Source organism: Notothenia rossii, assembly GCF_949606895.1.
Source record: "Notothenia rossii genome assembly, chromosome: 1".
Taxonomy (NCBI): domain Eukaryota; kingdom Metazoa; phylum Chordata; class Actinopteri; order Perciformes; family Nototheniidae; genus Notothenia; species Notothenia rossii.
The window spans coordinates 48738914-48811002 of NC_136912.1; the positions used below are offsets into that span (position 1 = coordinate 48738914).

The following is a 72089-nucleotide window of genomic DNA, read 5'->3' on the forward strand; positions in this document are numbered from 1 at the left end:
AGAAGATGTTGCAATGTGTTTGCTCAAAATAAAATAACAAACTTTTGCACATGCAACAAGAAAAATAGGCCTTTACAATATTCAAAAGAAATAGGCAAACCTCAAATAAAACAAACAACTTAGGTATTCTTTCTTTCGTGATAATGCTTATACTTTACAACTTAAAGGGTACTTGTACGGTTTGTATGTACGGTACGAGCACGAGTGTTACGGTTAAAACCTGTTCCTCGACGGCGTCTCTCAACAGGTTGCCCATCACTGTGGCGTTAGCACAGGCGCCGTGGGAATTGTAGTCCTTTATAGTGTGTTGACTACAGACGTCACAATTAGGTGGCCTTTCTTATCAAATCAAAATACTGGCTCTAACACTACTTTTGAGTTACTTTACCAAAATAACCGTAAAAGAATGGCTAAGTAGCCTATTTGAAATGCTAAAATGTAGTTTAGTGCAGCTCAACAACTGTGTAGGCCATTAAGGCTACTGACAACTTTTATTACATGGCTTAGTTGAATACTCGATTCTGATTCATTGAACATGTGACACGTTGTTAACACAGTAGTACAGACCACTGTCGGTGACTATAATGAATGTTGCTAAGTTGGATCAAGAAAGAGAAAGCAAAAGAGGTTAAAAGACGGAGCGCTGAAGCCCCTAAGTGACACACACTGAACAGTCTGGTGGGTCGTGGTCCTTGTCATTTGCTTTTGTGTTCCCATAACAACATGTCCAAGATGTCCATGTGCCAGGCTAACATGTGACAGAACTAGCTACATTTGGAAAGGTTTTTTTTGTTGCTAAAGTTAACATTCAAGCCATTTAAGAATAAAAATGCTTACATGACATGTCATTTGTTAAACATTAAGCTGTCTTTGGCTCTTTTCTGATTCTGATTACATATAACTTGTTGTAGAAACAGTTCTTGATGAAATTGATATGAAACAAATGCCATAAATATTGCTGTGACACTGATGTCACATCGGGACATTAACCCTAAACATTCACAGTAAACCCGGAGTGACATATATGCACAATTAGAAATATGATTATGATCTGCTCAGTTAATTTAGCTGATTCAATTATATTTAGTTAACATATTCTTTATTATTCAATTCAAAGTATGTTCAAACAAATGTAAACCAAAAAATCATCCTCATTAATTAAGTTATAAATAAGAGTTACTTTACCATTAAAGCCCAATGTGACATATATGTCACATTTCAGATATTTGACACCAGGCGGGGTTACTTGTCAGACATGTGTTCTAGGTGGTCTATTTAGTCTAAATGACGTTCCACTTAATTTCCCCAAAAGTAGAAATGGGTTCGGGTTCTTATGGGTTAAACGTATAGGCTTAAAGGCATAATAGAACTACTGTATTATATGTATTTAACGTGTGCCCCGCTGGACTTACTTTTATGTAGTTTACCGTTACTGTGACATATAAGTGTAGCCACGGAAGATAGTTTATGTGTTTCATTCCCATGCATCAAGGTTATTTTCATGTATGTAATTGTTTTTCCTGCACAGTCTAGAGTCTTGTTGTGATGAGAGGGATACAGGTGTTTCATTAAAAAAACGTGCTCCCTGGAGAATAGCTACAGAATTGATATCACAATTTAATCGGAGCTGATCACAAGTTGTCATAGATGATCCAGTCATCTCGATGAGCGTTCTGGCTGTGAATAAACAAATTGTGTTTTACTTTTAGGCTGTCTGAAGGTATGGGCAGCTATCAAAGCTACTATACACCACATTAAGAACGATGTACAAATGAAAGTCGGACACAAATATGTAATTTAAATGATTTATTCATGTTTGCAATGTTTTGAACAGGCATCCACACAGTCACCTACTTTGTAATGTTCGATACCTCCCTGTAAGCGTCACGATATCGACCTCTCCCCCACAACCTCACATACGAGTACTGAATGTGCATCAAAGTGATCTTAGGAAGGCAGATATAGCAAAAGATGAAGTTAAACGACAAACGAGGCGATCGACATGTTTATTTTCTGGTAAGTCAACAATGGCTCCTCAATGTACACGCCCCGGATTCCTATGACGAAAATAATAGAATGTCGCCAGTTGTCATGACTCAACTTATACTGCAACACCGGCCCGTCTCTCCCCGATTCTCATTGAGTATTTTACAAAGAGTGAAACAGCGCCCCTCTAGATGTTATGGTGAAACAGGAGATTGCACTCTCTGTTGCGAGAGGAGGCTAGCCGAAATTGGCTTCCCTTGGAGAAAAACAATGGAGGGATTGACCAATCAGATGAGGCTCACGTCATGCCCCTGCCAACCTGTGATTGGTCAGGGCCATGCCAAAGCCAGAGGCGGTTGGCTTCCCTTGCTTCACAATCCAATCAAATTGCATCAACTGAGTGGTGCAGTGACGCGTCCTAAAACCCGGAAGTAAGCTGCGCTCGGTTTCCCTCGACAAAAAAGCAATGGAATTTCTCCATAGGATTTTGGAAAATAGCTCGAAATAAGGTCAGTGGAAAACGAACCTGTTAGATAAATGCACATTTTGTTCAGTCGGATAATATCCACATGTCTACCCTACTTTTATAATTTTCAAATCATAAATCTAATCGATAGAAGATAGATAGCGCCACTGCACCACTCTCACCGCCGTTAGAAAGTATCAAGCAACTGAAGCAAGTGCAATTATGGAGGGTGGAGATTCGGAGTATTTATTCAAAAATAATTGTACTAAACTTCCGCTACAGCAGCAACAAACAAATACAATCTGATGACAGGCCAATGCCCGGCGAGGAAAAAAGGAGCGGATCGGACGTAAAACGTTAAAGGTCTCCTGATTTAGTTTGTGAATGAATGCTTATTAGAGTTTCGGCTGGAGAGTGCGTGCGGACCTGTCGGTTAGATCAGTGGTTTTCAAAGTGGGGGCCGCCAGGGGGCGCTAGGGGGGCCTCAGAAAATTGGAGGGAAGATAAGAAAAAAAAAGGAAAGACAAAAAAAAAAAATTCTAATTATTTTTTAATAAATATTTTAAATCTGATTTTTTAAAAAAAATCATAATTATAAAATATAATTTATAATAATGGAACATATAATTTGCCATAGTCATCTTTCTGATTGCCTACCAGTCAAAACATCGTTCACGACGCCATGACGTCATGTTTAGACCTGGCGGTTTGCGCCATTTATCAAGCTGCTTTGCTCCTCAAGCGAGCAAGCTAGCTAGCTCAAAATGGACAGGTTTTTGACAAAGAACAGGTCAACGGAACCGACCAACAGCCCTGCTGTGGAGGACACTGCTGCAAAAAAACCTAAGAACTCCTGGCCAATTAAAATCAGAAGGTACGAGGCAGCGTACATTAAGTATGGCTTTACAGCCATACAGAAAAATGGCCATGATTGCCCGAAGTGTGTGCTCTGTCTGGAGACCCTCTCAAACGAGTGTTTAAAACCTTCGAAACTTCAGCGTCACTTGATGCAAAAACATCCGGCAGAGGCCGAAAAAACGGCAGACTTCTTCAGACGTAAAGAGGAGCATTTGGCCAGGCAATCTGCTGCATTCACACAGCAAGCTACCGTTCCCGAGCGGGCCCTGAAGGCATCATTTTTAGCTTCATACCACATTGCTCGTGCAAAAAAACCTCACACAATCGGAGAGGATTTGCTTTTACCAGCTACCAAAGACATTGTCCGAGAATTGCTTGGCGAGGATGCTGCTAAAAAAATTGACGCTGTCCCACTCTCGGACAACACCGTCAGCCGACGGATTGGTGACATGGCGCAGGACGTATCTGCTCAGCTTTTGGAGCAGGTGAGAGCCAGCGAGTACTTCGCTCTTCAACTAGATGAGAGCACAGACATATCGAATGAGGCCCAACTGCTTGTGTACATTCCATTTATTTCCCAGGAGAGATTTGTCGAGGAAATACTGTTTTGTAAAGCACTTGAAAGAAGAACCACTGGGAAAGATATTTTTCAAGTTTTGGACGATTACATCGAGTCTAACGGATTGAACTGGGCCCGCTGTGTGGGGGTGTGTTCGGACGGAGCCGCGGCAATGACCGGCAAGATCAGTGGAGTGACCGCTCTCATTAAGCAGAAAGCCCCGCATGTAGTCGCCACACACTGCATGCTCCACCGTGAGGCACTTGTCGCAAAAAGGATGGATAACGAGTTGAATCAGGTACTACAGGAGGTTGTACAAGTGGTGAATTTTATTAAAGCCCGCCCCTTGAAACACAGACTGTTTACCCTGCTTTGTAATGAGATGGGCGCCCGTTTTGAGGGGCTGCTGCTTCACTCAAACGTGCGCTGGCTGTCACGGGGCGCAGTTTTGAACCGTGTCTATGAGCTGCGGAGGGAGGTTGGAGAGTTCCTCTCTTCTGAAAAGCATCAGCTGGCAGAGCGGTTCACTGATGCAACCTGGATCCGCAAACTTGCATACATGTCAGACATTGTTCTGCATCTAAATGTACTGAACCAAAGCATGCAAGGACGTGACACGTACATACTGCAGGTGCAAGACAAAGTGCGTGCTTTTTCCAAAAAGATTATGCTGTGGTCAAACAAGCTCCAGGAGGGAGTCACAGAGATGTTCCCACTACTTCACCAGGAGCTGCTGTCATGTGATGATTTGGGCTCCATCTCTCCAATGATCCAGTCCCACCTGGAGCACCTCCAAGGATATTTTAAAGACCATTTCCCTGACCTTGAAAACACACATTTAAACTGGGTTAGGAATCCCTTTTCCCCCGGTGTCGGTTCTAGTTTGGACATAAAGTCACAGGAGGAGCTGATTGAGATGACAAACTCAGGGGATTTAAAACTAAACTTTGAGGCTCTTCCCCTGTCTAACTACTGGCTACATGCAAGAAAGGACTATCCCACCTTGGCTGACAGGGCACTGAAATGCCTTCTCCCTTTTGCAACAACTTACTTGTGTGAGTCTGGCTTTTCAACTTTAAAGGTACTCAAAACTAAACATAGAGCACGTCTACATGTGGACAATGACATGCGTATGGCACTGACAGACATTAAGCCCAGGCTTGACAGACTGTGTAGGAGCCACCAAGCCCATCCCTCCCACTAGTGTGATCACTGTCTGTCACTTCCAACACACACACACACACACACACACACACACACACACACACACACACACACACACACACACACACACACACACACACACACACACACACACACACACACACACACACACACACACACACACACACACACACACACACACACACACACACACACACACACACACACACACACACACACAAAAGAGAGGTTTGGTTTCTTTTTTCTGTTTTTGTATCATCAACAGTTTGTTGAAAGGTTTGTTATTCAGTGGGAATATAGTGTTGAACTTACAGAACCAAGTCAGTTTAATAGATTTTTTTTCTTTTTTGACTGAAAACTTTTGAAGACATAATGCAAGAAAGACAAAAAAAAAAAACTCTTGCATATGTAAATATATTTTCTGTAGGGTAAAATGTATTGCAACATAGTGTCTATAATAAGAAAAACATTGTGGTGGAACAAAGATGCCCTGCCATACAAATCTTATTCTGTGTTGAAAACATATTGTTCATATTATTCTCATGCTAAACAAATGTAATAATTACAGTATTGAATAGAGAATAAAAGTAACAAAAACGTTCTTAAAGTTGATGTGTGACATATTTTGTAGCATTGTTGGTGGGTTTGCAAAGGGGGTCCCCGGCCAGAAGCTAATGATTTTTGGGGGGCCTTGGCATGGAAAAGTTTGGGAACCCCTGGGTTAGATAACAGGCGTGTGTAAGTTCTGCATCTGTATGATACAAATGTGTGTAAAATGATACCAGGTGCTGTAATCACTCATCTGGTTACGTTATTACATTGACCACCACACCCCCGACCCAAAAGAAAGGACGTATTATTGGCTTCCCCTAATTTTTTTAAAAGTCATTATGTGCTTTTCACCAAATCTAATGACATCGATCAACAGAATAATACTTAATAATCAAACTGCTCTTTATTAGTCACATTAATAATTTAATAATCAATTTTCTCTCTGCTGGTGAAGTAACGTGTTTTTTTCTATACCTTACTTTTCCACTGTGTACAACATGTTATAAGGGATCCACAATCTATTTTTGTGCAAGGGATAATGTGCAGCGAGGCGGTCTCTATGGGTAAAAGAACACCTGAATCTAGATCACTCGGCAGGTGGTACTTTAACTTTATTTTGATGCTAATACTTTTGTACTTTTACTTGTAACATTTTGAAAGCAGGACTTTTTATTGTAACTACACTCTGGTACTTTACTCAAGTACAAGATCTGAACTTCTCCCACCTCTGACAATAAATCTTGAGCGGTTACCAAAAGAAAAACCCGTTTCTGAAGGTTATTTTCATTTTACAAATCCTGCACTCAGCTTTGCTTTCTCCAATATCATTGAAATGCAGCCAGATGCTGCTTATCTTTTCGGTTTTCGCTCATTTCTTGACTTTTTCCGACGCGCTTGCATTTAAATCCGTCTCCCCGTCTTCCCGTCGCTCTGTGTAGCTTGCCTGTACCACTACAGCTGCTGTCTTTGGAGCGTCTGCCCCCCACCCTTCTTTCAAATAATGGTATGATCCTAGTGTGTCCTCGCATATGATTGGCCGCATGGTGGCCCAGCTAAATAAAGACCCGCCCCTGCCTGCAAGGATTCTCAGCAAGAGTAGAAGCGGCTGGAGATTCTGCTCTACCCGACGGTAGTCTGCTCTTCTAGCGGCATCTCGCGATCGGCGTGTTGGAGACTCCTGAATTAAATTATCAAGTCACCTCAAGTCAGAAGGCTCAAGTCCAAGTCAAGTCCCGAGTCATTGGTGTTCAAGTCCAAGTCGAGTCGCAAGTGTTTTGTGATTTTGTCAAGTCGAGTCCAAAGTCATCAAATTGGTGACTCGAGTCTGACTCAAGTCCAAGTCATGTGACTCGAGTCCACACCTCTGGAAAATGGAAAAAGGATAAACTCCATGTCTCCCTAGAAATCCTTCGTGCTTGCCTTTCCGACTACCAGACGGCAGTCAAAGCAGCCAGAACAGAGCACATTTCTCTCTTAATCTCCAAAAACAGCCATAAACCTCAGGTTCTTTTTAGGGCTGTCAAACGTTTAAAATGTTTAATCAGATTAGTCACAGCTTAAAAATTAATTAATCATGATTAATCACCATTCGAACTATGTCCAAAATATGCCATTTCTTGTATATTGTTGTGGGAATGGAAAGATAAATGAAAGAAGGCAGATATATCCATTTAACATACAGTATGTATGTTTATTATAACATTTATCTGTGTCAAAATGAAAGACAGCCCACACACCTATCAATCATCAAACCGTGGGGTCTTAATTCATTACGTGTTGATTTCTATCAACGGTGGAGTACTTCAGGAAAGTCGACGGGGGGGTGGGGTGTGGCAGCGGGGTGTGGTTTGGGTGCTGGCTGCTGGAGTGAAGGGAGTGGCTCGGCCGGAGGCCAGACAGCTTATCGGAATCAGGTAATCAGTGCCCGAATAAAAGCATGTCGTAACCTGGTTCTGGTCTGTTTTTCGCAGTAGGCGGGATCCTGGAAGTTCGCCAAAGGACCTGTGAAGGTTCCCACCCGGGCAACGTTTGAGACCCGCGTATATTTTTGTTTGGAGTTAATAAAAGCCTGTGTTCAACCAACCTGCTCTTTCCGTCCCTATTTGAACCCTGTGTGAGCGGAGAGGCTCACAGTGGCGCCTGAACAGGGACATCATGTCGGAAGGAGAAACACCGCTGGGTCAGGCACTCCAACGTCTCACTCACATGCAGGAGACCACCACAGCATTACAGAGCGAGGCTCTGCCCGGGATCGCTTCGAGCCAGCGCGAGGACCGGGCTCTCCTACGGGAGCTGCTGCAGCGTCCGGCCGCTCGGGAGGTCGATCCCGCTACCAACCCGGCCCGACCGCCTTCAATTGCCCTCCAGAAATTGACGGCAGAGGATGATCCGGAGGCATACCCGTACATCTTTAAGGGCACAACGGCGGCGTGCGGGTGGCCGGAGGAGGAGTGGGCAGCGCGGCTATTGCCTCTGCTATCTGGGAGTGTGCAGCTAGCCACCCACAGCCTGCCAGTAGCCTCTCGGCATGTGTACCGGCATCTGAGGAAGGCCACCCTGGACCGGCTTGGCAGCACGCCAGAGGGACATCGCCGCCGGTTCCGGGTCCTCCCCTTCGAGGACGCTGACCGGCCCTTCTCCTACGCGCAGCAGCTCCTTGATGCAGCGAGCCGCTGGCTCCAGCCGGGGGTGCGCTCCGCTGAGGAAGTCGTCGGGCAGGTGGCGCTGGAGCAGTTAATTACCGGCCTGCCATCTTCGACGGCGAATTGGGTCCAGTGCCATCGCCCCGCCAACCTGGAAGCAGCCGTCGTCCTCGCGGAGGACCACCTCTCGCTTCCCCGGCGGAGCATGAAAGAGGAGCCCCGACCACCAGCCGTCTCAGTGTGCAGACCCGTCCCAGCCCCGAGGAGGAGGTTTCCTGGAGCAGCTGCCCTTCCCTCCCCACCATCACACAGGATTTTCACCGGGAGATAAAGTGCTTGTATTACTCCCATCCTCTAGCTCTAAACTACTCGCCAAGTGGCAAGGACCCTTCGTGGTCACACGACAAGTGGGGGACGTAGATTATGAGGTGGTGCGTTCTGACAGCGGGGGAGCAACAGAGATTTACCACCTTAACCTCCTGAAAGCATGGAGGGAGGTGGCGTCGGTTTCTCTGTCCACCACGGTGATTGAGAGAGATGAGTTGGGACCGGAGGTCATTAAAAGCAACAAAGTAGCCCCGGTCTGTTGTGGCGACAATCTCTCACCGGGCCAGAGAGCAGACGTTGCTTCGTTGCAAAGGCAGTTTGCCGACGTGTTCTCTACGCTGCCAGGGCGCACCTCTCTCATAAACCACCGCATAGAAACGCCCCCGGGCGTGGCCATTCGTTCACGGCCCTATCGGCTGCCTGAACACAGGAGGAAAATTGTTCAGGCGGAGCTTCAGGCTATTCTAGAGATGGGAGTGATAGAAGAGTCCACCAGTGACTAGTGTTGCCCCGTCGTACTGGTACGTAAGTCCGACAGGTCAATCCGGTTCTGTGTGGACTACCACAGGGTGAACGAGGTGTCCAAATTTGATGCTTATCCAATGCCCCGGGTCGACGAACTCCTGGATCGTTAGGCACTGCTCGCTTTTACACAACGCTGGATTTAACCAAAGGCTATTGGCAGATTCCCCTTTCTCCAGAGTCTAAGGAAAAAACGGCCTTCTCCACTCCGTATGGTTTATACCAATTCATCACACTTCCTTTCGGGTTGTTCGGAGCTCCAGCCACCTTCCAGCGGCTCATGGACCGGGTGCTGCGTCCCCACTCTGCATATGATGCTGCTTACTTGGATGATGTCATCATTCACAGTGAGACATGGGAGCAGCATATGCAGCAGGTGGGGGCGGTGCTCGAGTCCCTGAGGCAGACGGGGCTCACGGCCAACCCGAAGAAGTGTGCGGTTGGACGGAGGGAGGTACGGTATCTGGGGTACCACTTGGGCGGCGGGCAGGTGCGGCCACAGATAGAGAAAACAACCGCCATTTCAGCCTGTCTGGCGCCCAAGACGAAAAAAGAGGTCAGGAGGTTCATGGGGCTGGCCGGCTACTACAGACGGTTCATCCCGTCCTTTTCGGAGCTGACCAGTCCCCTCACCGACCTGACCCGAAAGGGTACTTCAGATCCGGTCCAGTGGACGGAGCGGTGTCAGCTGGCGTTTGAGAGGGTTAAAAAAGCCCTCTGTGGTAAGCCGCTTCTGTATTCTCCTGACTTCTCTCTCCCTTTTGTGTTGCAGACCGACGCCTCGAACAGTGGGGTGGGGGCCGTTTTGTCCCAGCACGTAGAGGGGGTCGACCGCCCCGTACTGTACATTAGCCGTGAGCTCGCCCAGAGGGAGGTGAACTACAGTACGGTGGAAAAGGAGTGCCTCGCCATACGGTGGGCGGTCGGCGCCCTGCGGTACTACCTCCTGGGGCGCCCTTTCACCCTCTGGTCGGACCATGCCCCGCTCCAGTGGCTCCACCGCATGAAGGATGCCAACGCTCGGATCACTCGGTGGTATCTGGCGTTACAGCCTTTCAACTTCAAGGTGATCCACAGGCCAGGTAACCGGATGGTCGTGGCTGATTTCCTCTCTCGCTCGGCGGAGGGGGGGGGGAGATTCAGCTTGCGGCCGGCGGGATCCCGGCCTGAGTCGGGCGGTGGGGGTATGTGGCAGCGGGGTGTGGTTTGGGCGCTGGCTGCTGGAGAGAAGGGAGTGGCTCGGCCGGAGGCCAGACAGCTGATCGGAATCAGGTAATCAGTGCCGGAATAAAAGCATGTCGTAACCTGGTTCTGGTCTGTTTTGCGCAGTAGGCGGGATCCTGGAAGGTCGCCAAAGGACCTGTGAAGGTTCCCACCCAGGCAACGTTTGAGACCCGCATATATTTTTGTTTGGAGTTAAAAAACGCCTCGTTTCAACCAACCTGCTCTTTCCGTCCCTATTTGAACCCTGTGTGAGTGGAGAGGCTCACATGGGGCTAGTGGAGTACTTTGTGACTACAGAGTGTGAACGTTGTGTTCAGCTGTTTTAGCGCAGTTCTCCAGTGAAGGCCTCCCCCCCTTCACTGGAGTCTCCCTCCGCAGCCGGTTGGCGTAGTTTTGGCACAATTCCGTTTTGGAGACCGACGTTAACAGCAGCCCTGTCTGTGCACACGGAGACCGACTCTGTCGTCCGGTGATATAACCGCCTTCTGGAAAAGCTTCACAAGTACGTCGGTACGCAAATGCGCTTTGTGACACAAGTGAAGGTACGCATTTCAGATTACGCACATAACCTGCGTACCAGTTATGTGCACCCCTGTACTACAGCAAAAGTATTCTCCGTCGGGACTTCCTGCAACAACACCACGCCGTTATCTTGATTCTGATTGGCCAGAAGACATTATCAAAGATGTTCTATTGAGAAGACGATCACTACGTGGCAAAAGTTTTCAAAACCGTTTCTGGTCTTCGGTATTTCCAGAAAAGTGGCTACTGAAATCAATCTTATTCTCGGCGCGAGTTGGCGGACTTTATTTTGCTTACTTTAACATAATTTTTCATGGTGGGGCTAAGCCATTTCTTGGTATGGCTCAAACATGCCGTGGTGCAGCCACTATACTTAAAAAGAAATATCTCGATCCCTCCATTCTCACACATTTTAGGCCCATCTCACAGCTACCTTTTTTATCTAAAGCCCTGGAGCAAGTAGTAGCAAGTAGTACGTCCAGCTGCAGTCGTTTTTAACCACACATGGCATCCATGAAAAGTTTCAGTCTGGTTTCAAACCCATGCACAGTACTGAAACAGCCCTTTTAAGAGTTTTTAATGATCTGCTCCTAGCCGCCGACTCAGGTAGCCCAGCTGTCTTGGTGCTGTTAGACCTGACAGCTGCCTTCGACACTGTGGACCATAGCATCCTGTTGTCACGGCTTGAACAGTCCGCTGGCATCACAGGCTCTGCCCTTGCATGGTTCAGGTCTTACCTGACAGACCGTAGCTTCTCAGTGCAGCTGGGTGCCTTCTCCTCTGCCAAAGCCCCTCTTACCTGTGGGGTTCCCCAAGGCTCGATTCTGGGCCCCATCCTTTTTCTACTGTACATACTGCCCCTAGGTTTAATTCTCACAAAACATAATATCCCCTTCCATTGTTACGCTGATGATGTACAGATCTATCTGCCTCTCAATCAAAATGCCAACTCACTACAGCAGTTGATGGACTGCTTAACAGAGATTAAATCCTGGCTGAGCCAAAACTTCCTCACCCTCAACGAGAGCAAGACCGAGGTCATCTTTTGTGGACCCCGACCTCCAGCCTCTCCTGTTGATATTCTGGGCTCCCTCAATAAAAACATCCTCCCCTCTGTCATGAACCTTGGAGTGACCTTCAATAGCGCTTTTAAATTTGACAAGCAGGTCAGCACTGTAGTCAAGACCTGCTTTTTTAAAATACGACTATTGGCTAAGACCAAGTCGTTTTTATCTTTTAAAGACCTAGAAAGGGTCATTAACGCCTTTGTTACCTCGAGACTGGATAACCGCAATGCTCTGTATGTGAGTATATGGACCAGGCCTCAATTAGACGCCTGCAGCTAGTGCAGAACGCAGCTGCACGTCTTCTAACTGGCCATAAAAATCATGACCAAATCACCCCAATTCTGGCCTCACTGCACTGGCTTCCAGTTATGTTCAGAATAGATTTTAAAATCCTTTTATTTGTTTTCAAAGCCCTAAATGGGCTGGCTCCGGCCTATGTAGCCGAACTCCTCCATCGCTACACCCCAGTCAGAGCCTTAAGGTCGGCCGACCAGCTGCTGCTGGTAGTGCCTAACCCCCTGATCCCACCGGGAGCGTCTGCGCTGCGGCTGCGGCTGCGGCGTTTTTAGCGATCGCGGCCACTCTAGTCAATGGGTGCTATTCCACCAAACCCGCTGCGCCGCGGCTCGAAGCGTCCCAGAAGCTCCTCGCCGCAAGGAATTTCTAAAATATAGGATGAATCCTATTTTTGACGCGGCGCAGCGCAGGCAGGAAGTGGAACGTTCATCCGAAAATATTGGTGATGTCGTTGGCTGTCCAGCCACAAGGTGATGAAAATCACCTTGTTGTCTCCTTTGCTGGTTGAGGGGGTTCACCCAAAACCGGCTCCTTCTCCTCCCCCCACCCCCCCGTAGTCTTTCAAGTAGGAGAATACATGCCAGCGTTCTCCTCCGGTTTATAGGCACTGTATATTATATATATATATATATAGAATAATGATGGTAAGATAGTTTATTTCCAAAAAAGGCAAAAATAAATAAACGTTTTTAAACAAACTATTTGACTGATATTTCCATGTTAAAGCACAATAAAGAACCAAGCTGTGACGCTCCCAACCAGCAAGGTCTAAAAACAGTTTGCTTCAGTCAGCCGCACCAGTAGGCTGCAGCACCTCTCCTTTTATGCTGCAGCATCTCGACCTGCAGAGCAACGCACTCAAATAATAAATAAATAATATACACCACAGAATCTCAGGTTACACTCTAAAAAGATAAGATACTATAATCTAAGGAAATGGCTCCTACATAACCGGCCTCTAATTGTATTTTGGAGTACCACAAAAACAATTATCAAATATACAAAAAAAAGGAGCCTATACAGTCAGGATTTCTATTCATTTCATGAATCCAGTCATCTATCAATATGAGTTGTGTGGTGTTACTCATCCTGGCTACATGATATCATCGTGCCATCAGCGGAAGAAGACTCTTTGCTGCCGTCACTCTTCACATTCTAACAGCAGACAGATCTTGGTAATTGGCCTCTCCAGCACACTGGTTTGTGTTTTAACTTTGATAGCTCGAACCAGTCCTTTAGTGTCTGCCATAGCTTCTAGCACTCTTCCCAGGATCCAAAAGCTACGGGGAGCAGTAGGGTCAACTACCATTACTACATCTCCAGGTTTAAAGCTTCTCTTCTCCTTGCACCATTTCTGTCTTTCTTGAATGAGGGGTAAGTATTCCCGGCACCAGCGTTTCCAGAATAAGTCTGCCATGTATTGCACCTGTTTCCATCGGCGTCTTACGTACAGGTCCTTCTTGTCAAACAGTCCAGGGTGCAGAATTGGCTTAGTTTTTAAGAGCAAGATGTGATTTGGGGTTAGAGGCTCCAGGTCTTGAGGGTCATTTGAGACTGTTGTGACTGTTCAAAATTGCCTCTACCTCACATAAAAGGGTTTGTAGCCCTTCTTCATCCAAAGTCTGCTGCTTCAAAACAGAATAGAGAACCTGCCTCACAGACTTTATCAGACGCTCCCAAACTCCTCCATGGTGGGATGCTCCTGGGGGGTTGAAACTCCACTTTATGCCCTTTCGCAGCAGAGTTTCCTGAATTCTGTGCTGGTTCAGAATGAAGAGGACTTCCTTTAACTCTCTCTGAGCTCCAACAAAATTGGTCCCATTGTCAGATCTTTATGTTTTCACTTGACCTCTTCTGCATATGAATCTTCTCAAAGCGTTGATACATGATACATTATCCAATACCTCTTCCTAACTTCAGAGAGGATGTGGTTTCTTCCTCCATGTCCAGTTCTTTCATGCATGTGCCTTAATATGAGAGTTGACAGATGACACTTTTTTGGCAGTATAATAATAATAATAATAATAATACATAATATTTATATAGCGCCTTTCACAAAACCCAAGGTCGCTTCACAAGTCGGGCAGGGGGGGGGAGTAGAGGAAAAGAGGCAGACAGGTCAGGGAGGGGGGGGCAAGCAAGTAGCGGAAAAATAAACCTATCAAACTAACTATATAGTGGGGAAAGCCTTGGTGAAAAGGTGCTTTTTGAGGGCTTTGTTGAAAGTGTCCAAGGTTGGGGCGCTGCGGATTTCGGGGGGGATAGAGTTCCAGAGGGTGGGGGATGCTACACTGAAAGCTCTGTCACCGAAAGTCCGCAACCTGGTGCGGGGGGTAGAGAGGAGATCCTGTCCAGACGATCGGAGCTTCCGCGATGGAGTGTGGTGGCGGAGAAGGTCAGACAGGTATTGGGGGGCGAGGGCATGGAGGGATTTGTAGGTCAGAAGAAGGAGTTTATATGTGATACGGTGCTTTACTGGGAGCCAGTGGAGGTGGATGAGGGTGGGGGTGATGTGCTGCCAGGGCTTGGTGTGATTGAGCACCCTGGCAGCCGAGTTCTGCACATACTGGAGCCTGTCCAGGGCTTTAGTGGGAACCCCGAACAGGACTCCGTTGCAGTAGTCCAGCCGGGAGGAGACGAATGCATGGATGAGGGTCTCGGCCACGGAATCGGAGAGTGATGGTCGTAGACGGGAGATGTTCCTGAGGTGATAGAAGGCAGACTTGGTGACGGATTTGATATGTGACTGAAATGAGAGAGTTGAGTCAAGGATGACACCCAGGTTACGGACTTCGGGAGACGGGGAGATGGAACAGCCGTCAATGTGGAGGAGGAGGTCCCCAACATTCCGGAGCAGTGCCTTGGGGGCCACAACCATGAGCTCAGTCTTCTTACTGTTGAGTTTGAGTAGATTTGCTGTCATCCAGGTTTTTATGGCATGGAGACAATTGACCAGAGACTGTGGAGGGAGCTGGGCAGATGGTGAGGTGCTGAGATAGAGCTGAGTGTCATCAGCGTAGCAGTTGAAATTGAGACCGAAGTGACGTATGATCTGGCCAAGGGGGAGCATGTAAATGGTGAAAAGTAGGGGACCAAGCACGGAGCCTTGGGGGACACCATGGTTGACTGGGGCCGGGGGGGAGGATGAGCCGCTGATGCTGACAAACTGAGACCTGGTTGAGAGATAGGACTGAAACCATGACAGAGCCGTGCCAGTGATGCCAAGGTTGTCGGAGAGGCATTTCAGGAGGACTGTATGAGAAACGGTGTCAAAGGCCGCAGAGAGGTCAAGGAGGATGAGAATACTGATTTGTCCAGAGTCAGCAGCGAGAAGGAGGTCATTAGTGATCTTGAGGAGGGCGGTCTCTGTGCTGTGATGTGCTCTGTAGGCTGACTGTAGGGGTTCGTAGAGCTCATGGTTGGACAGATGTTGATGAAGCTGGGCGGCGACTGCTCTTTCCAAGGTTTTATTAAGGAAAGGAAGGTTGGAGATCGGTCGGTAGTTGTTCGGCTCCTCAGGGTCAAGACCAGGCTTCTTGAGGATGGGAGTGATGGAGGCGGTTTTGAAGCAGGAGGGAACTATTCCAGATGACAGAGAGGAGTTGATGATGTATGTTATGATGGGGCAGAAGGTGGGAAGGCAGGCCTTGACCAGCACCGTGGGCATGGGGTCAAGGGAGCAGGTGGAGGCCTTAGCACTGGTCACTAGCTTCGAGACCAGTGGAACATCCACTTGGGAGAAGGAGGAGAGAGAGCATTGGGGATTGAGGGGGTGAGCTGGGAGTGTGCATTTCTGTGTCAGGGGCCAGTGCAGAGAGGGGGAGGGGGCGGGCACCAGGAGTTGTTGATGAATGGAGATCACCTTAGCCTGAAAAAAGTTGAGGAATTTGGAGCAGAGGTCAGGAGATTCAGCAGTGTACGTGGCAGGGAGGGGGCGGAGCAGTCGGTTGATGGTGGAGAACAAGGATCTGGGGTGATTTTGTTGTGAGGTGATGAGGGAGGAGTAGTAGGCGGTCTTGGTCTTGGAGAGAGCCTCCTTGTAGGACCTCACATGGTCCACCAAGGCCATACGATGGACGGTGAGGCCATTTCGTCTGGAAAGCCGCTCCAGCCGACGACCAGTTTGCTTCATTGTGCGAAGATCAGAGGTGAACCATGGTGCCGGGCGGAGAAAAGACACCGTCCGGCTTCTGAGGGGAGCCAGAGAGTCCAGGCTGAGAGAGAGGGCAGTGTTGTAGCGGGCCACCAACACGTCCGGCGAAGTGTCGGAGAGAGCCGGGGCCATGTGGGTTATGAGGAGGTCTGATAGGGCTGATGCACTCACTGATTTGGTGTCTCTGAAGGTGATTGTGCGCCTGGGGCGCTGCCTAGGCAGGGGGATGGGGATGGTGAAGATGATGGCATGGTGGTCCGATACTGCCAGGTCTAGGCGCTGCAGGTGAGAAGGGGGTCACCAGTGGAGCAGACTAGATCCAGCGTGTGACCTTTGGAGTGGGTGGGGCCCTGGACATGCTGTGTTATGTTGAGGCAGTCCAGAAGTTACAGAAATTCTGCGGCAAAGCTACAGCTGGTGGAGTCGACGTGGATGTTAAAATCTCCCAGAAGATAGGTGGAAGGTGATTTAGAGCAGAGAGAGGACAGAAGCTCACTCAGCTCGGACATGAAGGTGGTGGAAGCTTTGGGGGGGCGGTAAATCAGGGCAACCTGGAGTAGAGGTGATCCGTAGGGCGAGAATGTAATACACTCAAATGATGTGATATGTGGAGAGGGAATCTCCCTGACCTGGATGCCTGCTCGGTGGATGACAGCCAGCCCGCCGCCGCGGCCCGTGGAGCGAGGTTTATGGAGGTAAACGTAGCCTGGGGGAGTAGCTTGGTTGAGAGCGAAGAAATCCTGCTGGTTCTGCCATGTCTCCGTTAAACATAAGAAATCAAGTTTCCTATCAATGATGATGTCATGGATGAGTAGTGCTTTATTGTTGAGGTAGCGGGTATTGAGCAGCATGAAGGTGGCTGCAGAGGAGACAGGAGGAGTGCTACTGTCAGAGCAGGCCAGGGGCTTCAAACAGCTGGTGCGCACGTGACGTGCGTTTAGATGACGTCGACAAGCAACACGGAAATGCAGAGCCGATTGTACCACAGGAATACTAGAATTTGTGTGAATAAATTTGTAGCGGGATGATCTGTGTATGTAGCGGGGGCGCTGCAAGAGTCCTGATGATCTGATGGCATCCAGGCAGACTGGTGCAGTAGAGCTGAAAAAACTCCGAACTTGGAGAGCGGAGTATTGAAGCACCATATCCACAGCAGCTAACCGGCTAGCGACCGAGCCTCGAGCAACAGCACTCCGCGGTGCAATGATCGGAGCTAACTCACAGACAGTTCGGCCCTCAAGGCAACAGTCAATCCGGTTTAGGGATAATCCAGGTGGCGAGAGAGGTGGAAGTCCGAGCCAAAAACCCAGGGGAAAAACGGGATTCGGCGGCTGTCGATGCTAACAGCTGACAGGTAGCTAGCCCCAGACAGCTGATCTACAGAAATGGTGAGTAGCCAGATGAAAAAACTGAACAATGCGATCATCACAGTTGTGACAGAACAGTAGGCTATATATGATCTAGCAGTCAAAACGAACACTTTTTACAAGGCAAGAAAAGTTAAAACGCAGACGGAGAAGCGGCGAACAAGCAACGCCAGCGTCCTCTCACTCATCGGCTACAGGCTGAAGATGTACTACCACTTATGGGCAGTATGACAGGGAACTTAGTTTCTTCTGGCATAGCTGCCTTCCTCAGGCGTCCTCCCACTCTTAGCACTCCTTTAACACTGGATCAAGCTTGTAGAGGCTGCTTGTCCTTTTGACACCACGTTTTGTTGTTTGCAGTGCTGTCTTTTTCTCTGGGAAATACTGTCTTTGGGTTTGGCATATGATGGAGTTTTCTGCCTTCTCAAGATCTTCCAGAGTAATGGTCTGTCCACCCAGTGTGGCCTTCATGTTTTCAATTTTCTGCTCAACATTGCTTTTGTTTTGAGCATCGGTGTTGGAGTCATTTAAAGTGGAAATAAGCTATTTTCTCCTTTGAACGAGCCGTTTCAAGCCTTCTTTGAACTTCAGGATCCATGCTACTGCAACTTGTAGTTTCCTCCAGCTGGAGAAATGCATGAGTAGCTTGCCTGTAGGATTTTCTGTGACTATAACTGTATTGACAATAGCATTTCTTTTGACCTCTAAATCATTGCAGGAGAGAGAGAGATGGATTCCAGGGGAAACAGCGGCCAGTTCTTTTCTGACTTCCAGAGCATTTCTGGGCCATGGATCCATGTTCTGTTCTCCATAAATGTGTCGACCTTTTGTCCTCTAGAGGCGACATCAGCAGGATTGATCTTTGTGTTCACATAGTGTCATTGGGTTATCTCCGTGGACTCCCTGATGGAGATCCTGTTTAAAACAAATGTGTGAAACCTTGTGTGTTGGTTTGCAATGTATTTGAGCACAGATTGGCTATCAGTCCAAAACATAGAGCTTTCCAACTGTAGTTGCAACTCTGTTCTGAGTAATGTGTCCACTATTGTAGCCAGCACTGCAGCAGCAAGCTCCATCCTGGGGATTGTGATCTTCTTGAGAGGAGCTACTCTTGCCTTTCCCATCATGAATGCCACGTGAATGTTGTTATTGTGGTTTACCAGTCTCAAGTAGCTCACTGTGCCGTACCCCTACTCACTTGCATCCGAGAAATGGTGTAGTTGTGCTTGGATCTGTTGGACAAAGTCATTGGGCTTGATGCCCCTTTTTACCTTGAAGTCAGTAATCTTCTGAAGATCTAGCTTCCATGTAACCCACTGCTTAGAAAACTTCTCAGGTATTTTCTCATCCCAACCGTAGCTAGTGCTACACAGCTCGTGCAATAGCAACTTGGCCGGCAGAGTGAAGGGTGCAAGGAACCCAAGAGGATCATAGATGGAGCTCACCATAGATAATATTCCTCTCCTTGTGTGTGGTTGTGGCTGACATTGAATGTAAAATTGTCATCTTCCACACACCATTGCACTCCAAGTGCTCTCTCAGTTGGGAGTCGATCTCTGTCCAGGTTCAGCTCCTTCACTTCTTTAGCTCTGTCAGCTTCGGGAATTGAGGACAGCACCCTGCGACTGTTTATCCATTTAGAGAAGTGGAAACCTCCCCTCTGACATGCAGCTGTGAGCTCTTTGGCCAGCAGGATAGATTCTTCCTCTGTAGCAACAGACTTTAGGTAGTCATCGACATATATGGTTTTCAGTATTGTGTCAATCACTTCAGGTCTGAAGTACTACCTATTATCCATTGCTGTTCTTTTTAATACGTAGCTAGCGCAGCTGGGTGATGACACAGCACCAAAGAGATGCACAGTCATGCGGTACTCAGAAGGGGGAAGGCTTGTGTCCCCACCAGGCCACCACAAGAATCTTAAAAAAGTCTGTATCTTTTTCGGGCACCTTGACTTGGTGAAACATCGCTTGGATGTACCCCATCATTCCTATTGGCTCCTGGCGGAATCTGGTTAGTACTCCTAAAAGGCTGTTAGTGAGATCAGGACCCTGCAGCAGTTCTGAGTTTAAGGATGTGCCTTTGAATGATGCTCCACAGTCAAAGACCACTCTGAGTTTTCTTTTCTTTGGGTGGTAGACCCCATGATGAGGTATATACACCAGACTTTACCCTCCTTTTGCTTCAGCTGCCCCTGTGGCACTTCTTCAGCATAAACTTTGTCAATGACATCACTGAGAAATCTGGTATATTCCTCATGAAATGATGCATTCCTACGAAGCTTTCTTTGCAGGCTGGAGAGACGTTGCTCAGCAACGTGGCGATTATCTGGCATTGAAACATAATTCCTCCTAAAAGGTAATCTTAGAATGTAGTGTCCATCCAAAATATTTGATGAGTCTTTTGCTATTTGCATGAACTGCTTGTCCTCTGCTGACATTTCATTTGTGTCCTGATAGGCCTTTTCACTGAAGTCTGTGTTATATTGTGTGATCAGTAACTCCTGTAAATTGACCAAAGAAATTCTGTTCACGGAGACGGTATTGCTGTCCTTTGCGATTCCTCCTCTCAACGGGCCATTGACCACCCATCCCAGTAAAGTCCTGCATGCGTATGGGCCTTCTCCTTGGCTATTAATAATTTCTAATGGTTCCATAACTTTGGGTACATTGGTACCAATCAACATGCTGATTTCTGCATCAATGGTAGGGAGTTTGATTTGACTGAGGTATGGCCATTTTGATAGATCCTTTTGATCGGGAATGTTATGTTTGGTGACAGGCACGATTTTCTGGGTGTAGATTTCTGGGAGAGGGATGCACCTGTTGCCATGTAGCTCACTCACTTCCAGTCCTGTGATGATATGACTACGCACAGTCTTTTCTTGGCCCATGGTGCGAAGAAGGATGTTTGTTATCTTTCCTGACATGTTGAGCTGGTTCATGAGCTTGCTTGTGTAGAATGAAGCTATACTTCCAGGGTCAAGGAATGCATACGTTTGAATAATTTGATTTCCTTTGTTACATTTTACTTTAACAGGCACAATAGATAACACACACTCCTCTTCCACTTCACCGGCCCCAATATGCCCACATGCTTTTAGAATAGCCTTCTCTCCGGTCCTTGAGGTTTCAGACCTTTCACCTCTTTCCAATTGGCTTTCCTTTTCCTATATGGAGCACAGTAGGGTGAGATTGGTTGCACACTTTACATGTTAAGCGGTTATTGCAGTTTTTGCTCATGTGACCTGGTACAAGACAACCAAAACAGATTCCTCTTTCCTTTATGAAGCTTATCTTTTCTTTGTGCATTTTCTTTTTGAGTGAGAAACATGCATCCGTTGTATGTCCACCTGAAAAGTACAAACAGGAAGCTTGGGAGGTGGTGCTGTGAGGCTTGGGAGATGTGTACTGGCAGTCAATGTTTGTAATACTGGTGGCAAAGCTGCTGCTAGTGGATTTTGGCCTCTTGTTAATACTTGCTTTGAAGCCCAGCTTTGCTCTGTTGACAGTTTGGTCCTGTATGCAGCCAAAGACAGGGTCTGTTAATATTTTTACATGATGCTCAATGAACTTGACAAGGTCGCTGAATTTGACCTTGCTGTGCCGCCTTTCCATTAGCCTGTAGACTTCTGATCGCCACCTCTCTCTGAGTTTGTATTGTAACTTTGTAAGCAAGGATTTAAGATTTGTAGAAAGATCCAATTCCTCCATGCAAGTGATGTCCTCCATTGCATTACAGCATCCTCTTAAGTACAATGCAAAAGCCTGTAAAGCCTTGGGGTCCTCAGGTTTGATTTGAGACCATGATAGGGCTTTTTCAATGTATGCGTTAGCAATTTTAAACTCATTGCCATAATGTTCTTGAAGAAGTTCTTTAGCCTTTTGGTATCCCCTTTCTGAATCCATGTATATTAGGCAGGTTCTGACCAGTTCACGACACTGCCCCCTGGTGTACGGTTCCAAAAATAGTACAGCCGGTCTTTACCACAGAGAGTCTTAGCTTCAATGGCATGCTCAAAGGCCCTTAGAAAGGATCGGTATTCAACTGGATCTCCTTCAAAGACCTTGATGTCCTTTTGGGGTAACAAGGAATGGTGTTGTTGCAGAACTAGAGAGGCAGTAATGTCATTCTCTTTTTGTAATATGCTGTACAGAGTTGTGTCTCTTATGGAGTTTTCTTGAGTTGTTGGCTCACCTTTTCCATGTGGTTGTGTTGGTTTCAAAGTGGGGTTTTGTGATGCCTTTGACTTCCCTTGAGCAGGATGGTGCAGTGAGTATCCATACTGGAGTCCTTCCTTTGGCCGCACGCCTTGTATATCCACTCTTTTATCCTTTATGTAATCCTCTTCCTTTGCAGAGATTACATCCTTTTGTTTTCTTTGTTCATAATATTCGTTCATTCCATCCATTGTTGGCTATTTGTCTTGAGTTTCCAGAATGTTGAATACAGAGATTTTAGCATCAGCAGCTTCTAACTGGGATTGCAGCTCCAAAGTTTCCTTTCTTTTCCTTAGTTGCTCACTTCTTCTATCTAGCTCCTCCTCCTCCTCCTCCAAAGCATGCCTGGTTCGTAATGAAGTTAATTATAAAAGTAGGGTAGCGATGTGGATATTATCCGACTGAACAAAACGTGCATTTATCTAACAGGTTCGTTTTCCACTGACCTTATGTCGAGCTATTTTCCAAAATCCCATTGCTTTTTTGTCGAGGGAAACCGAGCGCAGCTTACTTCCGGGTTTTAGGACGCGTCACTACAACACCAAGTTGATGCGATTTGATTGGATTGTGAGGCAGGGAAGCCAGCCGCCTCTGGATTCCCTTGGCATGGCTCTGTCCAATCACAGGTTGGCAGGGGCATGACGTGAGCCTCATCTGATTGGTCAATCCCTCCATTTTTTTTCACCAAGGGAAGCCAATTTCGGCTGGCCTCCTCTCGGGTTATGGCTAGAATGGATCCGTCTTGTGTAAAACTCTCGCGAGAGTTCGGCTGAATGTCACGTGGCTGAATGTTTACGTTTGGCAGGCAGCCTTTCAGTTAGGATCGTTAACATCAGTTGGCCACAGCAAATGATGGTGAGAAGCTAAACTATCTATTAATTATGTCAATGAGAGGGAGTGTGATTGTTGAAAAGCGGTCTTGCTGTTGTTCAAAGAAGAATGACAACACTGTAGATCACCAACACTATGGTTTATTTTTTATTCACAGGCAAGTCAACGTTGTCGCAGTAAAAGTCCCAAGATAGCTCCTGGTGCAATAAAATGTTCCCTTGCAGTGTTTTACTATTATGTCTGATGTTTCTCTATTAATATTGCTGCTGCATTAATGTGTATGTTGCATCATGTTACTGCTGTAGATGTGTTTCCGAGCCGCTCCGATTACAACGAGAGTTACAACAAGAACGTGACGTCATATTTACACTAGACGGATCCTTTTTAGCCATAACCCTCCTCTCGCAACAGAGAGTGCAATCTACTGTTTCACCATAACACCTAGAGTGGCGCTGTTTCACTCTTTGTAAAATAGTCAATGAGAATGGGGGAGAGACGGGCCGGCAGCAGGGCTCTCAAGTTTTGAACAGAGTTCAGAGTGAGATTTTGGCAGCGGTGTTTGGAGTAGAGTAAAGTTGGAACGATATTGGCAGATTCGGATTTCACGGATCAATAACTCATGAACAAAACGTTGTACACACACAAATTACGTCTCATAAGTACCGTGGTAAGGTTGACAACGAACTACAATCACATTTTGATCCAAAAAAGCCAATACATGCTGTCCTCCAAACTGGACACATTCAATTGGTCTCTATCTGCAGCCGGAGAAGAAACGAGTGCTCAGGGACCGTCTGCAAAGTGCAACTCCGAAAAAAGAGAATACAATAATATTCAATAACGTTACTAGTGTACAGTATATTTCTACCAAACTCACTACACACATCAATAGTCTCCTAGTGGTCATACTACATCAGAGAGTTTGGAAGAATATGGTTTTGATTAATTTAGGTGAATATTTATAATGTAAAATCTTCAATAAATATGGCATCATCTTCAATAACGTTCCTAGTGTACAGTATATTTCTCCCAAACTCACTACACATATCAATAGTGTCCTGTTGGTCATACTACAGCAGAGAGTTTGGAAGAATGTGCTTTTGATTAATTTTGGTGAATAATTATCATGTAAAATCTTCAATAAATATGGCATCATCTTCAATAACGTTACTATTATACAGTATATTTCTCCCAAACTCACTACACACATCAATAGTCTCCTGGTGGTCATACTACAGCAGAGAGTTTGGAAGAATATGGTTTTGATTAATTTTGGTGAATATTTATAATGTAAAATCTTCAATAAATATGGCATCATCTTCAATAACGTTACTAGTGTACAGTATATTTCTCCCAAACTCACTACACATATCAGTAGTGTCCTGTTGGTCATACTACAGCAGAGAGTTTGGAAGAATGTGCTTTTGATTAATTTTGGTGAATAATTATAATGTAAAATATTCAATAAATATGGCATCATCTTCAATAACGTTACTATTATACAGTATATTTCTCCCAAACTCACTACACACATCAATAGTCTCCTGGTGGTCATACTACAGCAGAGAGTTTGGAAGAATATGGTTTTGATTAATTTTGGTGAATATTTATAATGTAAAATCTTCAATAAATATGGCATCATCTTCAATAACGTTACTATTATACAGTATATTTCTACCAAACTCACTACACACATCAATAGTGTCCTGTTGGTCATACTACAGCAGAGAGTTTGGAAGAATGTGCTTTTGATTAATTTTGGTGAATAATTATAATGTAAAATATTCAATAAATATGGCATCATCTTCAATAACGTTACTATTATACAGTATATTTCTACCAAACTCACTACACACATCAATAGTGTCCTGTTGGTCATACTACAGCAGAGAGTTTGGAAGAATGTTCTTTTGATTAATTTTGGTGAATAATTATAATGTAAAATATTCAATAAATATGGCATCATCTTCAATAACGTTACTATTATACAGTATATTTCTACCAAACTCACTACACACATCAATAGTCTCCTGGTGGTCATACTACAGCAGAGAGTTTGGAAGAATATGGTTTTGATTAATTTAGGTGAATATTTATAATGTAAAATCTTCAATAAATATGGCATCATCTTCAATAACGTTACTAGTGTACAGTATATTTCTCCCAAACTCACTACACATATCAGTAGTGTCCTGTTGGTCATACTACAGCAGAGAGTTTGGAAGAATGTGCTTTTGATTAATTTTGGTGAATAATTATAATGTAAAATATTCAATAAATATGGCATCATCTTCAATAACGTTACTATTATACAGTATATTTCTCCCAAACTCACTACACACATCAATAGTCTCCTGGTGGTCATACTACAGCAGAGAGTTTGGAAGAATATGGTTTTGATTAATTTTGGTGAATATTTATAATGTAAAATCTTCAATAAATATGGCATCATCTTCAATAACGTTACTATTATACAGTATATTTCTACCAAACTCACTACACACATCAATAGTGTCCTGTTGGTCATACTACAGCAGAGAGTTTGGAAGAATGTGCTTTTGATTAATTTTGGTGAATAATTATAATGTAAAATATTCAATAAATATGGCATCATCTTCAATAACGTTACTATTATACAGTATATTTCTACCAAACTCACTACACACATCAATAGTGTCCTGTTGGTCATACTACAGCAGAGAGTTTGGAAGAATGTTCTTTTGATTAATTTTGGTGAATAATTATAATGTAAAATATTCAATAAATATGGCATCATCTTCAATAACGTTACTATTATACAGTATATTTCTACCAAACTCACTACACACATCAATAGTGTCCTGTTGGTCATACTACAGCAGAGAGTTTGGAAGAATGTTCTTTTGATTAATTTTGGTGAATATTTATAATGTAAAATCTTCAATAAATATGGCATCATCTTCAATAACGTTACTATTATACACTATATTTCTACCAAACTCACTACACACATCAATAGTCTTCTGGTGGTCATACTACAGCAGAGAGTTGATGAAATGCTGGACACCAGAGAGCATTCTGTGTCAGACCCCCCTCGAACCTTGTGTCTTCTTCAGATGAGTCCTGAAGCTCGCTGGCAGAAGAAGGCTACAAGATTATTTCTGAAGTCTCTTCTGCACTGACATGCTTCTTCATTTTAGTTCCTATTCTCTTTGCTCCAGGTCTTTCTCCTTCTCTGCTCACTAATGAAATAAGCCCTTGGTCAAACTGCATGTTTCTATTTGGCAGCCAGGTGCATAAACACACTAACAGTTGTAATCAAGCAGCTCTTCAAAGACACATCAAACACATCCCTCAAAAGATGGCCTTTTTTTACCCATGAAATGATCCGTGCATGCTTACAGATTCTCACAGACACACAGACACACAGGGAGAGGGAGGAGAGGTGTGTGCTGGTTGTGCACAGGCCTAAAAAATAGTTGTTCTATCACCTGAGAGAGCACCAGGTCACATGCTGCAGGACCTGCTGGTCTGCTGCTGGAAATGACACACACACACACACACACACACACACACACACACACACACACACACACACACACACACACACACATACATACATACATACATACACACACACACCACTCTCGGGGCCCCCTGTTAGTCACACGGTTCCATAATATAACTGGCAAAAATGTAAGAATTTCATGCATCGGACTACAGTGGGAAAATGGTTTAATCTGTTGGAATAGAGTAGAAATATCAAATATCACTACTTTTCTTCTAAATGAAATGCTGACATTACAAAATGCATGGTTTTATATTGCAATGGCAGTGAGATCAAAAAATGTGGTTTGAATGGAAGTCAATGAGGCATTTTTGAGAGAAATGAAATAATTCAAATAATGAAACAGGCGTTTAAAGGGTTAAAATCCTGAAAATTATTGAATGTTGATGTATGATAATTTAATTGCAGTTTTTATGGGCGTGTACATTTTTGCCAGGAAGGGGTCCAGAGGGTGCAAAATGCATCACGAGAGTATACAAAACATGTAAGAGTAAACGACATTGGATTTCAAAAATGTTACTCAAAAGAAGACTTCTTGCAAAAATCCATGCCAAAAGCTGTAACACAGCTGAAATGATCACCAAATCCAAAAAAAAAGTCAGGAAAAATGTAAAAAAATGCCCAAGGAGGGCACAAGGGTTAAGAAAGTTCTAGCTAAACAAGGGTATAAAAGTAAGTAATAAATATATACAAAAAACACAATCAACAAGAAACATGATTTGGACATTAGTGCAAGTACTTCTTAGTGCAGTGCAAGAAATTAGGACTAGGATTTAGGACTAGAAATGAAGCCGAATCGTGAAAACATCTTCAGGTGCAGATGATGTACACAATAATCAGGGCCGCCCCTGGCCAACTTGAGGCCCCAAGCGAGATTGTGTGATGGGCCCCCCCCCCCCCAAAAAAAAAATGTTGGGACACCAAGTAGTTTGGAAAAAAAATTGTATCATTAACAACACAGTAACATATGTATACAGTCAGGTCAATGTGCATGTATGTCTTTCAGTATGCATTTACAAGTGAACACGTCTGCATTTCCTGGATGCAAAGTCATCAACAAGGTCATCGTATGACAGCTGCTGTGCCAACTGTGCGTTGATGCTTATGATAGCCAGGCCACCTAAGCGTTCTTGTGCCATTGACAACCGGAGGTATGTCTTCATAAGCTTGAGTTTTAAAAGCTTCTCTCAGCAGACGCAACTGTAACAGGAAGAGTTACTGCAATGCGGAGGGCAATCCAAAGATTTGGGTACAGTTCCTGTAACTCTTTTTCATGGAGAAATGACAACATCTCCAGAGCAGATTTTGGTAGTGGCAGCTTTGGGGATCAACTGGTTGTGCACTAGTGACAGTGCTTGATACCTCACTGATTGATGGATCTTGTAATGTGCTGGGTGCTGCTGCGTCTGCAACTGTTGAGCCGCTGGTTGACGGGCCTGGCAGAGTATTGGTGGGTGCTACTGGGTCTGTACCTGAGCCGCTGGATGACGGGCCTGGCGGAGTGTTGGTTGCTGCTGGGTCTGTATCAGAGCCGCTGGTTAATGGGCCTGGCGGAGTGTTGGTTGCTGCTGGGTCTGTATCAGAGCCGCTGGTTAATGGGCCTGGCGGAGTGTTGGTTGCTGCTGGGTCTGAGGTGATGCTGGTTGATGGTGGGGTACTGGGTGCTTCCTTTGTGCCTCCCTTTTTCATAAATTTCAGCAATGACCCTGGAAATGCAGACAATAAATCCATCATTCAAGCAGACTTAAGATATGTTTTGATCTTAATAGTGCACTACAGAATGAATATAGTGAAAATACTAGCCTCAAAAAGATTAAAATATATTTAATGCAAATGAACTACTTCTACTACTACTAATAATAATCCTAATCCTAATCAATTCAATAATATAAATACTATATTATTATAATATCGTTTTAATATAGTCAAGACAAAACATGCTTATTACATGCTCAAAAACTGATATTTCTTAAATCTGTATTCAAATGTAGCAATGTATCAACAACTACACAGCTACAAACACATTTCTATCAGTATTTATCTGTGTTGTGGTTGACATGATGATGACAGTTAGGAATTAAGGGGAGGGGCTGAGCATCACCATGAAATGTGCAAATTGACATAAAAATAAAATAAAAGGGGAAAAATGCTCCATGTTTTTCAGGCTGTAAACTTTAACTGTTATGTAAGCCAAGTAGACAGTGTATCACTCTTCCTCCTGTACATTAGCAGATAAAAGGCATCACATACTTGAATGAATGGTAAATAAAGAATGCTGGAAATAACTGCATCTCCATTAGCCTGCTATGCAGAGACTGCCTTCTTCATGTCGTGAATTGCAGCTGATGTGTTTAATATGGCAAAAGTTTGAAATTTGACTCATAATACAACATTAGCAAGTTTGGAAATAACCCACCTTCGAGTGATGCTCTAGTCTCTTCATGTTTAGTTTTTTTTTTCCTCTTGCTTGCGCCGGAATCATACCGTCTTTTTGCCGACATCTCTTCACCTGCTGCAATGATGATGGCGATTAATTGCAACGGTGTCGGGTTACAGACAGGCTCCCCTGTCACCCGCGCGTCCGCGCGTCAGCTGGGGTGGTGCGCACAGTTGCCGACTTGCTCCCATTTTCACCTTGTGTGTCGGGTGTCGGGGTGGGAGGGGGGGGGGGGGGGGGTGCTAGTGGAGCGGTGCCGCGGAGCGGAGCAGCGGAACCTCGCGGCTGAACTGCGCGGAAAACGCGGAGAGCTGAGGCCCTCTGGGCGGGGCCCCCTCGGCAAGGCGGGGCCCCATGCAGCCTGCGTGATTGGCCTGTAGGGAGGGGCGGCCCTGACAATAATATACTTTACTTTTTATTTCCCCTAAAGATCAGCTGCCACACCTAAAAAGAAAAAAAATTGGTCCATGGCAAAAGGGTGAAAAGTTTAAACCAATCAAATGAAGGATGCATATAGAGCAATCAAGCCTCCAGCCAATCACTTGCAAGTTTCAATGAAGCATGCATGGATCATGCCGATTTTCAGTGCTTACAGCAAACTATGAGGATAGACATTTTTGAAAATGTATGCTACTGACACAGACGACACATTTGGCCTAAATATAACACTTTCGGTACTTAATGCGCTGGGACTTCTTTGAAAACATTCCTCCACTCCTGTTCCAAGGTTATTCAAATTTCTTTATTAGGATAAACCCCTTGAGGTGAATCACCTCGTTTTCAAGGGGGTCCCAAGAAAACAAATAACAAACAAGTACAACATACAAACAACATTCACACACATACATCGGAAGAAATAACCAAGAAATTACAAACATTCAGCCTAAGCATACAGCACATGGTAATACATTATAGGCGGTTACATTGAATGCATATCATTGGGTAGAGTAAAGTAGAGTAGCTGTACTATATATACAAAATCATAACAATAAAGACTTAGAAATAAAGACTTAGAAATGGGCAATAGGTGGGTCATCTCATGAGGAGATGGTGAAATAAGATGGAGCCTCAACAACCCTTAAACAATAAATAAAGTACTTCAGGTCATACAAAAACATTCAACCTTGAGGTGAGACGACAATGCACGCTTGAACAAAGTCAGAGTAGGGAGAGATCTGATGGTAGCAGGTAAGTTATTCATTTATTTTATTGTCTTTTCATTGAAGTTACTAACAGTCATTTAAGCTATGCTTATATACAGGGCTGCACATAACTGGTGCGCATGCGCACCCCCGCCAACCCAGGTATATTAACGGCCGCCAAAGTATAATTCGCAAGCTATTTAGGTTTAATTGTTTTAATCCATCCACGAGCACCACGGCATCTGGATCCCTCGCTCTACCCCTCGCTATCGCGTGAAAGGTCTGCTTTATGCGCTCCGCACAGTAACCCTGCTGCGTGCTCACTAGCGCACCTCCCCCACTCGTTCATAAGTGAAGTACCCCTGAAAAGGTCCGGTTTATTTCATTTTAAGGATGCGCACCAAGCAACATCTCCAGGTGCTCCTTTGAGAACCAGGGCAAAAAAGTTATGTGCACCCCTGTTTATATACCTTTTTAGACAATTACGTTTGAGCTCATCTTGTTAGTATTTGATCAACTGAAATGTTACTGAATTAAAACTACAAACAAATGTTATTTGTTCCTGTGATGTAATATTACACATATTAAAATGACAGATGAGTAGTTTTGCAAACCAAAAAAAACAACAACGTAAACAAAGTTTACTTCAGACTCTTTTTATATTGAGAAAAAAGTATTTAGCTTTGCCTGTCCTCCTTTTCCTAGGTTAGAGGCAATTCAAAAATAATGGGAAGAGTTAAAAAAGGAAACAGGGCCCAGAGGAAGGACTTATGGGCAATGGCTGGTGGAATGGAAGCTTTGGTCCGAGCAATGAAGAGTGTTCACATTACCAAAAGAGATACAGGACATTCTTCATATATTTGGTCGGAACTCGCTATAATCCTTTTTGGTCATGATGATAAGAAAAACCGTCATTGGCTGTGGGTTGTATGGACCAACAATCGAAAAGGATTGAGGGATTTGATCTATAAACGCCAAAAATCATTAGAGCAGAAGGAAGTTCAGGTAATGGAGGTAAATCAAAACGAGAGAGATGTTGGAGGGGCATGTTCTGAAGACTGTCTTACAAAGGACTTGCCTCTGAGCATGATTCAGAATAAGGTAACAGATGAGGACACAGACAAGAATGAAGCAGAAGACAAACAACAAAGGATGTCTTCTCAGAGTGGAATTGAAGTAGATGACCAGTTATCAGATGAGGACATAGAAATCAATGAGGCAGAAGACAAACAACAAAGGATGTCTTCTCAGAGTGGACTTGAAGTAGATGACCAGTTATCAGATGAGGACATAGAAATCAATGAGGCAGAAGATAAACAACAAAGGATGTCTTCTCAGAGTGGACTTGAAGTAGATGACCAGTTATCAGATGAGGACATAGAAATCAATGAGGCAGAAACTGAAGAACAGAATTTACAAAGAGGAGCACAAGATGACAATAAAAACACAGGCATCAAAACACATTGGCGGAAGTTGCCAGTAGTATCTGAAAGGTTCAGAATAACAGTAAATCGAAAGAAATGGCAAAAGATTGTTCCATTGACGGGTTCAAACAAACTGAGGCAACCGTGGACCGACGTGTTGTACAAGAGTTTTCGAGAGAAAAATCCCTGTTGTACACTTGCCTTCAAGAGTCACCACATAAAAACTCCTAACAGCAGGAAAATTAAAAGTCCGTACTTAAACATCTGTGCAGTTTGTACATTCCCTTCCTGCAGGGCCAAATTCTTCTTTAAAATCCAAAATGAGCCAGTGAAAGACACCCTTGTTAAAATATCTGTGCTGCAAAGAGGGGAAATGGCACATAAAGCAAATGAGAAAAAATTCCGACCAGCAGCAAACAGAAGAAGAGGCAGAATTGCAAGAGCCCTGCATAAAGGAGTGAGTCAAGTATTTTACAGTAAACTTAAAAAAACACCTGTTGCTGAACTGATTTCAGGAAACATAACCCGCAGTCTGAACAAAAATGTTCTCAAAGTGATACGTTCAGAAGTAAGAAGAGGTAAAAGAATCCATGAGGATGTTTTCATGGAGATGTACCTCACACAAATTATCATTAAGGAATGTGACTCAAGTGATCGCAGGATGCCTGGGTAAATACAGCATTTTCAAGTTGACCCATTTGGAATACATATGTATTCTGAAACCGGAGTAAACATAGTTGTGCAACACCTGAGAAAGAAGACACCGCTGACCCTATATCTAGATGCTACAGGTAATGTTGTATCCAAAGTTCCAGGTCAGACCAAAAGAGTGCTTTATTACTGCCTGGCTCTTCCTGGAGGTGGTCAGCAAGTACCTCCCCTCCCAGTCTGTGAAATGCTGACAAATGAACACTCCATACCACCAATCACATTCTGGCTAATGCAGTTCCTCCGCAAACTGTCACAGTACACTAAAATAAAAGTACATCAGGTAGAAACAGACTACAGCTGGGCCCTGCTCCAAAGTGTTCTCCTTTCTTTTAACAAGGAGAGCATTGTCAGTTACTTGGACAGGGCTTTCGCTATCTGTTCAAAGCTGAAGTCATGGAAGGAAATCCGAATGTTGACAGTGCTACACATTTGCTCTGCACACGTGCTGAAAGCTGTAGCACAGTCAATTGGGAGAAAAACTGCAGACAAGGGTTTGAAGGAATTTGCAACATTTGCATTTGCCAGGTTGCAAAATGCTACTTCAATGACCACAGCACTAAAAATCTTCCGCTCGCTGTGCACTGTGTTAATTGGAAAGCACAATTCCAATACTGTCCTGATCCATTTGAAGGCCATGAAAGACTTCATAAAAGAATGCAGGATTCCCGACATGGAAGAGGGAAACAAGTTAGGAGACAGCCCCTTAACTCAGGAGGAATTTGATGAAGAAAGAAGAAATGCCCACACAATTGTTGGCAGATCTCCCTTCACATATGAGTTTAGGAAGGTCATGGAGGAGGTTCAGGGAGAGCTTGAAAAAGAGGAGGTCGAAACCCCACAGGATGAAAATCCATACTTTTGCCCTGGCATTGTTGATGATCTTTTTGACAACTATCTAGGGATTTTTCCCCTTTGGAGTGGGCTGCTGTTGGGGAATTTGAAAAGATATGCAACTGACACAGAGGAAGACACATTTGGCCAAAGTAAAACAAGGGACACAAACTGCCATGTGGAGAGATGGTTTGGAATAGTCAAACATTCTATTCTAAAAAAGCAGAGACGACTGAGGCCAGCGACATACATCAGAAAAATGTATGGCTCTCTACAGGGGAGGTACAGAGAACACATAATGGCACATCACTTATCTGAGCAGTTACTCCTCAAAACATTGCTACCAAGAGACATCAGTCAATCCAAGGAAGGTTGGGCAAAGAGAGATGGAGTAAAGCCTCGCACTGCCAGCTCCAAATATTACACCACTCCAGACATTCTTCCAGTTCCAAAAAGAGCAAAGTTAACTGTGAACACTGGCGAAGATATTCAGAGCAGCACAGATGTGAAGAACAGCAGCAATGACCCCACAAGTAAAGGATCCAAGCCTGCAACAGATGTATTGTTTTTCTATATTAAAATGTATGCTTTAAACAGATACAAATTAATTTGACAAGTAAGCAATTATTCGAGCTATAAAAACAATGTTAAGAAAGCATTAAAAACGTTTTAGCATGAGGCAATCTTTCATAGAAAACGTACAAAATCTAAAATAATGAAATGTAAGGAAAGTATAATGTGCATTAAAAGTATTTAAAATTGAATTAATGGCAAATGCTGTACGAAGTTATTATGATACCATTGTTCATTTCATTTTAGGTTGATGCCCTTTGGACATGCAAACCAACTGAAGTTGTTGTGGCTGTTGTAAGACATGCTGAAGAGAAGCATAATTTCACCCTGAGGCACAGAGAATTTCAGAGTTTGAGACCTGATGAACTCATCATAGGCGAGGCAAGTATTTATTAAAACTTATGCTGTACCGGACTGCTCATCTCACATAAGCCATATGTTAATGATTCAATTGTTGACAAAAAGTATGTAATTTGTGCAACACAAAATGATATCCAAGTAAATTGTTAGGCCAGTCCATCTTTAGATAGACCAGTTTTAGCAAAGGTTTTGCATAATTGATCCATTCTAAAATGATCTGACAATGATGTGATTAAAACCGACTTTGGCCTCTATATTAGCTGGCATTTTTGTATGATTATTTCCCCTACAATTTATCCAAAAGGTAATAGAATGTTACATTAGAGGCATCCTCAACCTGAAGGATAATGCTGGCCGTCTATACCACCTGGATCACTACACCATGGGTGTAATCCTACACGGCACACGAGAGCAGATGGCCAGGCAAGAGCTAAAAAAGGTAAAACTGATTGTTCAAAGTATTTTCATCCCTTTAGTATTGTAGGCTTGAGAAAGGAGACTGAACTGTGTCTACAGGCACCTTCCAGCGTTATTATAATCATGTATGTCGGTTTTGGAGCCATTTGTGTTGTTTTTAACGAATACATTTAGAATATAAGCTTTCCTTTTTTTCTTGTTCCTGTTGAGAAAAATAATAAATTAATACTGTGTAAATGAAATTATTGTTTTGCACCTGTATATTATAGAAAATAACACTTGTGTTTACATATTCCCTAATTTTTTCAGGTCACATTTGATCTATATGATGGAGCCATTGGATTTGTCAATATAAGAAATGTGCACTGGAAGTTTGTGGTGAGTATACAGCTATACTGTAGCTGCTTTTACAGCATGTATGTTTTTTTTACAGCATGCATTATTTTTTTGTAATACATTACTCATATACTGTGACAGAGTTAAGACTAAAATGTGTATCTCATGCAGCCCCATTTTGGAAATGCATCTTTGCCTCATGATTGATTTAAAAATGCTTCTTTTAGTTTTAATTTCTTCAAGTTCTTCATCTATATCATAGGGAAACAATATAAAATGTAGTCCAAAATAAGTACTCATTCAACCATTTGTCATTGGTGGTCGCTACTTCTCCACTAAAGATTTGAGTCTTCTGACCCCAAATTGTGCAACTTTCTTTCATCTGATCTGACATCTTTAATTATTTCAATACTTTTAAGTCTTTAAATATACACATTTAAAATGGGTAGTTATTATTTTAGTATTACTTTTAATAGCTTTTCTAAAAAGTTGAAGGGATTTTAATAATATGAATCTATTAGTTAACTTTGTTTTTCATTTTTGAAGAAAAGCTGATACATTATTGTTACTGCTGACATATTGAAAAAGGTTTGGTTTAATTATACGGTATGCTACTTTTTAAAACAGTACCTCCATGCCCTTTCAAACCACATTTATGTGGTTGATCCTCTGCAAGGGTCAAATGAAGTTGAGGACTCCAGAAAGGCTGGTTACAAATTTGGGTAATATAAAATAATACTACAGGAAATACATTGGTTAAACGCACATTTGGTAAAGGCAAAGAGCAAGCGCAAATGTAAAAAATGTTCCTATTGTTCTATAGAGAGTATTTCAAGATGCGCCGGAACAGACTGGGAAAAGAGGACTGGGTGAGCATTAAATGGCAGCCTGGAAAGATAACCCACACCTTCCAGAAAGATGCCACCAGTTGTGGATCCTTTGTCATGCAGGTGATTCAATGCAACATGTTGTGTTCATTAATAATAAAGCATTTTATTTTAAAGGGAAATTCAAACACACGTCATAACGTCATGTTATTTTTACCATCTGTCCAGATGGCCAAGATGACAGTGAAGGAATTTCCGAAAATACCACAGACGTTTCACATCAACTCATCAAAACAATCTCTTCAAAATCTACGAAGAGACATGGCAGAAGAAATTCTCAAAGGATCAGGTATTAGCCAAAAATATGAAATGAATATATGGATCCCTTCCTGTAAATTGAACAGTAATACACCTGTTATTTTTTCAGTTTCAAAGGATGACTTCTGTTCCTTCTGTGGAATTGAGGACCTGCCCACAACTGCTGTTGATGCTGTTTGGGTGAGAATAAATGATGAATTGTTTTGAAACTCCAGAAGATAATCTGAATAATAGATAATATGTAGATCATCTGGAGTTAGATTTCAGGAATAACATAAAAGTAATGACATTTTGTATATTTTTATGCATTACAGGTTTCCTTTTGTTTTTCTTATAATTTGTTAAAGTTTTAGCACAGTACAGAGAAACCTGAATAACAACAAGTATTTATATTAAAAAAAAAAGTATAATCTCTATAAAATATAAATGAATATGCCTGCTTTACAAGTGTCCTAAACTTGACATTTTCTTAATATCTTTCTTGTATTTATCCCCATGTAGATTCAGTGTGAAACTTGTGGAAGATGGTTTCACACGCAGTGCCTCGGAATGACTGCTGCACTAATACCAAAAAAAGATACCCCGTGGTATTGTGTGTTGTGTATCATCCCTAACTAAAGAGGCTATGTAAGAGTTTGTGTAACTTTTACCAGAGGTACCAGGATTTGGGGAGGTAAGGCTTGTAGTTAGAACTACCACAATAGAACTAGTGCGCTTATAAACGGCATGTGGGGGGAAATCCAGCCCAGCCAGTGATTTCAATTCGGCAAAATGAAAGCTGAATTTTGTACAAAACAAACAAAAATCCAGAAAAAAGCTTTGCTAAAGATTTTGGGCAACTGAAGTAATGATTAATAATCACCTGTCCATAGTTTTAAATTTTTATATTCTTAATTAAGATGTTAAATATATTTTCCTTTACAGATTAAATTAGTCACAGATGTTCATGATGTTTTCCATGTCAGACATTACATTGTAGATTTGTTCATTAATATTGTACAGTAAGATAGGTGAAAAGCCTGAAATGTTTTTTTTTTCAATTTTAACTTTATTTTACTGTTTCATAGCTAATGAACAAGTTGTTTCATGTCTTAATTTATATATACAATGTGTAACATATATATGTATATATCAATGTGTGTGATGTCTAGTTTATTGATGATTAAAAGACTGTTCTACTTTTGATGGATCTTGCTTTGATGTAGGTGATACCATGTATATATTCAGTCTGTAAGTTAATTAATGAAAGAACAATAAAACAGTGCAATGGTTATGAATAAATAGGAGATCTTCTTTTGAGTTAAATTTCAATAGCTTCTGGTTAAAATTAAGGGGTCTCCTGTTTGACAGTAACTTATACTTAACAATACACTTTATTTTTAAAATAACATAACGACCATTAAAATACGTTTTCAAATACACTTTTGTAGTGTAGCAAGTTAGAGACCATTAATGTCTGAGGTGAGTTTGGTAGCACTCCACTGTATAATAGTGAAGATATTGAAGATTATATTATATTTATTGAAGATTTTACATTATAAATATTCACCAAAATTAATCAAAAGCACATTCTTCCAAACTCTCTGCTGTAGTATGACCAACAGGACACTATTGATGTGTGTAGTGAGTTTGGGAGAAATATACTGTATAATAGTAACGTTATTGAAGATGATGCCATATTTATTGAGGATTTTACATTATAAATATTCACCAAAATTAATCAAAACCATATTCTTCCAAACTCTCTGCTGTAGTATGACCACCAGGACACTATTGATGTGTGTAGTGAGTTTGGGAGAAATATACTGTATAATAGTAACGTTATTGAAGATGATGCCATATTTATTGAAGATTTTACATTATAAATATTCACCAAAATTAATCAAAAGCACATTCTTCCAAACTCTCTGCTGTAGTATGACCAACAGGACACTATTGATGTGTGTAGTGATTTTGGGAGAAATATACTGTATAATAGTAACGTTATTGAAGATGATGCCATATTTATTGGAGATTTTACATTATAAATATTCACCAAAATTAATCAAAAGCACATTCTTCCAAACTCTCTGCTGTAGTATGACCAACAGGACACTATTGATGTGTGTAGTGAGTTTGGGAGAAATATACTGTATAATAGTAACGTTATTGAAGATGATGCCATATTTATTGAAGATTTTACATTATAAATATTCACCAAAATTAATCAAAAGCACATTCTCCCAAACTCTCTGCTGTAGTATGACCAACAGGACACTATTGATGTGTGTAGTGAGTTTGGGAGAAATATACTGTATAATAGTAACGTTATTGAAGATGATGCCATATTTATTGAGGATTTTACATTATAAATATTCACCAAAATTAATCAAAACCATATTCTTCCAAACTCTCTGCTGTAGTATGACCACCAGGACACTATTGATGTGTGTAGTGAGTTTGGTAGAAATATACTGTATAATAGTAACGTTATTGAAGATGATGCCATAGCCTATTTATTGAGGATTTTACATTATAAATATTCACCAAAATTAATCAAAAGCACATTCTTCCAAACTCTCTGCTGTAGTATGACCAACAGGACACTATTGATGTGTGTAGTGAGTTTGGGAGAAATATACTGTATAATAGTAACGTTATTGAAGATGATGCCATATTTATTGAGGATTTTACATTATAAATATTCACCAAAATTAATCAAAACCATATTCTTCCAAACTCTCTGCTGTAGTATGACAAACAGGAGACTATTGATATGTGTAGTGAGTTTGGTAGAAATATACTGTATAATAGTGAAGTGATTGAATATTATTGTATTCTCTTTTTTCGGAGTTGCACTTTGCAGACGGTCCCTGAGCACTCGTTTCTTCTCCGGCTGCGGAAAGAGACCAATTGAATGTGTCCAGCTCGGAGGACGGCGCATATTGGCTTTTTTTTATCAACATGTGATTGTAGTTTGTTGTCAACCTTACCACGGTACTTAGGAGACGTAATTTGTGTCTGAACAACGTTTTGTTCATGACTTATTGATCCGTGAAATCCGAATCTGCCAATATCGTTCCAACTTTACTCAACTGGTGTTTGGTACTCCAACTTCTGGCTCCCCTCAAAGTTCCCATGAAGCCCTCTGTATCTTCCTTTGTCTGGATGCCGCTGCTCCTTCACAAACTTTTCCTCTGGTTTTTTATCCAAAAGCAAGTTTTTAGACTGCCGTAGTGACCACGATATCCATTTGTTTTTTGTCCTTTGTTTGTGATTCACTCGTGGGGCTGACCGACGAATAGGCGCTTGTAGTTTGAGAGAAAAAAATATATATAAATGTCCTATGCGATTGAAAAGTAAGATAGTTTATTTCCAAAAAAGGCAAAAATAAAGCACAATAAAGAACCAAGCTGTGACGCTCCCAACCAGCAAGGTCTAAAAACTGTTTACTTCAGTCATCTGCACCAGTAGGCTGCAGCACCTCTCCTTTTATGCTGCAGCATCTCGACCTGCAGAGTAACGCACTCAGATAATAAATAAATAATATACACCACAGCATCTCAGGTTACACTCTAAAAAGATAAAATACTATAATCTAAGGAAATGGCTCCTACATGTAATATATTACATTTTGGAAGTAACTTGCACAACACTGCTTAAAACACATCTCCTTTCTTCCACTCTCTTAAAGTGGTGGGAGCACCGGGAGGGACTAGACGCAAGTGAGGGGGGCAGGGATGCAAGTTAAGCGACTTGTACCCCCATGGTCCATGGATGTATAATAAGAACATGTACCCCCGGACTCACGGGGACTGTGCGCTTTAAAAAAACTCCAGGAGATGGCAGTACTGCAAAACGAAGAAAAGCTGTAGAGGAAGTGACGGAATTACGTTGGGTAACTTCCTGTATACTCAGGGTCCGGTCCGTTCCGCAAATCGTCCGCTGTTCTGGTTTAGAAGGCCAAATAGCAACATTTCGGTAAGTTCAAACCACTTAAAATGCATACATGTTATTTCTTTCAAATTGAATTGAAAGAAAATTGAATAATGAATGTTTTATTATTTATATTGAAATGATTATAATTACCCTCCATTCACCTTACACGACCTTTGAGCAAAAGTCCTTGACAGTCTGAGCTCTCGCTTCTTACGTCGACGTTAGCTAACCGGTGAGCTTTACCCTTCACTCACTAAACACACACACAGTCTGACTAAACTCACCATCTGATCCACTTATTGCCCACTAAACTGCTGGCATTAACTGCCCGGTGTCACTGGGTTATTCTGTGCGTGCTTTGCAAAATACTGTAGACTAACATCAGCTAAACATTGGACATGTTACGTAAGTTAGCTAGCAATATTTGCATCAGCGTAAGCTGAGGTCAATGATTCCCGGTTTAAGTGTATGTAGAGTTCTGTGCCTCAGAATATTACTTTGTACAAAGTAAGACAATGCTATCACGTTAGCAGCTGAGAAACGCTAAAGTTACTCCATCGCTCAGAGCAGGACATATTTATGAGGGTCTTTTTGAGTGAGTGTTTAGGACAGATGGAGTATCCTTCGGACTAAAGGCTTCAGTAACGGTTAACATAAGCTAGGGTTCTGATGATAACCCAATGTAGAACAATGTCACCGTTAAGTGTCTGTCAGAATCAACCTAGCGCTGTTTGGATTCTGACAGACATCTGGGAGAAGAGAGACACTGTTAACCTCTAGCACGTAGAAACTGTTCCTTCAAGTATATTATATAATTTATATAAGTATACGATAATGCTTCCATGCTTTTTCTGCACTGTTTCTCATCAGTAATGTGTGTGATTTCAGCGTTGAAGACGTGATGGCTGCAACCCTGCGTTCACTTTACTCTGTGTCAAGGCCAGGTAAGGGTCTCTTCCTCCCCCTCTAACCCTAACCCCCCCCCCCCCCCCCCCCCCCCCCCCCAAGGAAACAGTACCAGTGCAACCAGCATGGTCATAGTCCAACTATAACTGAAATACATGAGATAGTTTGGAAATGACACAACTCAAGTTGTATAGTCTTAAAGTAATATAGGTGTGTCAATAATATAATCCATTTCAGATTGAAAAATAGATCTGCCTGCTATAAGCAAATGGCCATAGACTGGAAGTTGTGTCTGTCACAGTGACATGTTGTAAAACACATTAGCCCTTTCTCATTTCACTAATTCTCCTCCTCGACTCCTATCCTCGACTCCTATCCTCGTGTCTTAGTCCCGCCCACAGGCGATGCAAGCGGAGGAGTCAAGGAGGGGAACCGAGGAGAGAGGAGGGGAAGCAGCAGGCGGTTAGAGAAATGAGAACTCCTCTCCTCTGAGCGGTCATTTTAAAGAGACGTCCATTAATGATGACAGGAGGCACAGCAGCACTCTAATGACGGCTTACATATTTACTTTTAATTAATTGACAGTGCGGTATAATGAGACAATAACAGGCTACAGATGAGGACAGAATGTAGTATAAGTTCTCATGAACACAGTTCTGCCCATCAAACAGAGTGTTGCTGTGCCTCCTGTCATCATTAGCATGCAGAGCTGTCATTGGTTGAGATCAGTCCAGCCGTGCGTCGCGCCTCTTTTAAACATCACTTTTGCCGGAAATAAATCCCCAGAGGATACATCAGTTTCCTCTGTGATAGCTCCTCCAGAGACTCTCCTCCATGCTCCATCTTCGATGTGCATTTAGAGAAATTAGATGTCCTTCATTATGAAAGGACATCTACTGAAATCGAATCCGGGTCACTACCGGAGGACCGAGGAGGCGGAAATTAGAGACATGAGAAAGGGCTCTTGAGAGCTTTGTAGTATCCTTCAGTTGTCTCGTCAGTGAGATCTTAATGATTATAAAATTGTTCCTTTCAGGCACTTTTGTGGCCAGCCATAATCTAATGAGGTCTTTCGGTGTGTCCTCACAAAGAGAAGGGTTCAGTAAGTATGTGTGTGTGTGTGTGTGTGTGTGTGTGTGTGTGTGTGTGTGTGTGTGTGTGTGTGTGTGTGTGTGTGTGTGTGTGTGTGTGTGTGTGTGTGTGTGTGTGTGTGTGTGTGTGTGTGTGTGTGTGTGTGTGTGTGTGTGTGTGTGTGTGTGTGTGTGTGTGTGTGTGTGTGTGTGTGTGTGTGTGTGTGTGTAAAAAGTATCCTTTAATACTTATCATCCTTATATTTTCAGTCTGGGCCTTACTTGTAAATAGAACTCGAAACAGAACCAATTTATTTTAAAATAGAAGCTTAAGGGTTGTTGAGAACAATCATTTTAATTATTTCACATTTGAAGGTTCACCATTAAATACCATTCTGACGTTATAGATGGAGCGATATATACAAATCACACATGTGTCCTTTGGGGTACAACAAAAGTAAAGAAAATACATGAGATTTTTTCTCATCTTTCATTTAAAAAAGCAGACAAAAAAGCTGCAATGGCTGGTAATCATAAACAGAGATCTTCCTTATCCTAAATGTACAAAGTCACTCTCCTCCCCCATCTGCACAAATCATGTCACCTTGAGAGGCAGCTGGATAGGCCATATTGTGATATGGCAAGAGAAAGCATGAATCTTGAGATTACACGAGATTAGCTGCTGCAGGACAGGTATTGCAGAATCTCTACCGATGTACTCATTTCTAGCAGTTCTAGGAATATAAGCTCATGTCACACTACCCTAATTGCAGCAACTTGCAAAGGTTACATCGCTGATTGTTAATTTTTAAAATCGTAATAAAGCTGCTTCACCTGGTCTCTGCCTTAGCTTAGCATGTAGCATCCTGATTTGTTTCTGAAGGAGAAGCTTTCAGAGCCAGAATAATGTGAAGGAACTAGGGCAATACTTCAATTGATCATCTTTCAATGGTATTGTATTGTGAATTGAGTTGAGATATGCAGTTTCTTAATTGCATCATCTAAAAGGATAATAACAAGCAAGTTCTAAGTCAAATTTCTCAAAAATTAAATGTCTGTGTAAATAAGGTCATATTTGTTTATTTTTCAACTATTTGATCAATCTGATGGGCATGGAGAACGTACTCCCAACACAGTATAAGCAGCTCACCTGTTGTGTTTGTGTGTGCAGAGTATGTCAATGCCAAAGACATCCCCACAGACATGAAGTCCATCACAGACCGGGCGGCTCAGACTCTGCTGTGGACGGAGCTCTTCAGAGGTCAGCTCAGCATGGTCATATTTAAAAATGTCTCCTGTGAAGGTTAATGCATGTACACAGTAGGCTTGGGCGGTATGACGGTATTACGGTATACCAGGGTATTTCGAAATACCGTCGGTATGATTTTCAATACCGTAACGTCACAGACTGTGCGCCAAATCACAGATGCGTTTCATTCTATTACACTGACACAGAGTTTTGACAGGGACGACATTGGTTGTAATGCACAGCACGCGCCAGCAGAGGGCAGGGGAGGGCAGTCCGTCTTTCCCGTTCTCAGAGCTCAGCACAGAGCTGAGCTGAGCAAGATGGCGGCAGCATTTGCCGGCCCCGAACTCGGACAACTAGTAAAAAAGAAAAATGCCTCTGCGCCTGTTTGGGACTATTTTGGGTTTACTCGTCGCCAGTGACTTCATCCAGCACAACGAGAGACGGAGGCACTTCTTTGGGAATGTTTAAGACGGGGTGAGTGAGTGTTGACATTTTTTAATCCTATGCAACTGGTTGATGGTTTTGTAGTCGAGGTCGGACGGTTTTACAAACGAAAGCATTTACGTGCTAAACATTCACGCGAGTAATCCAATGAATCAAATGGAAATAAGGTTTTTAACACATGCACGGAATAATATTGCCAAACTAGTTAGTGAATATAGCAAACTTTATTCAATAAGTCAAGTATTTACTCCCGGAAAATGTTTATGTATGATGATATATTGTTAACTTAGCTCACTATGGAAACAACGTCGGACATCTACAAACACGTCCTGTATCCGATCTCAAAATGTGCCATTTGCACAATGTGTCATGTATGCAACCCTTGTTTTGCACTTGCGCGCACGTCGCGGCACTTTGCGAGCGTCTACCGGCTCGGGCTGCATTTTACACCGAACATATAATATACCGTTCGAAACATCTATTTGCCGCCGAACGCCACCTCACTCAAGTCGACCCAAGTCATACCGTCAGTGGCGGCTGGTGGAAAATATTTTTGGTGGGGCTGTTGATATAGTGAGTAAAAAAAATTTTTGGGGGAGAAATGACCCCTTCAATTGGGACTGATACCGTCATATACCGTATACCACGGTATGATGTCAGCAAGGTATGACGGTATGAAAAAAATTATACCGCCCATGCCTAGTACACAGTTAATGTGATCGAATGGAGCTGTTTTCCACAGATATGCTATCTGTCCCTGTGATCTGTGTCAGTTTGACGGATGTTCTCTTCTCATTCAAACATGACTGATTGTGTTGTGATGTCAGGTCTTGGCATGACAATGAGCTACCTGTTTAGAGAGCCCGCCACCATCAACTACCCGTTTGAGAAAGGGCCCCTGTCCCCCCGCTTCAGAGGAGAACACGCACTGCGCAGGTGAGGATGACCCCCTTGTTTTTTTATTGCAAGATCATTGTCATCACATTGACTTTCCCCACATGTGCAGGGATAGCCTCCCCCGGTTTCGCAACTGCTAGCTTAAAGCTATGTGCGGCATTCAGGGCATTAGCATAGCAGCAAAGAACTATGTGCAATGTAAAGCTAATGGTATCCCTCTGCACTGCGCTCATTGGGCGGTTAGCTTTTATAATGACCTCCCAACACAAAACGTACTTTTGGAACCAGATGGATTAAATTTGTTAAGCATATTGGCCAAAGCTTAGAATGACATTTTTCTTAATTTGTCTTTGGAGTCATAGCACAGTCCATAACAGCTTAACAAAGTCTTTGTGATGATGTTACACCAGGTATCCTTCAGGAGAGGAGCGCTGCATCGCCTGCAAGCTGTGTGAAGCCATTTGCCCTGCACAGGTACACACACACACACACACACACACACACACACACACACACACACACACACACACACACACACACACACACACACACACACACACACACACACACTCCCCCAGATCAAAGAATAGCTCTGTCAGTGCGTCTCTTTGTGTCTGACCATGTGCATGTGCAGGCCATCACCATCGAAGCAGAGACTCGTGCTGACGGCAGCAGGAGGACGACTCGCTACGACATCGACATGACCAAATGCATCTACTGCGGCTTCTGTCAGGAGGCGTGTCCCGTGGATGCCATCGTAGAGGTGTGTGTATAATCCTGACGATGTGTGACACACAGGGTGTCAGCATGTTTAGACGAATAGACTACAGATTGCATGATAGTAGGAAAGTCCTTTTTAAATCATATTAATAACTTAGATTTATATAGCGCCTTTCACGAAAGCCAAGGACGCTTTAAACTGTCATTGTTTTTGTTTATTAGCATGATATTGATTTGGTATTGAGAATCTTGGAATTTCACTGCTATTGATCAATTAGAATACCTTAATTCGTCCCATAGAGGGGACATAAAAGAGGCTCTGCATTTGACCCCTCCTAGTGTTAGGAGCAGTGGGCTGCCATTATGTACGGCGCCCGGGGAGCAGTGTAGGGAATGGTGCCTTGCTCAGGGACACCTTGGTAGCACTTGGTCTTTCTGGAACTTGAACCGGTGACCTTCTGATTCCCAAGCCAAGTCTCTACGGACACTTCTGGTAACATGACATCCCCTCAGTGATCACAATCAGTTGACACGGTTTTCTTTTCTTTATGCTGATTCCATTCCAAATTAAAGTTAATTTATTGCCATGTCCAAAGGAAAGGGCAGGGAAAACAACAGACTATGGAGGGAGAACAACAGACTATGGAGGGAGAACAACAGACTATGGAGGGTAAACAACAGACTATGGAGGGTAAACAACAGACTATGGAGGGTAAACAACACAACCGACTATGGAGGGTAAACAACCGACTATGGAGGGTAAACAACCGACTATGGAGGGAAAACAACGGACTATGGAGGGTAAACAACACAACAGACTATGGAGGGAAAACAACCGACTATGGAGGGTAAACAACAGACTATGGAGGGTAAACAAAACAACAGACTATGGAGGGTAAACAACAGACTATGGAGGGTAAACAACAGACTATGGAGGGTAAACAACAGACTATGGAGGGTAAACAACACAACAGACTATGGAGGGTAAACAACAGACTATGGAGGGAGAACAACAGACTATGGAGGGTAAACAACAGACTATGGAGGGTAAACAACAGACTATGGAGGGTAAACAACAGACTATGGAGGGTAAACAACAGACTATGGAGGGTAAACAAAACAACAGAGTATGGAGGGTAAACAACAGACTATGAAGGGTGAACAACAGACTATGAAGGGTGAACAACAGACTATGAAGGGTGAACAACAGACTATGGAGGGTAAACAACAGACTATGGAGGGTAAACAACAGACTATGGAGGGTGAGCTATGGAGGGTAAACAACAAACTATTGAAGGTAGGGTGAACAACAGACTGTGGAGGGTAAACAACAGACTATGGAGGGTAAACAACACACTACGGAGGGTAAGGTAAACAACAGACTATGGAGGGTAAACAACAGACTATGGAGGGTGAACAACAGACTATGGAGGGTAAACAACAGACTATGGAGGGTAAACAACAGACTATGGAGGGTAAGGTAAACGACAGACTATGGAGGGTAAACGACAGACTATGGAGGGTAAACGACAGACTATGGAGGGTAAGGTAAACGACAGACTATGGAGGGTAAGGTGAACAACAGACTGTGGAGGGTAAACGACAGACTATGGAGGGTAAACGACAGACTATGGAGGGTAATTGACCCAAATTGACAATTAGGGTTGGGTACTGAACTCCGGTTCCGATACAGGGCGGGGCGGGAAATGTAGCGAGCACAGGACCAGGGTTGGGAAGCAAAACCCGGTTCCAAATAAGAACAAATAATAATTTTCCAGTGCGGGGATTAATAAGAGTTGTTAGGACAGGAGTCTCTCACTCTCTCTTTCTCAATGAATTCATTTCAAAAAGCTTTATTGGCATGAATGTCAGGGGAACAATATTTCCAAAGCGTCAAGGATAATACAATTCAATAGTGAAATGATAAGAAAGGAAAAAAAAAACATTCATTAGGTAAACTAAAGTAGATAAATATATGTAAAAAGAACAATAAGCTTTGTGTGTTCATATATTGAGTGACCAGGTCCCCTTGATCTCCGTCCTCTCCCTGGAGCCTGAAGACACAGATATTTTCTTTTACCATTTTCTATCAAAGTAAAGGTAAAGAAATTCATAAGTTTGGATCTGTTCGTTGTTTGACATGCAATACACGAAACAGCAGCTTTTAGTAGGCAATGTAAAAAAGCGCTATTGTATGACTGTTTAAATTATGGTCCTCATCCTTGCCTCTGACCCCCCTCTCTTCCTTTTATTCCTGCTCTGACCTCTGACTCCCCCCCCCCCCCCCCCCCCCCTCCCTCCTATTTCTCCAGGGTCCTAATTTTGAGTTTTCCACTGAAACTCACGAAGAACTGCTGTACAACAAGGAGAAGCTCCTCAACAACGGAGACAAGTGGGAGGCAGAGATAGCTGCCAACATACAAGCTGATTACCTTTACCGATAGAACCCCCCCCCCACACACTCACACACAGTATAGTTAGCACTTCATAACACACTCATACATCCATTCTGTATATACGTAAGAAGACAGACTCGGCTGTGGATGAGCTCAGGGTTGGAATCTAGTTTGCAGAGCATCTTTTATTTCACACCAAACATCACCATGCCAGCCCCTTGTGTGTTGAATATACTTTGATATGTCTCTTGTTTTACCATGTCATTGTTTAGATTGCATATTTATTATAAAATGGCTGTCTGTGTGATACCTCAGCATGGTCCAGTCCTTCATGTGGAGGTCTGGAGCTGTGTCAGTGCTGTACACTGATAACAGACTGCTGATGTCCCATACAAGTATACACAAGTTAGTGTTATAATCTTGGATGTCAGTGCAGAGGTTTTTGGCTGTTTCCACCCTGACTAAAAAAATAAAGTTAAGTGGAAAACATATATTGTGTCGATTGTTCTTCTTTACCTTGCAAAATAAATGTACAACAGTCCACCACATGTAAAGGTCTACAAACTGATCAGACCCCTCCTCTGAGAGCGGGACTGTGACTGCTGCCTCCAGCTGGGTTATGTCATTCAGCCGAGCCTTTCATGTCTCAAAGGTCAATGTGTAAAGGTCAATGTTAGGGGGGTTACTTAGTGTAAAGTTATCTGATTGGTAAATGAAATTAGTTTAGCTCTACAAAGTACAAGTTACAGAAAAGGCTCAAAGACCTTGACAACTAATTATTTTTGATAAAAGTTTGTTTGGAAGAATGAACAAAAATAGGTATTTATCGTCCTAAAATATCCCCACAGACTTTGGTAAAGGGAATCTTTTCAAGCTTCTACTTTCTCGATGGCGAGGTAAGAATCCGGAGAATGTTTTTTTTAGCTTTTTTTGACAAAGAACTCTTTCTTTGAAAAGTCACTGTACTTTTCCCTCTCAGCAAATGGCAGACTAACGCTAACCTTAACCAAGTTCACCATATCAATACAAGTTGATGAAATGTTGTGTTCACAGCTTGCTTCAAACAGTTCTGGAAGCCTCAGAGATCTGCACCTTTCTAGTTCTGTGGTGTTTGTCCGTACACTGTGTGTATGTGAAAGTGCACTTTACATCTTCAGAAACTCATTTGACCTTCTCTTTAATGTAGTTATTGGCTGTCACTGTTAGAGGCACAGTTTGGTCTCCCCACATCTTGTTTTTTCCAAATGTGAAATTACATGAATTACCTGAACAGTAACTACAAAACCTCTGCTATGAGTATTACCATGTGTGAGTGAACTGAAGTGTGGTTTCCTGAGCTGAGCCCCACAGCATCAGCAGAGACCGGTGGAGCTAACGCTTCATGTGTCGGTCGATCCCCTGGACTTCAGATGACCTTTCAGTTTGATGTATTCATGTTGTCAGCTTGATTCATAAGCTCATGTTTATTTGTATTTTACAGAATGTTCACACAGTGAAAATGAATATGTTATTTTGAATTGAGCATACTCACAGGTTAAATGATTTCATTGTTGTGATGTAAAGTAATGTTGATGGTGTGTTGAGCTGTTGGATCAGTGTGAGTAGTCTTTCAAACTTCAGCCGGTATGTGACCTGTGGCACTAGGATCAATAAGACACTGGACCTGCTGTATGCCAATGTGAAGGAAGCATGTAGCTCCCCCCTCCCCCCCGCCTCGGCAGTTCAGACCACAACCTGATCGGGTGGCCTGTAGCTCTGACTTCTCACATCACAAAGATCTTTGAGAGACTGATCCTGCGGCACCTCAAACCCCTCGTGTGTGACTCCCTGGACCCTCTACAGTTTGCCTAACAGACAGACATCGGTGTAGAGGACACCATCATCTTTATGCTGCACAGAGCCTACACACAGCTGGAGAAGCCGCACAGCTCACTAAGAATCCTGTTCTTCGACTTCTCCAGCGCCTTCAACGCGATCCAGCAGCTGCAGGGCAGCGTGTCTGATGTGCGGCCGAGCAACACTGGAGCCCCCAAGGAACTGTGCTGTCACCATTCCTGTTCACCCTCTACACCTCAGACTTCCGCTTCAACTCCAGCTCATGCCACCTACAGAAGTTCTCCGATGACTCCTCCATCGTCAGCTACATCACAGATGACAACGAGGAGGAGTACAGGGCCCTGATGGAGAACTTCGTAGGCTGGTGTGACAACAATCACCTCCAGCTCAACATCAGCAAGACTAAGGAGCTGGTGGTGGAATTCAGGTGGAGCAGGAAGAGGCCTCTGACCCCCATCACCATCAGGGGGGAGGAGGTGGAGGTGGTGAACAGCTACAAGTTCCTGGGAGTGCACCTCAACAATAAACTGGACTGGAGTGACAACACTGAAGCTCTCTTCGGGAAGGGGCAGAGCCAGCTGTTCTTCCTGAGGAGGCTCAGTTTCTTCAGCACGAGGCTGCTACAGATGTTCTACCAGTCTGTGGTGGCCAGTGGGCTCTTCTTTGTTGGGGTTTGCTGGGGGGGAGACAACAACAAAAGGGACACTGACAGGCTGAAAAAGTCGTGAGGAAGGCCAGCTCTGTAGTTGGAGTATGACTGGACAATCTGGAGGCGGAGGGGAGGACGAGGAGGAAGCTGGAGTTTAACCTGGAGAACCCCTCCCCCCCTCCATGCAGAGTGAGGATGAGGAGTTCAGCCTCAGACTCATCCTTCCTCGGCACAGCACCAAGCTCCTCGGACTCTTCTTTGTGCCGGTAGCCATCAGGCTGTACAACCAGGGGTTAACAACGTAACACACACAAAAATAACACGTATTGTACATAAAATCTGAACTGTACAATCTCAATGTAAATATATTTAACAATCTCGAGTCAAATATGTATATATGTTCATTTAATTCATTTCTTGTTTTAACAGCTACTTACCTGTATATCATTTAAATGTAATCTTCAATTGTATTCATCTTGGGTGAATCTGTACTGTACTTTCGCTCTTACTCTATTGCTTCTTAAACTCCTGAATTTCCCCACGGGCATTAATAATGCTCCATCTTATCTTAGTACTGATTCCCTAATGCTCTCCTTTTGTACTCATTAGATAACACACTCAAAGAGATGTCTCTCCCTTTGTTTACCTTTGTGATTGGCAAAAAGCTCATGATAAAGTTTGGACTTCAGTCTGAGGTGAAGCGAGTGTCACATCTCACCTCACAGTAACATTTGGCAACACTCCTGTCCCGTCCCAGATGGGACTATAATCAGGGGTGCACACAACTTTCTCAGTGAGGTACTCAGATGAGTACCTGGAGTCAGTGTTTGGTACTCCAACTTCCAGCTCCCCTCAAAGTTCCCATGAAGCCCTCTGTCAAGTGACGGTACGCATTTCAGATTGTTGCCGCGCATGCGTACCTGCGTACCACTTATGTGCACCCCTGACTATAATAGTAATATTTGTTTTGATATAGCATTTTTTCAAGCTTAATTACAAAATGCTCTCGAGGTTATTGCCATTTGTCACATCTGTTTACATACTGTACTGTAAATGTGTTGTACAGTGTATAGCCACAGTTGACCTTTAGTGACCACCAGAGCATGCTGGTCATGTTGGTGCGCCCTCCCATAGGCTGCATCTACTGTGCAAACAAACCTGTGCTTTAAAGAGTGCAGAGTGGAGCGAGCTGCCAAAACTGAACGAATGGTCGGAGTTGTGTTTACATGAAATCAGAGCAACATTTAAAATGCTCTGGATCAAGTCTCAAGTCTCATTTTCAGAGTGTCATTAGCAGTATTTTGGTATTTTGCTGTGCAGATGACCGACATCTCCAGTCTAAAAGCAGAAGAAAAGCATGTGAGCTGGACACCTGGTGAGTACCGCTGACTGCTTTCAAGCTGAGGCACTTAGCTTCCGGTTCAGTCTTTTCAAAACAAGAATACCTTTATTCGTCTCACAGAGGGGAAATGTACATTTGTTACAGCAAGTAAAGAGCCAAAGACAGCTTAAAATGAATTAAAAAGGATTCATACAAATATTAAAGATACAACTAGAAATGACAAAATATACAAAATAAACATCCACTACCAGTAACAGTTTAGATATCGCAGCCATGTGAGAGTGTTGAAGGTCAAAGTATTTATTTGCAGTTTACAGTATATTGCACATAAGAAACATTGCACAAAAGGGGTGTTATTGTCTTTGTTGTTTGTGGGGGGGGGGGGGTCTACCAGGGTCCATGTCGGTCGTAAAGTCTGACTTCTGCAGGAGGGAAGGCCCTGCGGTCTCTCTCCGTGAGACATCGCGGGGGCAGCAGCATCAAAGGTTCATCCCTTAAGAAATAAAGAGAATTGGCAACTCAAATACTGAAATATACTTTGTAAAATTATTACAAATAATTTCATATGACTCTTTAATGTTTCTAAAAGCATGGACTGGCATGGTGTGGTGTACTTTTTTGGAAATAAATGTCAACATTGACCTGACCAGGATCGACACCATCCCTCCTCAGACATAAAGCGTGTGTCAACTCCTAAAGCGCTCTGCAACACGTTTTCTTATATATTCTTATCAATAAGAACACGCATGAAGTTACCTACAATTCCTGTCAATGACTTTAGAAAAAATGCGTTTTTGGTTACTGATCAGTGCTTGCCTGGTTTTTGTTCATTGTGAAAATAAACCTTTGGTGCAAGATTTTCTTTTTTTTTACATTTACATTTTTACCAGAACACTCTGCTAAGGTTTGTGAGCATCTGGGCTGCGGAGGTCTCATCTCAACATCAGGGATCCATTCTCCTAAACGTCATCGAGTGTGGGAGCTGTCCTACGACTTTCGAGGCCTCGGCCCCTCAGAGTGTTCAGCATGGCAAGAGTCCGGTTCAGTCCGCCTCATAACCGTGTCCTGTTCAGGTAATAGTCAAATCTATGTGTCTGTCTTTTTGTCCATCCTCTTTGTTATTGAAGACTTCCTAAGTGACAATACAGGGCATTTACACGGCACCTTTCACAGGGCTGAAATCAGTGGCGTTAAGTAACTAAGTGAATTTACTCCAGTACTGTACTTAAGTACAATTATAAAGGTACTTTACTTGAGTATTTCCTTTTTTGCTACTTTGTACTTCTAATCCACTACAGCTCAGAGGTGCATGGTGTACTTTTACTCCACTACATGTATTTAATACCTTTAGTTACTTCACAGATGTGGATGAATGATGTGAAATATGATCAAGTGTTAAATCAGACTTTAGTTCCACCTGGAGTAAATTCACAAGCTACCCTGCAGTATACAAAGTCATTAAAACTAGCTGCACCTTTACCAGCTTTGAGAACACTTTAATGATCAATCATTATAAAACATATCATATATATTATTCTGAAATGGACCAATCTGCACAATGAATACTTTAAGTATTATCTGATGCTAATACTAGCAACGTTTTATAACCCATATAGCGATAGCAGGAAACAAACAAAGTCGCTGAGAGGCTGAGGCCGGGCCTGTTTGATATTGTGTGGCATGCTACAAAAAAGTATTTGCTGAGATCAAAAACTCTGTTGCAAAATAATGTGGTTTAATGGAAACTGGGATGATCAACTTATTCTCCTTGGACATGTACATTGTTATATTTAATCAAAGCAATCATTTCAATTTGCGGTCAACAAAAAGTACAACGATCCTGTGTCACCCTCTCTTCCACACACCTCACGCAGGTGAACAGGATTATAATGAGTGCCGCCCATCTCCATGTGACCCAAGCCAACCAATCAATAGTGCTTCAACAAATATCTTATATTAAAACAAGACGCAATACTATACATGTTTCATGGCTCCTACAACCCATGCCGGACAAGATATATAATCTCTCCCGCAGGGGTTTGGTTTACCCCGGTCTCTGAGTTGTGTCTGGAATAAACCTGGAGGAGTGCATTCAGAGCTCATCACCCTATCTCTTTGGGCTCTGACATACAATCCATGTTCCAATTATGCTGTCAGCAGATGTTAGTTTTTTTTCTAATCATACCACATCTGAGGGTCAGCGTCGGTCTGGCATTCCACCCATGCACATTTATTATTCCACACTCCTCCATTTGGTGCCACAGTGAAGTTTTTCATGAGGAGTTCAACACCGTTGGGCTTTTTTTTAATTCCTACACAACCTCTCCTAAAACACTTATTCAATATGTTATTATCCTCCTCTTCTTCTTCCTCGGAATCAAGCTAGAGTAGCTTACTTCACCAACTGGATATTTGAACAAAACTAGATGCACGCTTGAAAAGTGTACAACCTGGAGATGGTGGATGGAACATGTGTGTCATGAGGACTGGGCTATTATGAATTTGCTCTTAGGCTGAGCCAAGACACCCTACGAGGAAACTCATTTGGACTGCTTGTATCCTAAATGTCATTATTTTGGTCACTGTCCAAAGGTCTTCTTCAGGATCCGCCATGCTATTGAGCAGACCCTGTGTCACACTTTCATATAAGGTTATATACAGTTAAATGTGCCAATACTTTTGTCCAAATTGGGTTAATGTCAAGCTTAAACCCCTCCTCCTCAGACCTCCATCCATCCCTTCATGCCTCCACCACCAGTGTCTAGACCCCAGGGGGTGGGGTCCCGCTCAACAGGGTCTAATCGCCAAACACCATTACATTTGCGTATTATTGGCAATACATATTGTTACATCAAAACAAGTCTTTCCTGATTGAGTTGCCATGTTGACACCAAAGAAGTATGATCGCTGTGTGATCATTTGTGTGTTATTCAAAGTTAAATATTTGTTTTAGACATCTGTTGTTTTTAATCTATTTCATACTTTGGGTTTCCTTAAATTGACCTCTAAAGCAGTATGGCAGTATTGTTCCAGGAAGTTCATGTGTGTGTGAGAATGTGAGGCTTGGAGCTGCTCAACAGTGCAACATGTTAGAACGGGGTACAAAAATACTGGACTCAAATGCAACGACTCATATTTTAATGAGAAAAAATAAAACAAAGTTTTAACAAAAAATCCCTCTTGCAAGGACAAAACAAAACTCTTGATTTCAAACAAACAAAACTCTCCTCTCTGGTACTCTCCTCTCTGGTAACTCTCCTCTCTGGTATCACGCTGGGTCTCTGGACATAGAAGCACACTGAAACGAGACGAACTGGCACAAGACAAAGGGAGACAGGGACTATTTAAACATGAGGAAATTGGGAACAGGTGGAAACAATCAGGGGCGGGTCAGACGCTGACGATAGCGGGAAAACACCCAAAGGGAGAATGTAACAGGGCCTGAAAAGAAAGACAAGAGGTAAGTACAAAATAAAACAGGAAATGGGAAAACGAGACATGACATGAAACATGGGGACTTGACTAGAGATGACAGACATAAAATAGACAGACAAGACGTGAAGTAACATGAAAACCTGACTCTACATAGAAACCTGACTAGACTTGGAATTACATAAACACCTGACTAAACATGAAATGACAGACATAAAACAAACACAACTAACACAATTGACGAGACACCACACAACATGTCTGCAGCTTCATTTATCAGCACATTCAATAAGGTCAGAATTCAAATAGCATCCAGGCTTCACCCCCCATTCCTGAGTGTTATTCCTACCCTTCGGTTTTCACAGCACACTGGTTACGGACCTAATATCCATCTTGTATTGACAATTCATTTGTTTACCGTGTGTTCATCCCCTGAGCCGTGTGATGGACTGTTTGAGAGTACTCATACATTTACTAATAAAAGATACTGTCCCTTCTGACCCTCACTTGTCTCTCTCTGTCTCCCCAGAGGGGGTGAGGCTGGTGGACGGCCCTGAGAGATGTTCAGGGAAGCTCCAGCTGAAGTCCACTGGCTCGTGGGCTTCAGTGTGTTCTGTCTCCTTCAGCCCAGAGGCTGCTCTAGTTGTCTGTAGAGATCTTGGCTGTGGGTTTGCAGATACTTTCCATGGGATTGGTCTTGGCGCCCAATCTCAAATCTGGGGTCCGCTGTTTCAGTGTGAAGTCACAGAGAAGCATCTCGTGGATTGTCCTTCCACTACGCTCAACGCCACGGAAACTGACCCAAGTGAATGTGGAAATACTTTCCTACACTGTGTTGGTAATTATCCCCTTTATTTGTGATGTTATTTTTAAATAAAAATATTATTGTTTATGTTTTCAATGTAGTAACTCATTTGCATGTTACTGAAATAAAACCTTTGAAAAATACAACTTTAGAAATGTTTTATAATTTATAATAAGTTACACGTAACACTTTAAGATACACTATTCATACATATTGCCTTATATTATTCGAACAGAATGTGGGTAATCCCTTAACTCTCTTTTTTACTTTTACTTTTTCAGAACGTCCAAGTCAACCTTTTGCCAAGCTGTATACCTCTCAGGGGCCTGTTGATTACAAGAACAGAGAGATTTTGAAGGGCCATCGCTTTGCCATCTCTTGCTCCTACACTTCACCCTACAATGTTTCCTCCATCCGCCTCCGCTCCGGGGACGGCAGTGACCCCTCCTCTGAGCAGATTAAGGCCCCTAATCAGAATGAAGCAATCTTCCTCTTCCCTGCTGCAGAGAATTACCACCAAGGCACCTATCAATGTGACTACAACTTTGATTTCAGTAAAGTAATCTTCTCTGAGCCAAGGATAATGCACCTCACTGTAAAAGGTAAGCCTGAGCGTCTCCATGTAGCAGACATTATTCCACGGTCAACACCTTGTCTGTAGCTTTGTTTTAATGCTTTTTATTTATTATCAGAAGCCCTTTGTTCAGAATATAAACTCATATTTGTACATATAGCATAGGTAAATCACAGCATAGAACAAAATAAACTAAACTAGAAACTACTACAAATAGTTACAAATAAAAAGAAAATTAAAACAAAAATCCAATCAGTAATATACACTGAACAAAAATATAAATGCAACACTTTTGTTTTTGCTCCCATTTTTCATGAGATGAACTCAAAGATCAAAAACATTTTCTATAAATACAAAATAACCATTTATCTCAAATATTGTTCACAAATCTGAAAAAATCTTTGATAGTGAGCACTTCTCCTTTGCCGAGATAATCCATCCCACCTCACAGGTGTGGCATATCAAGATGCTGATTAGACAGCATGATTATTGCACAGATGTGCCTTAGGCTGGCCACAATAAAAGGCCACTCTGAAACATGCAGTTTTGCTTTATTGGGGGGGTCTGGGGGGAAAACCAGTCAGTATCTGGTGTGACCACCATTTGCCTCACGCAGTGCGACCCATGTCCTTTGCATAGAGTTGATCAGGTTGTTGATTGTGGCCTGTGGAATGTTGGTCCACTCCTCTTCAATGGCTGTGCGAAGTTGCTGGATATTGGCAGGAACTGGAACACGCTGTCGTATACGCCGATCCAGAGCATCCCAAACATGCTCAATGGGTGACATGTCCGGTGAGTATGCTGGCCATGCAAGAACTGGGATGTTTTCAGGTTCCAGGAATTGTGTACAGATCCTTGCAACATGGGGCCGTGCATTATCATGCTGCAACATGAGGTGATGGTCGTGGATGAATGGCACAACAATGGGCCTCAGGATCTCGTCACGGTATCTCTCTGCATTCACAATGCCATCAATAAAATGCACCTGTGTTCGTCGTCCATAACATACGCCTGCCCATACCATAGCCCCACCACCACCATGGGCCACTCGATTCACAACATTGACATCAGAAAACCGCTCACCCACACGACGCCACACACACGCTGTCTGCCATCTGCCCTGAACAGTGAAAACCGGGATTCATCCGTGAAGAGACCACCTCTCCAACGTGCTAGACGCCATCGAATGTGAGCATTTGCCCACTCAAGTCGGTTACGAGGACGAACTGGAGTCAGGTCAAGACCCCGATGAGGACGACGAGCATGCAGATGAGCTTCCCTGAGACGGTTTGTGACAGTTTGTGCAGAAATTATTTGGTTATGCAAACCGATTGTTGCAGCAGCTGTCCGAGTGGCTGGTCTCAGACGATCTTGGAGGTGAACATGCTGGATGTGGAAGTCCTGGGCTGGTGTGGTTACACGTGGTCTGCGGTTGTGAGGCCGGTTGGGTGTACTGCCATATTCTCTGAAACGCCTTTGGAGACGGCTTATGGTAGAGAAATGAACATTCGATTCACGGGCAACAGCTCTGGTGGACATTCCTGCTGTCAGCATGCCAATTGCACGCTCCCTCATTACTTGCGACATCTGTGGCATTGTGCTGTGTGATAAAACTGAACATTTTAGAGTGGCCTTTTATTGTGGCCAGCCTAAGGCACACCTGTGCTATAATCATGCTGTCTAATCAGCATCTTGATATGCCACACCTGTGAGGTGGGATGGATTATCTCGACAAAGGAGAAGTGCTCACTATCACAGATTTTTTCAGATTTGTGAACAATATTTGAGAGAAATGGTTATTTTGTGTATATAGAAAATGTTTTAGATCTTTGAGTTCATCTCATGAAAAATGGGAGCAAAAACAAAAGTGTTGCATTTATATTTTTGTTCAGTGTATTTAGAGATTAATTAGATAAGATAAGATTTTATTTATCCCGAAAGAAATTGTCGTGCCAGAGCAACAAAATACAATAAACACAGCAGCACAACAGCAAAACTGTACACTAAAAGTGCAGCAAAAAGAGCAATTACACATCTACAGACAACATGAAACATAGAAACACAGATGGTCACACAATCAATGCAATTATTAGCAGTATTTAGTAGTTAGTAATGCAAAAAAATAAAACGTAGTGGCAGTTACGTAATTGCACGTTATCATAGCATTATTAATAATACTAATAATAATATTGCACATAGTTATATAGCAGCAAGTGTATTGTAATGATGGTAATTATATTGATATGTATATTGCACATAGTGTTGGTGTGGAAGTTCTCAGTTCCCTTTACTTAAGGGTGAAGAGTTAAAGAGTTTGATTGCCACTGGGAGGAAAGACCTCCTGTGGCGCTGTGTGGTCTTCGGTGATCTCAGTCTGTGGCTGAAAGTGCTGCGGTAGGAAACCAGTGTGGCATGCAGGGGATGTCCAGAATGCTGAGAAGTTTCCTCAGCATTCTCCCCTCCGACACCACTGCCAACGACTCCTGATCCACTCCCAGGACAGAGCCTGCTCTCCTGATGAGCTTGTTGAGTCTGTTGGCATCAGCTGTCTTCACCCCCGCTGCCTCAACACACTACAGCAAAGAAGATCACACTGGAGACCACCGAGTCATAAAACATCTGCAACATAGTGCTGCAGACGTTAAAGGACCTGAGTCTCCTGAGGAAATGCAGGCGATTCTGGCCTTTCTTAGGGCGTCAGTGTTTTTACTCCAGTCCAGTTTATTGTCTATGTGGAACTTGTAGCTGTTCACAATGTCCACATCCATGCCCACGATGGTAATTGGGCTTGGGGCGGTACTCCGCTTCCTAAAGTCAACCACTAGCTCCTTAGTTTTAGTGACGTTGAGTTGCAGATGGTTCTGACCGCACCACTCCACAAAACTGTCCACCACACTCCTGTACTCATCTTCCTGATCTCTGATGATACAGCCCACAATGGCAGAGTCATCTGAGAATTTCTGCAGATGGCAGGACTGTGAGCAGTGTATGAAGTCTGATGTATAGACTGTGAACAGGAAGGGAGAGAGGACCGTGCCCTGAAGAGCGCCCGTGCTGCTCAATATAATGTCAGAGGTGTTGTTCTGAAGCCTCACGTACTGTGGCAGAGCTGTGAGATAGTTAGTTATCCAGCTCACCAGTGGAGCATCCACCTGCATTTCCAGTAGCTTACTGCTGAGCAGGGCAGGTCTGATGGTATTGAAAGCACTGGAAAAGTCAAAGAACATGCCTGCCTTCTCAAGGTGTGTGTGTGTACTCTGTGCAGCAGGAAGATGATGGCGTCCCCCACTCCAATACGAGGCTGATATGTGAACTGCAGGGGGTCTAGTGATGGTGCGACCACTGTACGGAGGTGTTTAAGGACCAGCCTCTCCAGTGACTTCATGGCATGTGATATCAAAGCCACCGAAATTAAATTAAAGCAAAGATTACAAATGACAAAGCAATGACTCACACAGTTCATATTTCGTAATAGGTCAAATATAACAGAGGGATGGTTTCACTCGTATACATACATACACTCTTCCTTTGTAAAAATATTTACAGTAACAAGTCATTTTCTGGCTACATTTATTTAACTGTCTTTGCTCTAACCTAAAAGCATTGTTAGCACTGGGGCCAAAGCAGAAGAAAGCCAAAGCAGCTTTCATTTTTGACTTTCTTGCTCTCTCTGTATTCTATGGAAGCCAAAATCTGCCACAGGAAAGAAAAAAGTGTATCCCGCTAGTCATAATTATGACTTACTTTCTAATTTTCTGACTTATTTATCTCAGTGATATGGCTTACTATCTCCTTATTTAGACTTAAAATCGAATTATTATGACTTGCTTTGTCATTATGTTTGACTTGTTATTACCGTCTCATTATTTGGATTAAAGTTCAGTTCAATCAGGAGAGACTTCATTTTTTTGTTGAAAGAACATCTATTGACACATGCACTTCGCCCGACTGACATCGCGTGAGGTGTCTTCCATCTTGGGAGCGGACAGTGTCGATTCCAACCTCTCGGGAGACTTTACAGCAGATGAACTCAGTGAGTAAGTAAGCTCAAGCAGGGCAAATCTCCGGGCCACGACAACATCCACCCGGAGTTCGTCACCCACCAGAGCACAACAACATCTGGCTTGCTCTGTGCATTCTTCTCGTCGTGCAACCGGAGGTCAAAGCTCCCAAAGACCTGGCGCCGCGCCTCCGTCATAGCCCTGCCGAAGCCAAATAAACCTGCGGAAGACCCCAAGTCATACAGACCCATCTCGCTGCTCTGTGTCCCATTCAAGATCTTGGAGAGGATGATCCATAGCCGCATCGAGCCTGTGGTGGACTCACAGCTTCCACGGGAACAAGCTGGTTTTCGTTGTGGAATGTCAAATCAAATCAAATCAAAGTTTATTTATAAAGCACATTTAAAAGCGATTTTTGGTCGGGCCAAAGTGCTGTACATGTAATAAATACTACAATCACTTAAAAACCCATTACTACATTCATAATAAAAGACAATAAATTAATGAAGCTCAGCGCAAGTTCAGGCAGGAAGACCTATCACTTGTATTGCGCGTCATGGCAATACTCGCTCCCTTCACTAAATGATAGGGAGCGCCACTCCTCAGCTAACCTATCACTTCCCTCCGTTCACAAGCCTAATCATCGCACCTGTTAATCCCTCTATATATGCTCTCCCCTTTTCCATCAGCTGTCTTCCAGGTGTCAACGTGCAAGCAGCAGCAGGGCTTCGTCCCAGCTCCGGGTATTTATTCATCAGCTCCGCAGTCTTGCGGATTAAGCTACAGGGGGCGTTCCCCAGTTGGCTAGCGGTTCTAGCCGGCCACCCCACAAACCCGGATGCGGAAGAAAAAGACAAGGATACTGAGCTCCATGGAAGTTCCTCCGGCTTAATGGAAATGGGCTACTTCAGGCAAACAATTGACACACGCCTTCAGTCTCTCGAGAGGGCATCACTGGCATCAGGGCCGCTCAAATGCGGCGCTTCCGGCCTTCACGCGGACCGGGCCCTCATCGCTTGCGAAGCTTCACCCAGTTCCGGCTTCAAACACAACCCCTCTTGCAGGCAGGCAGGGCTCAAGCTACATCTCATCGAAGCTACTTCTCCTTCCGGCTCAGTAGCAGTACTGGTCTCTAAGTGCGTCTTAGGTGGCAAGCAGGTAGTGATGGCGAGATGAAGCCTTATGAAGCTTTGAAGCTTTCCAGCCAATTGGTTCGCAAAGGGTTCATCTCATGAGGCTTCATCATGGGCTCCATTTGAACATAAACCCCTGTTGGTCAAAGCGTGTAAATCAGGCAAATCGGAAATCTCAACAGTTGCGCTCTATCTCATACCGAGTTCCCAATGAGTAAAGCCTTAGAATAACTCTAAACAACGGACATAACATCCTATTTTCATGTTAACAATATTGTTTTCATTCCAGTTGAACGATTGTGATTGAAAAGCCTATAGGAGGCTGGTAAACATTGCAAAGAGGGATTCGTATTCCTTAATATTATTCATAAACTTAACCACGTTGTAGCCTGAGAAGGCTAAACCATATCAGGAATACATTTATTAACTGCATTATCTCATTTAGCTGTAGCTTCTATAAGCAAACCCTGCGGTCGTGGGTCGGCTGCTTTCCAGCGAGCCACAGCCCACACGCTGAATCTACCCAAAAAACACTGGATATATCTTATCTGCATTTATTCATTTATTTATTCATGTTTTATTCCTACATTTATTTATGCTTGTATCTATTTATACTTATGACATTTTCCGACCTCTATATAAGTGAGGGTCTGAGCTCTTTTAATTCCATCGTGTCACCAGCGGACCCGGGTACAGGAGGGGTAATATGGTTCTTGTTATACATTCATGGGTATTATGAGCGTTGTGGCTCAACGGTTCAAATGATCCGAATCGCTTCCCGAAGCAGTCACGTGGTATCGACAGGCAGCGAGGTTCGTTCGTCATCGATGACGTCACTGGCCCGAAACGATACAAGCCTCGATACATGCTTCACAAAAAGATTCAGGGATTACTCGACACACGCTCCGAAGCCTCGGCGCAATACGTAACGGGTGTAACGCGTTACAGCATGGAGTTATGCAGTTCGGGTAACTACTACCCGTCACAATGCTCAGTAAGTACCGCTGTCTCAAGCTGCAACACAGCCACTGTTGTGTTGCAGCTTGTTGCTGCCCATCCGTGGTTTTGGGGGGGTTTCCTTCAGGGAGAAAGAGAAGCTCATGTAAGAGGATAGAAGACAGTCTAATCACCCAACCAGCACATCAGCATCTACGTCTCACCGTGGCGTAATTAAACTGCTAATTAAGCTAGTCCTATACCAGGGCTCGACAGTAACGGTTGCCAGGTTGCCATTGGCAACCATTTGAAAAATGTCAACCACTTCTTGGACTTTGGTTGCCATCAGTGGCAACCTGTTTTTAACATAAGAAATAAGGACAGCAAAACGTGCACCCCAAAATAGATAAATGTTCATATTCGTTTTTAAGAGTGATATTTAATTGTTGTGACCAGTCGGAACCTGATACTTAAATTGCACGTGCATTGGCGTGATTACGGAGCAAGAAATCGATGCACGTTTAATCGCGTGCGCGGTGCGCCGTGTGTTTGTTTTACAACAAAATGGCGAAGCAAAAATAAGTTGCTTGACTGCATGATAAAAAGTTCAGCCAACACCTCAACTTCTCCAATGAATGTTCAAAGTGATTCAACTGATGGAGCGTAAGGTAAAACCCGAACGAAAAACAAAGAGGAATGTTTTCCATTCACTTCCGGTAAAAGTTCCTTCAAAATAAGAGTCCCGATCTTATTACTACCAAAATAAAAGTGCAAAACGAAACTTTACCATAGAAAATGGTTGCATTAAATTATAATCACTTCTATAAAAAGGTAACACATTTTAAATATAGTTAGACATATTAAAGGTAATTTACAGCATCAATAATTAATATCAAATGTTTAACTATTGTTGGAGATTTGGAGGATGTTGAAAACCAACCTCGTCTCCGCGTGTCGTTTGCTAAGCTGGGTGAATTCGTAAAAAAGGGATTAAGAAACACCAGAATACAAGTTAAACAATAATCCTGCTTTTAATGATATACAGTAACGATACAAAATACAAATACAAAGAAATCACGAAGCACTCTGCAGAGTACTCCGGGCTCAGGTTCTACCCCCCGTGTGAGACAGGTCTCAGGAACGGCCGGTGAAAAACAAGAGCGCGAACCAAAGGAAAACACAGTCTTTCATACTAAAACACAGGAGGAGGAGGTGTACGTGCTTTCCCCCAGAGGTCATCTTATTGGCAGAGACCAACACATGGCCGGTCGCACCCAATCAGTGCGACACAGCAGCTTGTAGCCAGCACACACACATCTCCTTTATGGCCCTTTGTCCCTGTGTCCATCTTCCCGCCTCCTGACTGCCACACACAAGTTAAAAGTATGTTTTAAGATATAGTTGTTATAGTTGGCTAAATATACGTAATACATGTTAATTACTTTCATATCAATAACAACGAGGAACACATTACCTATGCTCTTAAGCAGTATTAGAGATGCTTTTCAAATAATCAAACTTCTCACAGGCTTACCTATAGCCCCTCCATTTGTTTGAGCTATTGTTCACATCTTTACTTCAAATAAAAGGTTTCACATTGTATATTTCCAGCTTCCTTTACACATACTGCTATTATTAACACAAAGTAACCAACCACACATATCTATTGAAAACAAGTCGATTCCCCTGATAATTGACCTGCTGAACCTCTTCGGAATGTGTCCCTCCTCCAACTCTCTCGTCCCTGTCATAAAAAACTGCTTCCATTTCATATAGAGTAATGAAAGATCCATCCATCTTCTCCCGCTTATCCGTGGTCGGGTCGCGGAGGTAGCAGTTCCAGCAGAGAGCCCCAAACTTTCTTTTCCCTGGCCACATCAACCAGCTCTGACTGGGGGATCCCAAGGCGCTCCCAGGCCAGAGAAGAGATATAATCCCTCCATCTGGTTCTAGGTCTACCCCTTGGTCTCTTCCCAGCTGGACGTGCCTGGAACACCTCCCTAGGGAGGCGCCCAGGTGGCATCCTAACTAGGTGCCCGAACCACCTCAACTGGCTCCTTTCGACGCGAAGGAGGAGCGGTTCAACTCCGAGTCCCTCCCGGATGACCGAACTTCTCACCTTATCCCTAAGGGAGACACCAGCCACCCTGCGGAGAAAACCCATCTCGGCCGCTTGTACCCGCGATCTCGTTCTTTCGGTCATGACCCATCCTTCATGACCATAGGTGAGGGTAGGAACGAAAATGGCCCGGTAGACAGAGAGCTTTGCCTTCTGGCTCAGCTCCCTTTTCGTCACAACGGTGCGGTAAAGAGACTGCAGTACCGCTCCCGCTGCTCCGATTCTCCGACCCATCTCACGCTCCATTGTTCCCTCACTCGAGAACAAGACCCCGAGATACTTGAACTCCTTCACTTGGGGTAAGGACTCATTCCCTACTTGGAGTGGACAATCCATCGGTTTCCTGCTGAGAACCATGGCCTCAGATTTGGAGGTGCTGATCCTCATCCCAGCCGCTTCACACTCGGTTGCGAACCGATCCAGGGAGAGCTGAAGGTCGCAGACCGATGAAGCCATCAGAACCACATCATCTGCAAAAAGCAGTGGTGCAATCCTTAGTCCACCGAACTGCAGACCCCCTCCCCCACGACTACGCCTCGAAATCCGATCCATGTATATTACAAACAGGATTGGTGACAAAGCGCAGCCCTGGCGGAGGCCAACCCTCACCTGAAATGGGTCCGACTTACTGCCGAGGACCCGGACACAGCTCTCGCTTTGGGAGTACAGAGATTGGATGGCCCTGAGTAGAGACCCCCTCACCCCATACTCCCGCAGCACCTCCCACAGTGACTCCCTGGGAACCCGGTCATACGCCTTCTCCAAGTCTACAAAACACATGTAGACTGGATAAGCATACTCCCAGGCCCCCTCCAGGATCCTTGCGAGAGTAAAAAGCTGATCCGTCGTTCCACGACCAGGACGGAATCCGCATTGTTCCTCCTCAATCTGAGGTTCGACAATCGGCCTGACCCTCCTTTCGAGTACCTTAGAGTAAACTTTCCCGGGGAGGCTGAGTAGTGTGATGCCTCGGTAATTGGCACACACCCTCTGATCCCCCTTTTTGAAAAGGGGAACCACCACTCCGGTCTGCCACTCCTTCGGTACTGTTTCCGACTTCCACGCAACGTTGATGAGACGTGTCAACCATGACAGTCCCTCAACACCCAGAGCCTTCAGCATTTCTGGGCGGATCTCATCCACCCCCGGGGCTTTGCCACTGTGAAGTTGTTTGACGACCTCAGTGACCTCCCCCCGGGAGATTGGTGTCGATCCCCCTTCATACTCCAGCTCTGCCTCTAACATAGAGGGCGGAGTTGTCGGGTTCAGGAGTTCCTCAAAGTGCTCCTTCCAACGCCCTAACACTCCATCAGTTGAGGTCAACAACGTCCCATCCTTACTGTACACAGCTTGGATGGTTCCCTGCTTCCCCCTCCTGAGGTGTCGGACAGTTTTCCAGAACAACTTTGGTGCCGCCCGAAAGTCTTTTTCCATGTCTTCTCCGAACTTCTCCCACACCCGCTGCTTTGCCTCGGCCACGGCTGAGGCTGCTGCCCTTCGGGCCTGTCGGTACCTTGCAACTGCCTCGGGAGTCCCCCGAGATAACAAATCCCTGAAGGCCTCCTTCTTCAGTCGGACGGCTTCCCTGACCACCGGTGTCCACCAGGAGGTTCGAGGGTTACCGCCCCTTGAGGCACCTAGGACCTTGAGACCACAGCTCCCCGCCGCGGCTTCGGCAATAGAGGCTTTGAACACCGACCACTCTGGTTCAATGTCCCCAACCTCCACAGGAATGCCCGAAAAGCTCCGCCGGAGGTGTGAGTTGAAGGCCTCCTGAACTTGGGCCTCCTCCAGACGTTCCCAGTTCACCCGAACTACACGTTTGGGCTTACCAGGTCTATCCAGAGGCTTCCCCCGCCACTCGACCCAACTCACCACCAGATGGTGATCAGTTGACAACTCCGCCCCTCTCTTTACCCGAGTGTCCAAAACATACGGCCTCAGGTCCGATGATACGATAACCAAATCGATCATGGACCTTCTGCCTAGGGTGCTCTGGTACCACGTACACTTATGAGCATCCTTATGTTCGAACATGGTGTTTGTTATGGCCAATCCATGACTAGCACAGAAGTCCAGTAACAAACCACCACTCCGGTTCAGATCAGGGGGGCCGTTCCTCCCAATCACTCCCCTCCAAGTGTCTCCATCATTGCCCACATGTGCGTTGAAGTCTCCCAGCAAGATTAAAGAGTCCCCTTCAGGAGCCCCATACAGGACTCTTTCCAGGGTCTCCAAGAAGGCCGTATACTCTGAACTGCTGTTGGGTGCATAAGCACACACAACAGTCAGAGTTTTCCCCCCCATAACCCGCAGGCGTAGGGAGGCAACCCTCTCGTCCACTGGGGTAGACTCCAACAACGAAGCACCCAACCGGGGACTTGTGAGTATCCCCACACCCGCCCGGCGCCTCACACCTTGAGCAACTCCGGAGAAGAATAGAGTCCAACCCCTATCCAGAAGTAAGGTTCCAGAGCCGACGCTGTGCGTAGAGGTGAGCCCAACCAGATCCAACTGGTAACGCTCCACCTCCCGCACAAGCTCCGACTCCTTCCCCCCCAGAGAGGTGACGTTCCACGTCCCCAAAGCCAGCTTCTGTCGCCCGGGTCTGGTCCGTCGAGACCCTCTGCCTTCACTGCCACCCTTCTGGCAGCGCACCCGACCCCATCGCTGTTTCCCGTAGGTGGTGGGCCCGCGGGACGGAGAAGCGGAGGTGTTGCCCACGTCGCCTTTTCGGGCTGTGCCCGGCCGGGCTCCGTGGCAAGCCCGGCCACCAGACGCTCGCCGACGAGTCCTCCTTCTGGGCCTGGCTCCAGAAGGGGACCCCGGGCTTCCTCCGGGCCGGGTATCCTCACTTCGTGTGTCGTCTTTCATGAGGTCTTTTGAACCAATCTTAGTCTGGCCCCTTGCCTGAGACCAATTTGCCATGGGAGACCCTACCAGGAACACAAGGTTCCAGACAACACAGCCCCCAGGTTCATCAGGGCACACAAACCTCTCTACCACGGTAAGGTGCTGGTTCTTCAGAGAGGTAATGAAAGATGTTTAAGCTAATTTCTCCACAATGTTTGTAGCCATTTAGTACCCACACATGAAAGAATAAGAACAGAGGTATAGTTGACCAGTAATCATGTAGCAGATCTATTTACTGCAATGAAAACACACACACATCTGCTTCAAGCCTGTGTAAGCACACCCTTCTTTTACGAGGGAAACATTCCAGCGTCTGGCCCTATTCCCAAATAAGGGTGTCCCCTTCTCACCTCTCTCTCTATACACAAGGACTTCACCTCAATATATTGGGGGAGGGAAAAGATACTTTGTCCCTTCAAATTTAACACACATGAATATATATAAGGTGACATTAAAATGAATATACCAGATTTAACTTTCCTGCCATAACACGTTACTTTAATCCTTCAAATAATTCAAATAATCCTTCACTATGAATGGTTTTCATTTATTTAACATTAAAAATGTATTAGTCTGGCCAATCCAAGACTTCAATGCTGAAGGGCCAATGGGTCTATGGTGGGGGTCAGCACCAGGTCAAGAAAACCCACATTTGAAAGGGAGACAACGGATGATCAAGAAACTGGTGACTTGCTCAATTCATTTGTGAGGGATCTATGAAGAACAGGACAACAGCAGCACTACTGGTATTTTGTATACCAGCAATTGAGGGTGGACAAGTTTACTACCACTTAGGTTCAAATAAGTGCGTTAATTACTTATTGTAAAGCATTTGAACATTCTTGTGTCACATGTTCATTATTAAGTTGATGTATAACTGTATAGCATCTTAATTATTTAAAATATAAGGTATAAAAAAAAAGGGCAACCGTATTTTCAGTTGGCAACCAAAAGTGGATGCCTGGTTGCCAGCCTGGCAACCACTTTTAAAAGTTAGCGTTGAGCCCTGCCTATATCATGGGTCATGTCTCAGCATTTACCTAAGCAAATATTATTTCATGCTGCTCATATTGCACTCATATATTTGGTTTCATGCTCACATGGCTTATGTTAAGCAGGGTATGATATTCATGCATCATTGTACTCAAGCTAACAGCCGCATTACATTGTCTACATCTCCCTCTTCGCCGGGCATCGGCTCGTGCCGGCTATCCAAGATCTCTCCAGCTTACCTCTGGTAAACATGCATATAACTGGTGGTGGTGTCTTAAGAGCATTTCAGGGCTCGTTCAGGATAGGTGCAGCAAACCTGCCGCAATCAAGGTAATTGTTCCTCTTCCCTACAACAACCGCTTCTCATCCTACATTCGTCCGAACCTCAGTGCCGTGCTGGCTATCCAAAGGTCTCTCCAACCTTCAAATTGGTACGTATGCATATAACTGGTGGTGGTTCTTAGCATGTTAGCACGTATATTCGCCCCGCGGCTCATGTTTATCCTTGCATGTCTAACCCTGTACGTCCAGGTTGTAACCTTCGGGTCTGTATAAAATGTGTCCCTGCGAAGTCAGGTTGCCCCGTACATCCGGGATGCCCTGTACGTCCAGGATGCCCCGTTCGTCCGGGATGCCCCGTACGTCCGGGAAGCCCTGTATGTCCAGGACGCCCTGTACGTCCAGGATGCCCCGTACGTCCGGGAAGCCCCGTATGTCCGGGACGCCCCGTATGTCCGGGATGCCCCGTACGTCCGGGATGCCCCGTACGTCCGGGAAGCCCTGTATGTCCAGGACGCCCTGTATGTCCAGGATGCCCTGTACGTCCAGGAAGCCCTGTACGTCCAGGGAGGATGCCTAGGAGGCATCAGTACGTCTAAATCCCCACATGTATTAACCTCTCTTTTCATCCATAGATTTCCACTGCATCCCACAAGGTAAGATTTCATCACGTTCAGTACTTCATACTTTCACTTCTTTTGGGGGTTCATCGGAAACGGTTCTTCCCTTCCCGAATGACATCCTACAAAACCTGGGCCTAATCGCCAAACAACATTTCATTCACTTGTTATAAACTGTCATCATTATGTTTCATTTATATAATGTGACCCGATAATAAACATGTATTCCATACATCACGTCTCTCCTGATTGAAATGAAGCTCAGCGCAAGTTCAGGCAGGAAGACCTATCACTTGTATTGCGCGTCATGGCAATACTCGCTCCCTTCACTAAATGATAGGGAGCGCCACTCCTCAGCTAACCTATCACTTCCCTCCGTTCACAAGCCTAATCATCGCACCTGTTAATCCCTCTATATATGCTCTCCCCTTTTCCATCAGCTGTCTTCCAGGTGTCAACGTGCAACCCTCCTCCACCCCTTCGCCTCCTGCTTCCAACTCAGGGCCAAGCTCAACCTTCTCCCTTCCAACCGGACCTAACCACTTATCACCACCACCAGTGTCTAGACCCGGGGGGGTTCATCGGAAACGGTTCTTCCCTTCCCGAATGACATCCTACAAAACCTGGGCCTAATCGCCAAACACCATTTCATTCACTTGTTATAAACTGTCATCATTATGTTTCATTTATATAATGTGACCCGATAATAAACATGTATTCCATACATCACTTCTCTCCTGATTGAACAACAGATATATAAAAAACACAGGGAAAAGTCAGGAGTCGTGCTCCGCTCTGACTAAAAGGCCAGGGAGAAGAAGTGTGTTTTAAGAGTAGATTTAAAAACACCTAGGGTCTGGGCCGACCTCACATGGAGGGACAGAATGTTCCAGAGCCTAGGGCCAGCTGCTGCGAAGGCTCAGTGCCCTCGGGTTTTGAGCCTGGTCTTGGGCACTATCAGCAGCAGCTGGTCAGCAGACCTTAAAGCTCTGGCTGGGGTGTAGCGCTGGAGTTGTTCAGCTGTATAGGCCGGAGCCAGCCCACTTAGTGCTTTAAAAACAAATAAAAGGAGTTTAAAATCAATTCTGAACCGAATTGGAAGCCAGTGCAATGAGGCCAGAATTGGGGTGATGTGATCACGTTTTTTGTGGCCAGTGAGTAGACGTGCAGCTGCGTTCTGCACTAGCTGCAGGCGTTTAATGGACGCCTGGTCCATACCCACGTACAGAGCGTTGCAGTAGTCCAACCTCGAGGTAACAAAGGCGTTAATAACCCTTCCCAGGTCTTTAAAAGATAAAAACGACTTGGTCTTGGCCAATAGTCATATTTTAAAAAAGCAGGTTTTGACTACGCTGCTGATCTGCTTATCAAATTTAAAAGCGCTATTGAAGGTCACTCCAAGGTTCGTGACAGAGGGGAGGATATTATTTTTGAGGGAGCCCAGAATATCAACCTGGGAGGCTGGAGGTTGGGGTCCAAAAAAGATAACCTCAGTCTTGCTCTCATTGAGGTTGAGAAAATGTTGGCTCAGCCAGGATTTAATCTCTGCCAAGCAGTTCATCAATAGCTGTAATGAGTTGTCATTTGAATTTAGTGGCAGATAGATCTGTACATCGTCGGCGTAGCAGTGGAAGGGGATGTTGTGTTTTGTGAGAATTGAACCTAGGGGCAGTATGTACAGTAGAAAAAGGATGGGGCCCAGAATCGAGCCTTGGGGAACCCCACAGGTAAGAGGGGTTTTGGCAGAGGAGAAGGTATAGCTGCACAGAGAAGCTACGGTCTGTCAGGTAGGACCTGAACCATGCAAGGGCATAGCCTGTGATGCCAGCGGACTGTTCGAGCCGTGACAACAGGATGCTATGGTCCACAGTGTCGAAGGCAGCTGTCAGGTCTAACAGCACCAGGACAGCTGGGCTACCTGAGTCGGCGGCTAGGAGCAGATCATTAAAAACTCTTAGAAGGTCTGTTTCAGTGCTGTGCATGGGTTTGAAGCCAGACTGAAACTTTTCATGGAAGCCATGCCTGGTTAAAAAAGACTGCAGCTGGGCGTAGACCAGGCTTGGAATTTCGTCATTTTAGGGGCAAGGCCATTTGGCCTTTGGTGTTACACATTTTTTCAGGGCGCAAAGGCCACATGGCAGGGCACAAAGGCCATTGAGGGAAACATTTGGATTTGGAGCTTACAAATAAATAACTTCACTTTTTGATAAGAAAAACACACGAATGACATGGAAAACAAATCACTTTTTTAATATCAATAATGTTAAACATGATATCATCATGTACATACACTCTTCCTTTGTAAAAATATTTACAGTAACAAGTCATTTTCTGGCTACATTTATTTAACTGTCTTTGCTCTAACATAAAAGTATTGTTAGCACTGGGGCCAAAGCAGAACAAAGCCAAAGCAGCTTTCATTTTTGACTTTCTTGCTCTCTCTGTATTCTATGGAAGCCAAAATCTGCCACAGGAAAGAAAAAAGTGTATCCCACTAGTCATAATTATGACTTACTTTCTAATTTTCTGACTTATTTATCTCATTGATATGGCTTACTATCTCCTTATTTAGACTTAAAATCGAATTATTATGACTTACTTTGTCATTATGTTTGACTTGTTATTACCATCTCATTATTTGGATTAAAGTTCAGTTCAATCAGGAGAGACTTCATTTTTTGTTGAAAGAACATTTATTGACACATGCACTTCGCCCGACTGACATCGCGTGAGGTGTCTTCCATCTTGGGAGCGGAGAGTGTCGATTCCAACCTCACGGGAGACTTTACAGCAGATGAACTCAGTGAGGCCATAAGTAAGCTCAAGCAGGGCAAATCTCCGGGCCACGACAACATCCACCCGGAGTTCGTCACCCACCAGAGCACAACAACATCTGGCTTGCTCTGTGCATTCTTCTCGTCGTGCTACCGGAGGTCAAAGCTCCCAAAGACCTGGCCCCGCGCCTCCGTTATAGCTCTGCCGAAGCCAAATAAACCTGCGGAAGACCCCAAGTCATACAGACCCATCTCGCTGCTCTGTGTCCCATTCAAAATCTTGGAGAGGATGATCCATAGCCGCATCGAGCCTGTGGTGGACTCACAGCTTCCACGGGAACAAGCTGGTTTTCGTTGTGGAATGTCAAATCAAATCAAA

At 43.9% G+C, this 72089-nt stretch overlaps 3 protein-coding genes and 2 long non-coding RNA genes across 9 annotated transcripts; 4 read left to right on the top strand and 1 right to left on the bottom strand.

Annotated features, from left to right (window-relative positions):
- Positions 1-3216: 3216 nt before the first annotated feature.
- Positions 3217-5073, top strand: LOC307019148 (SCAN domain-containing protein 3-like; the record flags this gene model as incomplete). The annotated part of the gene is made up of 1 exon (XM_079649796.1): positions 3217-5073. One exon carries the CDS (start codon positions 3217-3219, stop codon positions 5071-5073), a length of 1857 nt encoding a protein of 618 aa, XP_079505922.1.
- Positions 5074-26475: 21402 nt separating this feature from the next.
- On the bottom strand, positions 26476-31380 carry LOC307030660. Its single transcript, XR_013805736.1, has 2 exons — positions 28742-31380; positions 26476-28031 (listed from the first exon to the last, which is right to left on the bottom strand). It is a non-coding gene; the product is annotated as an uncharacterized lncRNA (long non-coding RNA).
- A 637-nt stretch (positions 31381-32017) lies between these two features.
- On the top strand, positions 32018-36982 carry LOC307025162 (uncharacterized protein). Of its 3 annotated transcripts, XM_079659779.1 has the most exons (8): positions 32024-33824; positions 34108-34242; positions 34530-34598; positions 35184-35278; positions 35380-35506; positions 35612-35732; positions 35811-35881; positions 36203-36982. In XM_079659779.1, the coding sequence occupies exons 2-8, from the start codon at positions 34186-34188 to the stop codon at positions 36317-36319; spliced, it is 657 nt and encodes a 218-aa protein (XP_079515905.1). In that variant the 5' UTR covers positions 32024-33824; positions 34108-34185; the 3' UTR covers positions 36320-36982. The 3 variants fall into 3 exon arrangements, with proteins under 3 accessions (XP_079515903.1, XP_079515904.1, XP_079515905.1); XM_079659777.1 differs by having other exon boundaries at positions 32018-33824; positions 35380-35732; XM_079659778.1 differs by having other exon boundaries at positions 32021-33824; positions 35612-35881.
- A 2435-nt stretch (positions 36983-39417) lies between these two features.
- LOC307039258 (NADH-ubiquinone oxidoreductase subunit 8-like) lies at positions 39418-47795 on the top strand. Of its 3 annotated transcripts, none has more exons than XM_079681136.1 (8): positions 39418-39661; positions 40508-40563; positions 41562-41627; positions 42767-42856; positions 44119-44227; positions 44599-44662; positions 44823-44951; positions 47221-47795. In XM_079681136.1, exons 1-8 carry the CDS (start codon positions 39447-39449, stop codon positions 47350-47352), a joined length of 861 nt encoding a protein of 286 aa, XP_079537262.1. In that variant the 5' UTR covers positions 39418-39446; the 3' UTR covers positions 47353-47795. The 3 variants fall into 3 exon arrangements, with proteins under 3 accessions (XP_079537262.1, XP_079537263.1, XP_079537264.1); XM_079681138.1 differs by lacking the exon at positions 39418-39661 and adding an exon at positions 39756-39851; XM_079681137.1 differs by lacking the exon at positions 41562-41627.
- Positions 47796-60304: 12509 nt separating this feature from the next.
- LOC307040524 lies at positions 60305-69662 on the top strand. Its single transcript, XR_013808528.1, has 2 exons — positions 60305-63789; positions 67163-69662. It is a non-coding gene; the product is annotated as an uncharacterized lncRNA (long non-coding RNA).
- Positions 69663-72089: the final 2427 nt, after the last annotated feature.

Coding starts and splice junctions, on each gene's coding strand:
- LOC307039258 (XM_079681136.1), top strand. CDS start 39,447: ATGGTCCATGGATGTATAATAAGAACATGTACCCCCGGACTCACGGGG. Junction 42,857..44,118: donor GTGGACGGAGCTCTTCAGAG/GTCAGCTCAGCA, acceptor TTGTGATGTCAG/GTCTTGGCATGACAATGAGC. Junction 44,663..44,822: donor AAGCCATTTGCCCTGCACAG/GTACACACACAC, acceptor GTGCATGTGCAG/GCCATCACCATCGAAGCAGA.
- LOC307025162 (XM_079659777.1), top strand. CDS start 34,186: ATGGGTGTAATCCTACACGGCACACGAGAGCAGATGGCCAGGCAAGAG. Junction 34,599..35,183: donor ATGTGCACTGGAAGTTTGTG/GTGAGTATACAG, acceptor TTTTTAAAACAG/TACCTCCATGCCCTTTCAAA. Junction 35,882..36,202: donor CTGCTGTTGATGCTGTTTGG/GTGAGAATAAAT, acceptor ATCCCCATGTAG/ATTCAGTGTGAAACTTGTGG.